This window comes from Dreissena polymorpha, chromosome 13 (genome assembly GCF_020536995.1).
Source record: "Dreissena polymorpha isolate Duluth1 chromosome 13, UMN_Dpol_1.0, whole genome shotgun sequence".
Lineage (NCBI taxonomy): Eukaryota > Metazoa > Mollusca > Bivalvia > Myida > Dreissenidae > Dreissena > Dreissena polymorpha.
The window spans coordinates 57,376,272-57,448,360 of NC_068367.1; the positions used below are offsets into that span (position 1 = coordinate 57,376,272).

The following is a 72,089-nucleotide window of genomic DNA, read 5'->3' on the forward strand; positions in this document are numbered from 1 at the left end:
CGAGTACATTTTGCAACACTGTTTCAAAAGAAATCGATCAAAACTACTCAATTATACTATAAAACTACTCTATTATACTTATACCATAAGAACTACGTAAAAACATGCACAGTACCCATAGGTTAAAAAGATCAACATTACACTATAAAAACTACCCTATGTGTATAGCTATAAGACAATTAATGAAACAATAAAATCTAAAACTTAAACTATAAGTACTACGTTAAAAAAACATGCACAGTAACCATCGATTAGAAAGATCCGCAAGACAAAACGGAGACAAAACAGAACAGAGACAAGGGTAACGTCAGGATACCATTACCACGAGTCCACAAATCCTAAAAGGAATAATTATGCTTCCTTTAAAAGGATTAATTCCAGTTCATACTGACTGAGACAAGGGTAACGTCAGGATACCATTACCACGAGGTTACAAACCCCCAAAGGAATAATTATGCTTCCTTTAAAAGGGTTAATTCCAGTTCATGCTGATTGAGATTTTATATAATGAATTGAATTAACCACTGCTTATATTGCATAAGATTGGAGGAAGAGGTGAGTTTTCAGTGCCTTTTTGAAGGAATTCAGTGTTGAAGAGCCTCGAATGTTAAATGGAAGTGAGTTCCAGAGTTTGGGAGCAGTGTACATGAAACTTCGCTCCCCGTATGATACGGATTGAATCTTCGTTTGAATCACTAATGAAGTCGCTTCGTTCTTTGATTTTAAGTTTCGCCTTGGTAAGTATTTTGAAGTGAATTCTTTTTTCTACTGGGAGCCAGTGTAATTCTTTTAGGATCGGTGTTATATGACTATAGCGGGATGTTCTTGTGATAACACGCGCCGCTGTGTTTTGAACATTTTCTTGTTTCTTGATAGCTGATGTTGTGTTCCATACAACAGTGCATTGCAATAGTCTAGCCGAGATGTGACAAGTGAATTGACCAAGGATTTTGTGGCATTTGGTGTAAGATATTGCCTGATGTAACATCTTTGCCTAATCTGACCGAAACATGATCTACTTATAGCATTAATATGATGTTCCATGTTCATTCTTGAATCAAATCAAGCACCGAGATTTCGAACGTATTGCGATGGTTTAATTGTCGATTCCCCTTCTTTAACAGATAACCCATCTACGTACTTGGCGTTGTTTTGACTTGAAAATACTATGACCTCGGTTTTGTCGGTGTTAAGTTTGAGCATATTTGTATTCATCCACGATATGATATATCGGAGGCACTTTTCAACTCGATTTAGTGTTTCGTTTTGGGCTGCTCCATCGGTGGGTTCAAAGGAAAGGTAGAGCTGCGAGTCATCGGCGTAGAAGTGATGCCCGAGTCCATTTTTTTTGTAAATTTCCCCAACAGGTTTGGTATACATGGTATACAATTTTGGGCCTAACACAGATCCCCGGGGTACGCTGAAGGCCAGCAGCACTGGTTCCGATACCTTGCCGTCAATGCTCACCGTTTGGAAGCGGTCAAAAAGGTAGGAAGCTACCCACTGTAATGGTTTTTCAGCAAAGCCAAAATATTTTTTGAGGCGGTTTTAAAGGGTTTTGTGGTCAATGGTGTCGAAAGCGGCAGAGAGATCCAGCATAACAAAGACTGTGCCATTTTTCTTATCTAATGATTGTAGGACATCGTTTTGAACTTTTAACAAAGCTGTCTCTGTTGAGTGAGATTTCCTGTATGCAGACTGGTTTTCTTCATTTAAATTGTTTTCTGTCAAATGTTCATCTATTCTTTTGCTGACAACTTTCTCCAATAATTTTGAAACATATGGCAGATTCGAAACCGGGTGATAGTTTTGGAGTGTTTCTTTATCTAAGGTGGGCTTTTTCAATAAAGGTATAATACGTGATGTCTTAAAGGATCTTGGCACACTTGCTGTTTCCATCGAAAGATTGATGATTTTTGTCAGTATTGGTAGCAGATCAGTTTTGCATTCTTTCAGGAGATAAGTTAGAATAGGGTCAAGCTCGCAAGATTTATTTTGGGATTGCATGATGATTTTTTAAACTTCTTCCTCAGTTGTCGGACGGAAATGTGTTAAACTGCATGTTTCTGCTGTCGGGTTATTATCATTACTCTGTTTTGAATTTGAATGAGATAGTGCATGTTCAGAAATATCTTTTCTGATACCTTCAACTTTATCTATGACAAAAAATCATTGAAATATTGTGCTAACTCATCAGATGTTCTGCCAGACGGAAGAGATTTTTCAGATGGACCATCTAGTAAGTGTTTTGTGAACAGGATGTTACTTTATCTGAATAAAAATCTACACGTGCTTTTTTCAACATTTTGTTCATTTGGAGCAGTGGTTTCTATAAATTTCATGATCAATAGTGAGTCTCGATTTTAGCCATTTTCTTTCTAAATTGTGTTTGATATGTTTAGCGTCATGAAGCTCATCTGTGTACCACGGGCAAGTCTGCCGCAGGGTTATAGAGTTTGTTCTTAGTGGAGCATGTTTGTCTACCAAAGCTGAAAGTTTAGTATCATACGTTTGGACAAGGGTTTCAGGGTCATGTATATTTTCAAATTGTATTTCTGACTCTGTGATATCATGTTTAAATGATTCAATATTGATCTCTCGTAGTTTCCGAAAGGTTACAGTTTTTCTAGCCGGAGCTGGTTTTGATTCTCTTGCATTGAAGATGATGGCATAAAGGTCTTTAGAAATGCTTCCTGAGCTGACTGAAAGTCCAGGATCGGTAACTACTACGTTGGATACCGTATCCACAGTGTCCCTGGTGATCACAACGTCCAGAGTGTGTTCTCGTACGTGTGTTGGCTCTTTTACATGCTGCATCATACAAAAATAATGAAGTATGTTATTGAATTTTAGAGTATCTTTATCAGACGGATCGTCAAGGTGGAAATTCAAATCGCTGGTCATAATGATGTTTTTGTCTGTTGTTGCATATTTTGATAAAAACTGGGACCATTCTTCCTCTAAGAAAGTACTTGATTTCAATCCATTGTCGTTTGATGGAGGTGGTCTGTAGATCACAGCAAATCGTAGTAGAGAGTTGTCTTTAATCTTTACACATACAGTCCATGTGTTCAAAGGTAGTGAATTGTTTGTCTTTAGTTGAAGTCAAGACTTTTATTTCAATGCTAGTCTTGTGTATTAGAGCGACTCCGCCCCCACGGCGACCACTGGGACGTGTTACATGTTTTATTTGGTAGAATTCAGATAAGAGCTCGGAAAAGCAGGTTTTATCTGTCGATGTACCAAGCCAGGTTTCTGTTATAGCTACAAGATCAAACTCATTAGTTGATATAGAATCTTTGAGAGAGATCAAGGTCAGATTGGCTTGCAACATGAAAATATGTACCAAAGATAGAAAATTCGTAAAATAAAATACATTACTATTCTGGTTTGTCATGACGTGTCGACGGATGAGCTTAAATGATTTTCAAATCAAGAGAAGAAAGGGCAGGGTCAGTTTAGCAGCATATGAGAATGCGTGAAATATTTTGTTTCTAGTGTTCTTATGGATTTTTTTTAAGTAAGATTTTTTATTGAGCAAAGCATTTAGGACGAAATACATTTTTACTGAAAAAAATAAGTGTTTCGTTTTTTAAGTATATCTTTATGAGTAATCATTTGAGTAAAACATGACTTAAATAAATTGTTAATTCATAATTTTTTTCTTTTGAAATAATAAACATAGTCAAAATTGGATAACTTGTAATTATTTGAGTTCAGTTTAACAAAACACCGTACTACGGTACGAATGTTTTTTCTATTGCGCACAAACCTTGGAACGTGAGTCGAGCATATTATCTTCTATTTATTTCTAAATTTGACGCATCTGCATTGAACTGATAAGCCATACGGAAGAAAAGAAGCCAACTTCCGGTTCATAGTTTGTCGAGATTACGACAATACAAAGATACTCTGAACAAGGAAAAAGACTCAAATATCTCAATGTCACATATACGCAAGGGACGCAACTACGTAACAAACAAAATTGTTAAACGGAGTTTGGAACTTAAGATTTCCTGATTTTATTAAAAAACATTCGTGCATGTTTAGTGAATACCAGTTTAATAGGGGATACGCTGCAGTAAGGCAAAACAACGCATTCAGAATTGTCTGCAATATTTTCAAATACGGACAACTCTCAATACTTTTTATCAAACCTTATCGACCTCAAATTACACAGAATTTGAAATAAAATGAGTTTGTTTTCTTGTGTGTGATTGCTACTATATGCTTATTTAGTCGTGTATATGATCAATTTAAGATTCAATGCTATGGGTGTGCGGTGAATGTGTTGATAGGTTCGGTTTATTTTTGTTTATGTGTGTAGATTCGCAAATAAACAAGCAAATTCGTTGAATTGATATTCCCCGCCATTTAATAAATATTTATATGTGACCTTTAATGTGTGACCTTGACTTTGGTCAAAAACTCATAGGTCTTGCAAACAATTACATCAGGACATTTTGAGAATCCGTTTTAGTATGGTAGAATCCTTAACAAATAAGGCATATTTAATCAAAATGTGAGATTTTGACCTTTGTGTGTGACTTTGACCATGACCCAAGCAAGCTGGAACTTATATTTGACACTCAGCTAGATAATGGAGAACAATTGTGGACAGTTATTACAGAATACCTTGATGCATAGTAAAGGAATGACTGAATAATGAATAATTCATCAAATTTGTACCTTTCACCTCAATGTGTAACCATGATATTAGCCCCTAGGATTATGGATGTTGAATGTGAAGCACCCCCAGATGATCGAGAACAACTATGGCAAGTTTCATGGCTCTGGCTAATGTGTTAATGGATATATAGCTCTAAGCTTATATTAAAAAGCATTTTTTTCCAGATACAAATGCCATAACTCCGTTATTAACAGATGGTGTACAATGCCATTTTGCGTGCATCATCCTCTTATCCATATATATACTCATACCAAGGGGATCTTATATTTGACACTCAGCTGGAAAATGGAGAATAATTCTTGACAATTATTACAGAATCCCTTGATGCATAGTAAAGGAATGACTAAATAATGAATAATTCATTAAATTTGTGACCTTTCACCTTAATGTGTGACCTTGACCGTTGCCCCTTTGATTGTTGGTGTTGAATGGGAAGCACCCCCAGATGATTGAGAACCACTATGGCAAGCTTCATGGCTCTGGCTCATGTGTTAATGGCGATAAAGCTCTAAGCTTATATTAAAAGGCATTTTTTTCAAGATACACAGGGCCATTACTCCGTTATTTACAAATGGCGTACAATGACATTTAGCGTGCATTATCCTCTTATCCATATATATAATCATACCAAGTTTCAATGAAATCCGCCAAAGCACTTCGAAGATATGGCTCCGGACACATAGGTAGCACTTTTTCAAGATACAAAGGGCCATAACTTCGTTGTTAATAGATGGTGTACAATGCAATTTGGCTTGCATCATCCTTTTATCCACATATATATGACTTCGGTCGCAAAAGTGCCGGACGGACCGACAAAAAAAAAAACGGACGAACGGACAACGCCAAAAACAATATCCCTCCGCCTATGGCGGGAGATAATAACTACGATTGACAGAAGGCACGCTCTGACGTTTCCCTGCAGGCATTACAAATTAATGTTGTTTCATGTATTTGCATTCGTGAATATAATCGTCATAACCACATTTGATTAATATTTGTTCAAACCAACCCTACGTGTTTTGTAGCCTAATAAAACATCTACACATCTAATAAGATAAATAACTAATATGACTTATAATTCATTTCTCGTGCATTCGGAGCCTTTTGTCGAGCATAACGCGTTGTATTGCTGTACAATTGTTTTCTTGCCAAAACATAAATTTTTCCCACAACCAACAGATATCATTTTTTGATGGTTAAATTCCACTGTAATAATTGAGAGATTACAGAGGGGGAGGAAACCGACAATCAAGGATGATTGCATTTATAATTTTGACACAAGTAGCTCAAATTTTGTCAAGCTGATACCTCGTTCAGTTTGTAAGATATATGTCCCATATATACGCCATAGACAATACCAACAGAAAACGGTGAAACAACTATGGGTTCAGGTTTGTGGATTTAGGCAAGATAGTCATGGGCATGACCATGTAAAGACATTACGTCATACGTCATTAAAATGATAACAAAAATGTGCCTACGTTAAGACGCATACCAACAGTGAAGGTGCTAAACAATGACTATTAAGAAGTTTTTAAAATCTATATTATCTGACTGACTCTGACGTAAATTATAAAATATATACATGGACATAAATATTAATTCTTACTAAATATCCATGCGCATATACGTGTAACCATATTGATTTTAACTTCGCAAAATATTTGCTATACCCAAGTGTGGCTTGAATATTTGTGATTGTCAACAAAAATTGCCGCATTTAGATATGTATTGTAGTCTTCATTGTCGGAACTGTCACATGTATAGTTTCATCAAGTAAATCTTATATAATATTGGCTAATATAACTGTGTCTTTATTTCAGACTTGCACAATGTTGTTGTAAAATGTAAATGTATTGTTACCATAAAATTTAATTAAATAACGTTACATGTTTGAAACAAATATGCATACTTTTTCTCTCTGTGCCTTGTACTTTAGACCATAGTAAAAGTTATTGAAATGGCAACTATGTTATTACGAATTACTATTCTTCCCATAAATCACCAGAGTCTATTATACTCGACGCAAGGATAGGGCTAAAACAGGTACCCGGAAAAAAGAATCGGATTTGCGGGTCGAAAAATTACCTGCTGGTCCTGTATAAAGCTTATACGACGATACCCAGGTGGGGTCGCTTATTCACGAAAGGGAAGTTACAGGGTTTGTGTGCAGATAGATAAAATAATTTCATTTAATTGTCTTCTTAATCATTTCAAGCGTTTTTTATGCCCCCGGATCGAATGATCAGGGGGTATATTGTTTTTGGCCTGTCTATCTGTCTGTCTGTCTGTCTGTCTGTCTGTCTGTCTGTCTGTCTGTCTGTCTGTCTGTCTGTCTGTCTGTCTGTCTGTCTGTCTGTCTGTCTGTCTGTCTGTCTGTCTGTCTGTCTGTCTGTCTGTCTGTCTGTCTGTCTGTCTGTCTGTCTGTCTGTCTGTCTGTCTGTCTGTCTGTCTGTCTGTCTGTCTGTCTGTCTGTCTGTCTGTCTGTCTGTCTGTCTGTCTGTCTGTCTGTCTGTCTGTCTGTCTGTCTGTCTGTCTGTCTGTCTGTCTGTCTGTCTGTCTGTCTGTCTGTCTGTCTGTCTGTCTGTCTGTCTGTCTGTCTGTCTGTCTGGTCTGTCTGTCTGTCTGTCTGTCTGTCTGTCTGTCTGTCTGTATGTATGTATGTATGTATGTATGTATGTATGTATGTCTGTCTGTCTGTCTGTCTGTCTGTCTGTCTGTCTGTCTGTCTGTCTGTCTGTCTGCATGTCAATGTATGTGTGTGTCTGTCCCAACTTTAACATTGCTAACAAAATGAAAACTCTTGGGTCTATGTTCTTTCAACTTAACATGTGCATGCATCTAATTGATATCTACAATCAAACATGGTTTGAGGTCACTAGGTCAAAGGTCAAGGTCACTGTGACCTTTACATTCAAAAATATAAACTTGTTTCTAAAATAAATGCCATGCGGCTTCAAAGCGCAGTAGAGGGCATTGTGTTTCACAAACACAGCTCTTGTTTCATTCTTCATTGAGATAATTCCCGCGCCAATCGCATTGAAGTCGATGTATGGTATTCTTGAAATGGTAAAACATTTTGGACACATGCATTTCGATTTTCTGGTTATTTCGTTGCATTCACATTAAAGTAAGAGAATATTTATTTTAGGTCGAAAAAATATATGTTCTACTGTTTGTTTATCGTTATAGCCAACAAATTATGTTAGAATAATACCCAAATCGCCATACAACTCTATCATTTATTTTCAACAATATGGTGTGTACGTAATACACAGTGGCTTGTTTCAGTAATTTAGTCATTATTTGATGAAAAGTACCACATGAAACAGATAACTGTCTATATTTCTAAAAGGAAAAGAGTTATTGAATGCATTTTTAGGAAGTTTTCGAATCCTAACCCGAAATTTTTTAAACTTTGACATACCGATTCCACCCGTAAAAAGCGGTTTGTTCCGTTAGAGGCCTATTAGTCCGGCAGAAAATGACATATACCCGACATTGAAGTGTATAGTAAATGTTAAAGTGTTTTTTGATGGTCCTGATGAAGAATTCAAATGATGCCGGGCTGGTATCTTTGGAGTTTTTTTAAGAAATCCAAGATGGCGTCCAAAATGGACGCCGTTTCCGCTTTTTAACGTAAGTGGTGATATACTTATGATTTTATCCTTATTTTGGATCTTTTCAGCCCAAAATTGAAAATTGTAATGATGGTTGATGTTTTTGAAGTGAAAATAAAATTATACGCAAAATGGCTGCCATTATGGTCGCTTATTCAAATGATAGCAGTTCAAATTCGTTTACACAACGTTAAATCGTAATTTCATGCTATTCAAACTGAACTTATTATATTTAAGAATGGCATTTTGTAAATAACATTTAATATTAGCAACTAAAATCCATTAAATGTTATATTTTACACAAACATGAAGATATTACAGACATGGAAACTAAGAAACCATAATTAACATACACATGTACTGCTTATTGCACAAGGTGCGAACATCATGAACACATATTCATTAAGCGCAAATGATTAAAACCAGTTTGATTTACATTTGGTAAGCATGGACTACACAAATAAATTAATAATAATTATTAATTATGTTCCTAATATATTAAATTACAGTTTACACACGTTACTCCCCTTTTATAAGTGAACGCGTTTAAAGATTAGTTACTCCCCTTGTTATTGCTATCACCATTATTGTTTCAGTCGAAATATGTTTCAGTCGAAAAAATATGGATGAATGTTTCTTCAGCTCATTTAGCAAATGCAGTGTCACAGGTAAGAAAAACAACATCATTTATTAGTTATGTGTTTGAGCTTTGCAAAGTTAGTGCTCATGGGCTCATTTATTTGCAGTTGCGTGAATTTAAAAAGCGCAGCGTTTGTATGTGCAAAACAAAATAAGTCTGTATGAAGATGCATGAAAATTATAAAAACCCATTTAATTCAGATGTTGGTTAATGCCTATATAATCACAAGTTTAAGCAGTGACATAAGTAATTTCATGAGAAAAAAAAATTTGGCGAAAGCATGTTGCTACCTTTTCAATTGTGAAATTTATAAAAACGCAGTTCATACTGTTTGACATGTAGCCGTATTCAGGCTGTTTTGAAAAACGATCATCGCGGTTAGATTTCTCTGAAAAATAAATAGTTAGGGTGGATGCAGTCTGACGGTTTATTGTCATTTTCCACGCGCAAAGTTTACGCCTAAATAACAATATTTACTCAGGACACCAAATATTATAACAACGCGCACTTGCTGTATGAAATTTAAAATGACAACTTTGGGTTCATTCGAGTTGTACTTTCAGAACAGATGTGCTTTTAGAAAAGGTAATAAATTAAATGAAAAGAATCTTACTAGTAAGAAATACATGTTTTATTTTTACTTTTATTTTTAATCGTCCTGGTGGACATGATTGTTTGGGAAATTTACGCGTCCTTTCAATATTGATATAGAACGATTTCATAAAAGGTCAATTAAAAGTGTTCATGTATATTGCAGATGGAGATCTCACTAAAGCGGGTCCCAAACGGACAGAGTCAATAATCAAATGCAGCAAAGATTATGGGGAAGGTTGTCACAATGGCTTACAGAGTTAACTGAACTGAAAATCCAGATAACACCATACAATGCAACAGGGCGTGTGTTTCTAGTTATACATCTCGTGAAAAAGATTCAAGACATTTAAAACGAGCTCAAAAAAGTGGTAGTTGTTATGAAAGCACTGTAACTCAACGACGAAGACGATCAGGGAATCAAACTTTCTCTTTTTTGGATCATTGTTTGTTTTGCGGACAGTTGTGTAATGTTAAAAGTGATGAACGACATCCTAGAAGATGGAGAAAAGCATATGTTTGTAGAACAGGTGATGATGTTGATCTAAAGGGTTCTATACTAAAACTATTTGGTCAGCGTAATGACAACCAATCAGAAGAGGTTCGAATTAGAGTTGAAGGGGCTATAAGTGATTTACATGCCGCGGACGCCCGCTATCATGTCGATTGCAAGGCGAAATTCATGACAACCAAGCACGTTCAAGCCGCATCTTCATCTTCCACATGTTTTTCAACAACTGAGAAGTCTGACAAAGCATTAAACAGCATAATCAAAGTGATGGAGCAAGATAGATCACGCATATGGAATGCTGTTGAAATCTTTGATATGTATCTTCAGTTTGGTTGTGTGAAACTAAACCGTAAAAGCCTGACGAGTACCATCCAAGAATACTTCGGTGAAGATGTGGCTGTTTTGCATTCGCCTGGTATTGCCAACATGTTGCTGTTCAAATTTTATGCACCAAACCTTATAAAACTGGTCAGCGTTCAAGACGATGATGATCTGGACATTGCTGTGATCTCTGTCGCTAAACATATAGTTTCTGCAGTAAAGAGTATAAACATTGATAGGGATAGATATAATACGCGGATAGACAGTGAAATGGTTTCAATTTGTGTGAGCAACATATTGAGTTCACTGTTATCAATGATAAGGAGTATGATAACTGGTATACTTAAGAAACGACCAACTGCATTTAAAATTGCATTTGGTGTTCTTATGAGAAATCCAAAAAAAAAAACTTATCAATCAGATGCATGATTATAACATTACATGCTCGTATGACGAGGTGCATCAGTTCAAGACATAAGCAGCCATAAGTGCAACAAGGAACAAGAATCTATGCGCTATTTCCGAGTGAAACGCTGGTATGATCCAAACCGTTGTCGATAATTTTGACGGCGACATTTCGTCCTAGAACGGTAAAGTGTCTACACACTCATTAGCGATGTTGATGACGCAATCAGGATCTTCCTCTTCAGACGACAGTGATGATAGCGAGACCATACAACGCACACCAAAATCTGATATGGCTAAGCCGATAGAGTATGAAATTGATATTGAGCGATTTCAAGAACCGAAAAAAACACAGATGCTAATAAAAATGGCACGAAAACAGGTTTTTTCCACTGAAATTTCTGGCCAAAATGGTTGTGTCCGCGAATCATGCGAAGCAAGCTGACTTTGGATTTCTTCAAGATACACTTACTACAGAGTCATGTCCTGAATACAATCGATTAATAGACGGTTGTGTCTAGAGCAGGGGCATACAATTAGACCCAAGACAAAGGTAGATTATTTGCCACTTATAGATATGAAACCTTCAGACTCAGACATGATAATGACATCACTACAAAAGGCAAAAGTATTATCATCACAGTATGGTCAGAACTTCACTGTGTTTACAGGTGATCTACAACGATATAGAGTTGCAGTCAATATTAGTTGGGCATACCCAGAGCAGTTTCAGGATGTAATACTACGTCTCGGTGGAATGCACTTCCTGATGAGTTGTGTTGGGTCAGTGGGAACGCTTATGGCAAATAGTGGATTGTAAGAGCTGCTTGAGTGAACATTTGCTGGAGTCTCCAAACTCCTAAATTGGAAGAAATATCCACAAATTGTACAGGCATTACGAATAGTGACAGAGGAATTGTTGCGCAAGGTGTTCACCGAAAATAATTTTCAGACATTTGACGATCTAGAAATGTATCTTAACAACACAGCATCTACCAGCCGTTCGTCTTAATTGTTAGTTGATTGTTTGATTTAGGCAGTATTTTTTATAATGATGTATGTTCGAGCAGAAAGAGAAGGTGATAGGCCACTGCACTTGGTATCATTTAAGCTAATGTTACCCTACTTCTTTGCCGCTCTCACACCCAAACTACGCGAGATATGGCCTCTATTACCTGAGGTCAATGGAAACAAGAAATATCTTTAAAAAAGATATACGGCGTTGATTGTGGTCGATGTTTATGAACGATCAAAAGTTATCTCTATGAGATAAAAAGTAGCGCATGCCTTTTTTCTGCGCAGTTCTTAGCTACATCATAAGCAAATCAATTACGGGGTGTTGCGCTAGATTTCGAGGCTTATTTTGCTTTATGTGATATTATTACTCAGATATCTATATTTACAGAATAGAAAAACACAAGAAACATGAAAATAAACGAGTGCATATAGGTCAGCCGGCAATACTCGAATTTTATTTAATTGCATAATTATAGTATAGTGAATTATTGTGCTCATGCTTAATAAACTGGTCTAAATGGATAAATATTTCTAATTAATTTTATCAAAATTGGTCCTTATCATGCAAATGTTGAAACCATATTAAAAATCGATGATTGACATACCACAATAATATCGCCGAATATCTTTATTTAGTATCTCTCTGATCAAAACAGACTTCAAGTGCACAAAGTTTACGAGACGGCGTTTATATAAAGATTTCTGCAACTGACCGCAAACTGACCTTGATTCCTTGCGGATTGGAATGCAATGCATTACAGTCACTACGTTATTGTCAGTAAGACCGGTGTAACACAATGATCGCAACCCCTTCTGCGAACTCCGGTGATGAACTGTATATAAACTCTGACTTTCACAAATGGCCGCGAATTGACCCGAAACCTCGCGCGTTGAAATGCAATGCAAGTAAGTACTAAATATGACAACATAGCCTAAAGTATAAACGCTTTTGCGCTGGTAATTCTCTGAAAATAAAAGGTGAACGCACAAACTGTATTTATGTCGAAAATTGATTGTAAAACTGTTCTATCTATTGAGCCTTTTCATTAGAGATAAAATTGTTTCATGCAGTAAAACAGTGTTACAAAGACGCGGATATGTTTCCAATGTTCTGGTGTTATACTCAAATCAGCCAATGGAATAAATGAAGTGTATTCATTCGTACCTAGCCGCGGGAAATTTTATTTGAGTATTATTGGACACTTACAAAGGTCAAGTCAGGGTGAAAAGCTGGCTTAATACAGCTTACGCCGAAAAATCCCGAAAGCGCACAAGAAAAGTTCTTAAAGGGTGAGCATGTCATGAGGCATGTTCCGGGGGTATGGAATGCCATATGGAGCGACATGTTCATAGAAACAACTTTTATGACATATGGCCATGGCAAGAAGGGAATTATAGGTTCAACACTAAAACCTGAAACTGTCAAGGTTTGTAGTTTGAGTCTGCATATTTGAAGCAGGTTGGAAGATCTGAGAGAAATGAGCAGTGGCAATTTAGTGGACATTAATGAGCAACACAAAGAAGAAAAGCGGGGGAGGATTAATGCAGATGCTAATAATGCAGAAGTATTCGGAGAAAGTTGACAGAATGTGTTGATCCGTTGGATCGAAGAAAGCATCCACACAGTCTAGTAAACATTGTGACTGGAACAATAGCACTGCCGTCTGCTAATGTTAATCAAGCAATAGATGCTTGGAAAAGCCCAAATGATTGAATTCGAAAACTCATGGCCGGACAATTTTATGGGTCATCATCTAAAAAAGTTGAAACCAAGGTTGTGTCTAGAGAGCACATTAGGGTTGCAGACACCAAAGTGTATGACATCAAACTTATGTATTCAAGAGTAATTGGCTTACAAGCCGGTTCTAGGGACGTTGACATTAAACATATACTAAACCATGAATTGGCTCCAGTACCTACTGCTTTGTTAACTGAAACCGGGGAACTCAGAATAGGAAAAAAACAAATCTGTGCTAAAGAATCAATTCAAAGTAGAAGTGACTGAGCGGCATATTGAAAGCCAGATCACATGTTCAGTAATTGATGGATCTGCTATGGAACGCCAATGCTGCCTTCTGATGGCACTGGTCTTTATGTTATATGCATTTACTAAGTTGTTTTGTGTAAACTACATGTTTTCCTGTAGAAACCTCATTTTTTCATTATGATATGTGCATTTGCAATATCGTTTTGTACTAACGACATTTTGTTAGGTGCATACATAATTTTGTTCTGTGCATTCGTCATTATGTTGTGTGCATTTACCAACCCGTTTTGTACTGACGACATTTTGTTAGGTGCATACATCATTACGTTCTGTGCATTTGTCATTATGCTGTGTGCATTTGTCATTTTGTTGTGTGCATTTCTCATTTTGTTGTGTGCATTTGTCATTATGTTGTGTGCATTTGTCACTATGTTGTGTGCATTTGTCATTATGTTGTGTGCATGTGTCATTATGTTGTGTGCATTTGTTATTATGTTGTGTGCATTTGTCATTATGTTGTGTGCATTTGTCATTATGTTGTGTGAATTTGTCATGATGTTGTGTGCATTTGTCATTATGTTATGTGCATTTAGTAACTTTTTCTGTACTAACGACATTTCGTTCTGTGCATTTTCATTATGTTATGTGCATTAACTTACTCGTTCTGTACAAACGACATAATGTTTTGTGCATACATTATTTCGTTCTGGGCATTTTCATTACGTTATGCGCATTTACTAATTCGTTCTGTACTAACGACATTATGTTTTGTGCATATATCAGTTTGTTATGTGTAAACGTCGTTATCATGTTCGGATACATTACACTGAGCAATAAAAGAGATAACACCGGTGCGAAATAAAATGGCGGAAAATGTAAGCACGTTGGAAGGCGCTCTCGCGGCTGTTGGCCTTAGCGCAATTTTACTGCCGTTCATAAGCGAAAAGATTAATTTCAAGATAATGAAAGAAATGTCTGATCGTGAATTAAGTAGAATCGGAGTGGAGAACATTGAGGATCGCGTAAGGCTGCGACAAATAGCGACTGATGGTCAAATACGGTTCAGCTGAACGGATCAAGTTCCCCACGGATACTACTTCCCCGTACCCCGGGTACAATGAAGTATATTTCACCGTACACCGATTTTCAAATGATACTTTTGGGTACCCTGGTGTACTAACAGGTACATAATCTTTCCTAATAAAAAACATTCGTACCCAACATTTTTCGTACCCAATTTTTTCTCGTACCCAATTTTTGTTCGTACCCAAATAAAATTCGTACCCAACTTTTTTTTCTTACCGTATTTTTTTGGCATAATTTTTTCGAACGCAAAATTTTCGTTTTTCGTATCCAAAAATATTTTGCATATTTTTTTTCGTACCCAAAATTTTCGTACCCACATTTTTGATCGTACCCAAAATTTTCCTATGTATATCGGTACCAAAAAATGTGGGTACAACATTTTGGGTTCAAACAAAATGTGAGTTCTTGTTATATTATACTCTACATATGTTTTATTTAAATTCATTTAACGAACCCTTATTAAACTATTAATTGCTAACAAATATTATTTTTCAATATTCATTATTCTTATGAGAAAATTTGAATATCTAGATCCTCCATAAATTTGATCTTGGCTTTAGGATCAATTTTTGAGCCGCCATCTTGATTATGGCAGCCATTTTTGACGCCATTTTCATTTTAGTTTATATAACGCACATTTGCACTTTTTTATTCATATTTAACATGTAAAACAATATAAAAATTACATTATAATACAAACAATAGTGCATATTGATATTTTGTAACAAACAATACTGAAAATTGCCGCAATCGTGGACGCCATCTTGTATTTCTCAAAACCCCAAAAGATACCAGCCCGGCATCATTTGGATTCTTCATCAGTAACATGTCCCCTAACAAAAAAACACTTTAACATTTACTATACACTACAATGTCGAGTTAAGTGAAGATTGGCCTCTCTTCTCCCGGACTATATTTTCTAAAAATCTTTAATCGAATACATGTATGCATCTTATCAAGACCACACAAAATAAATAAACATGGCTGTCTACAAAACGATTAAATATTGGAAGTTCTTGTTATAAGATCACACTCTTGCATCATTGCTGAGTCTTGTGTTACATTACATTTACACAATCTCTAGTTGAAGAGCGTTTAATCAGTTAAAGTGCATACTACATACTAAACAAAATTAAACGGAACGTAAACCATCACCACTTCGCCATGAAACGTGACGTCACTCGCAATCCACATGCCGGACATACGTTAGTCCACAGTCCACACACTTCACATGTCCACAAATGTCCGCACGGTATGAAGACCACACGTCTCTCTCTACTGACGCATATCATGCACCGAACAAGCTGTCTCAGTGTTGCGTTCTCTCGCTGAATGCTCTGAACTGGAGTTTGTAAAATTAATATATTGAATTATACTATATCAATATTTTTTACATTTAAATACGCATGATAGTAGCTTAAGAAGAAATCAAGAACAAGTGGATTTTGAAATTATTGATCAATTTCGTTTAAAGTGAGATTATACGATTTTTAAATGTGTTAAATTGTAATATATTGATAAAAATAAGCTACAATAACACAAAATAGGCAAGAAAAAATATACATTGAAGACGAATTTCATAAAATGCAGCAAAGAAAAATTAGCGACTCGAGCCGATTGTGACGAAGATATATCGTACATAGTTTCCTACAATAACCGAAGCATTCGTCTTTTTATTAGGATCGAAGTTAGTGTTCGTGTGTCGTATGAATAGATATCGTTGCAGGAAATTAAAATGATCCGTAAAACTAAATTTAGATTCACATCGTACATGCATGATATACATGCTGGCAAATTCGACTTTTTCTATTTCAAAATTGAATATCTGGCTTATTTCGCATTTTTCGACACATGTTCTTTTAAACTTTTATTTTAATTTAAATTGAAATGTATGTATAATAGGTTTTTTACACATTTTATTAAAGTTTATAAATATTTGAAAAAAAAAATGTGCATACCCGCTTTAAATACATATTTTGCCAGAAATTCGCATACATGTTCGAACAATTCTTTATGAACAATACAATTATGTAGAGAAATATACCACATGAGTAGATTTTTAATGAACATAATGCAATTTCTTACTTGCCGTATATAATGACATTCAGTAATATGGTTAACCTTTTGATACTGTAAGTCTTTCACATCTTCTGTCGCCACGGCATCGACATGGTATCTGTGAGCTGACGTTGTGAAGCATGAACGGACGTTCCAGATTGTGTATAGAACGCCTCATTGGCAAAGTATCATTATCTCGATGCCGAAAGCCACATATTGGCTTTGCAGTGTCATCAACAGCGTTGTTCAGCCGTTGAAAATAAAGAGGTCTATAACTGTTCAAGAGACGCCTCAAAAAAGTTAAGCAAACTAAACATCTGAAGACTTGCATGAACAACCAATCATCAATCAGCGTTATTGGTTTTGCCATGCTTAATGTTGTTTGATTCAAACTATCACTATTAATTTAACTAAGAACCTAATAAAACTTCTAAATTGGTTATATGACCTACGTGGTTTAATAAAACTACTTTCAACTGATCAGTGCGGTTGGTTTGAGCGTGTATTTATACACCCATGCTTTCATGGTGTAAGTTGATGTGATACCATATTGGCGATTATGTCACGTGGTCTGTATTTTACAAAAGTACAATGCGTTTACCGTTCAGTATTGTATAGTTTGAAGCGGCATCGACTTTATTAATCAGAATTTGGCTTGCTTTGAGTTTATATTGCGTACTTGCCTGTCCCTATTTTTAGAAGCGGAAAATCGTTTGAGGTTGAACGAAAACTCCGATAATACGTGTGTTTACGAAAGTACAATGTGTTTACCGTTCAGTATTGTATAGTTTGAAGCGGCATCGACTTTGGGATTTCAGACCTAATAAACTATTAATATTATTTCTCCAAAAGTGTCTTTCAATTCTGTGATCCTTCCAATGTTATCGAAGCTTCGATAACTTGATACCTTTTATAACTATAATCTCCACGCAGAGTTTTCGTATTATATTATGAAAAGTAGTATCATTTTCTTTAAAATTTTGAAAATAGTGTATAAGTTTAGGTTCATAATAAAAAAATAATTGTCTTAATAAGGCAAAAATAACAATAAGATTACCAAACTGGTCTCAGATAGAATACAAAGCTAAAGGTACATTTCAGCTGCCTACACGCACATAAAAACGAGACACACTAAATACCCAAAGTCGGACGCCGCTTTAAACCATAGAATAATGTAAAATAAACGTTTTGTACCTTCGTTAATAAACAACACAGAGCGCGTATTAAATACAAGCTTAGTCATCAAAGTTTCATTGACCTGCAATCAAAATTTGTTACATGAACAACAAAATAAAAAACGTTTGTATTTACGAGTTCATTTACGCCATATTGGAATGGGTCATGCAAAGAATTTACGCATTTGATTTTTTCAGTAATACGACACCTTTTGAGTGCCTTCAAAGAATGTTTATATTCAGATCAAGTGGTTATGGACTTCAAATCAGATAACGCAACAGTCACGTTTTGTCAAGTCCAAACAAATATATATTACATTTCATTCATTGCAATTTCAATAGGGGTCATCTATTGTTCAAGGCCAATGCACAATGATCGAAAACGAACTAGTCTACCGACATAACTTGTGTGCTTTACTTGTTTTTAATATCTTCAATTTTAATATAGGTCTGCAATGCTTTGTTTGTACAACTTAAAAGTGTATAACATATGTTTTAATTATGAACTATGCAAAAACAGCTCCAATATAGTTTCTAGGTATATTTCCCTTTGTCGTATTTGTGTGTAACTTACAAAATATTACGCTTTTAATGAACATTTTTACTTTATTTTGTGTTTTAGATGCTTTAAATATGTCCTTGTACTATAAATGCTTATATAATATGCTTAATATTTCTTTCTTTCAGCTCAATTTACACTTGTTATATATATAAACACTTGTTTTGTCGGGAAATAGCTCATGAGCTAATGTTTATTGTTATTCACATCCGACGTTAAATAAAGATTATTGTATCTTGTACCGACAGACAGACAGACAAACCGACAGACAGACCGACATCCATCAAAACAATATACCCCTTCTTCGCAGAGGAGCATACTAAGAGACACTGCACCAAGGAAAAAGATAACTCATTTAGAACTGTCATCAATGCTTTCAAATTCGGACAAGTCCCAAGATTGTTTAACCTTATCAACCTAGATACACAATTTGAAATAAAACTATTTTGTTATTGTGTGTGTGTGTGTGTGTGTGTGTGTGTGTGTGTGTGTGTGTGTGTGTGTGTGTGTGTGTGTGTGTGTGTGCGTGCGTGCGTGCGTGCGTGCGTGCGTGCGTGCGTGCGTGCGTGCGTGCGTGTGTGTGTGTGTACTACTATATGCATATTTAGTCGCGTATATCTTCCATTTAAGATTCAATGGTTAAGGTGTGCGGTGAATGTGTTGATAACCCGGTTTATTTTCGTTTGCAAATAAGATCCTACTATTGACCAGAAGGTCAAGCTCGGACGTTTCCGTGCAGGCATTACAAATTAATGTTGTTTCGTGTATTTGCGTAGTTTAATGTTAACTTCGTGAAGATAATCGTCATAACCGCATTTGATTAATATTTGTTCAAACCAACCCTACGGGTTTTGTAGCCTAATAAAACAACACATTTAATAAGATAAATAACTAATATGACTTATAATTAATTTCTCGTGCATTCGGAGCCATTTGTCGCGCAAAACGCGTTTCATTGCTGCACAATTGTTTGCTTGCCAAAACACAAACATTTTGCGCAAAATATGTACATGTATTATTCTTTTAGTAAAATTGTGTATGGTCCCACAACCAACAGATAACATTTTTTTGGTGGTTCAATTTCACTGTAAAAAAAGAGTGATTTTTAAATTAACTTCATAATTGAGGGATTACAGAGGTGGGGAGGTAGCCGGTATATAGGATTAGAATTGCATTTATAATTTTGACACGAGTGTCTCATATTTTTCTCAAGCTGATACCTCGTTCAGATTGCAAAATATATGTCCCATTCACAATGTTAAAGTAACAAGCGAATTCGCTGAATTGTTATCCCATCCGACTTTTTACTGATCGGTGCAGATAAATGAACACGACAGTAACTGTAAAATAAAACAGAGAAGGGTTATTGTTTTTGTGGATTGCAATTCAAATTGATATCTATACACCCACTAAGTTTCAAGTTATATTATTGTGTATCGCCCCTTGGTGCACAAAGGTAAACTTGCCTTCTAATTTCAATGGCACATGGTCCCTTTTTGCACCAAGGGGGCGATATTATCTAAAATATAGCCCTGAAAAATTGTGAAAGACGGACAGACTGACAACGCCCAAAGTATATCCCTCTGCCTTCAGCAGGGGATAATTATTAGAATTAGACCAGACAAACTCTCAAACCTGTAATAACATGTATTCACAATTTAATGCATAATGTTCCAATGGATGCAATGATCCAAAATTCAACGCACAAGAACAAATGTGTTTCTCAGTTGACAGATGGAGCAGAAACAATTCTGATACAAACGCCATACAAATTGACATCAGTCATCCATATTTGTTTACAAATGCTCTAGCATGAATACTTTAAAACAAGAGCACCGCATACCGGGTGCCAAGGCTAGGCTGTGTGAGCAGTTTTGAATAAATGAAAGCTTGTCAGAAGTGACCTTGACCTTTAACCTAGTGACCCAAAAATGGGTGTGGCGTGTAGAACTAATCAAGGTGCATCTACATATGTTTCAGAGTTCAAAGTTTCAAAGTTGTATGTGGAAGCACTTTAGTTTTAGAGCCTATGTTAAGGTTTAAGCACGACGCCAACAGCAGACAGCAGACGCCGGACGGCAAGCTGGCTATGACAATACATCGGGTTTTCTCCGAAAACAGCCGAGCTAAAAATGGAAAGGCTGATCTGTTGTAAAGCTATTAATACTCTCATACAATCCCAGCTTAATGGATGTGCATGAAGTTTTGCCGCAGACTGCAAATGGATGACACTTTCTTCTTAAACTGAATTTTAGTTTATTAGAGACTTCCTTTCAAAGAATAATTCCATAAAAGCCATGATAAGCCTTCGAGGACTGCACAGGCTAATCTGGGTGGAAACTATACGCTCTTGCATTAATCCGCTTTTTCCCAAAATTATGCAAATTTAAATGAGAGGACAACTCAGCTCTGCTTCGAAAGCTTTAATGACGTGTCTATATTTCATGATACCAACATACAAAACAAGAGCATCGCATAACTGGTGCCACGCTCGGCTACGGATGCTTGTCAGATTTTTTTTGTTTTTTTTTTAGAGGTCACTATGACCTTTGACCTAGTGACCCCAAAATGGGTGTGGCGTGTAGAACTTATCAAGGTGAATCTACATATGAAGTTTCAAAGTTGTAGGTGGAAGCACTTTGATTTTAGAGCCAATGTTAAGGTTTATGCACGACGCCTACGGCGGAAGACGAGCTGGCTATGACAATACCTCGGGTTTTCTCCGAAAACGCCGAGCAAAAAATACAAGGTAATAATAATATATCTTCATTGAAATTTCACATATGAATTTAAGATTTTAACACCTTTTAATATATCTAAGCACTCATTTTTTTAACAAATTTATCTTTAACAGTGATATAAAGTTATGACACACAGAAAAATACTGGTAATCTTTGTAAACAATACTGGTAATATTTGTAAACAAAAATATCAGCAAAGATTCAATTATGAATTTGTGTTTTTGTGGGGGAAATCTTTTACAAACAATATTTTGTATGCCTATGAACAATGAATGATAAATAATACAATACAAGAAACCGTCGGGGACGGGTGATGCTCCCGAAAGTTTGTTTTTTTTCACAATATTGCACTATATATTCAGATAAAAGGAAATGTCTTGAGGGCACAGTAGTTGGGTGGGACAAGAATTTTTTATATAAAATTTCAAAGGGACATAACTCTCCTCTTGGTAGTGAAGCTTCCCATAAAGTGTCATTGAATTCTGGTCATTAGTTGCTGAGAAATAGCCGGACAAGAATTGAACCATATGTAAAGTTAAAGGAAAATTTCAAAGGGCCATAACTCTGTGAAAAATCATCCGACCAGAACCCGCTGATAATATGCACATCTCTCTTGGTAGTGAAGCTTCCCATAAAGTTTCATTGAATTCCGGTCATTAGTTGCTGAGAAATAGCCCGGACAAGAATTGCACTATATGTACAGTTAATGGAAAATTTCAAAGGGCCATAACTGTGTGAAAAATCATCCGACCAGAACCCGCTGATTTTATGCACGTCTCCTCTTGGTAGTGAAGCTTCCCATATAGTTTCATTGAATTTCGGTCATAAGTTGCTGAGAAATAGCCCGGACAAAAATTGTGCACGGACGGACACACGGACGGACAAACGAAGCGGCGACTATATGCTCCCCCCAAAATTGTTTGGGGGATCATAATTAAAGAACAGATCCTTATGAGTGATACACTATGCATGGTCTGCTTCAAGCTGTTGCAGCAACAGTCGGCGCTGTTTTTCAAGTTCATCAGCACTCATGTCACCCTCTGACGAATAGCCGCTCTAAAAAAATAAATAATAACACTTCTTTAAAAAAAAAGATTTTGAGAGCATTTAAGATTCAGATAACATTTTCCACTTAGTGAAATACTTTGTATACATATCATGGACGAACCATCTTTCGAACCTCTTAATATTTTACACGTCAATTTGACTCAAATATAATATTGGAAATAGTGAAACATATTAATTAGTACTCTATTTGATAACTAACTTGTTTCTACATGGTTGGCAACTTTAATTGCTATGTAAATCCTCTTTTGATAACATACTTTTGCAAGTTTTCAGCACATCCATATTATGTAAAACTATCAATGCCGCCAAAACAACGAGTAACTGCTTTCGAACCCTTCAGTGTACACCATTAAAAATAAATTAGTCACATGTTTAGACCATAGTCACGTGACTTATTGCAGCAGCCAAAATGTGTAAATTGTCAGGCAAAGTTGAGAACAAAAATTAGACCATGTTTTTATAGTTTTTTTAAAGGAAAATCCTTGTACATGTAAAAAGCATAAAGAAATACGATGATATTTATGTGTTTTATGATTATTCTACTTATTCTAACTGTTTTTGACGCATTCTCGTTGATTTGACGCTACGTACCAGTCATCGTAAACAAATTACTTACACACAAAAAACGGTGACGTAGTGCGCATGCGCGCATACGAATAAAATGTAAACAAATGAAGGGTTCAAAAAGAGGTGAGGTTCGAGAAGAGGTACTTTAACGATACATGCTCACACATGTTTTCTGAACTCTGTAAACATGCGAACACCTATTTAAACTAGCAAACTAGAAACTTGAATATGAATAATTGTCCTCAGATAACAGCTTACAATATGCATATTTTATAACATTATTTTTACTCATATAATGCTTTATCACATGCTATACCCTGTTTCCCATGTAATACAACCATTACATATTTTTTTATATTACACATGTGTAATACAACATTTTTAAGCGTTTTCATTGGCTTAGTTTTCGTTTATTGACCAATCGCTTTTTTTTTATTTTGCTGAAATGACGTTGCAATGTCAAATGACGTCACGAAATGTAAACAACATTCGGGATTTATGATTTTGTTTGCATAAATATTTATTTAATTTGCTTATTTAAAAGTATGTGATAAAAAAGATCTGACACTCATTGTCATATCATACCATATTTTATTAAACTCGTCCAGGAAATTCGTTAGTAAGCTCACCAAAGGCTCATTTAATAAAATATGGTATGATATGACAACTTGTGCCAGATCCTATATTTAGTTAGTTTAAACATATTTATTGTAAGCTTTATTGCACCAAATGCCAAAGGCTTCGTGAAATGCTTTTGAGTGCTTTCCCTGGGTAAAACCAGTACTTTGACGGAGATTTAAAGAGTGCTCCCACCATTCTCACACAATATTCACTACATCACGGCAACCCATATTGATGTAGTTAACAAATAAGACTAAATACTTCAGATACGGATATATCAGATGACTTAAAATGGAAATCATCTATACTGTCAACCATATTGTATCGGTCCTTTCCAAATAAAGAATTTCAGCGGTACAATTACCCATATTCTGTCTACATACCCCTCCTTTGTACTTCTTCTTCTTGGTCTTCTTCTTGTGTTTCCTCGAGGATTTGTCTTCTTTCTCTGCTTCTAAATAATAATAAAAACAGTACTGAAAGCTAGGTTGGAATCAGCATTAGAAGCCAAGATCATCTTTAATTAGAAACAGTTACGATGTACCTCAGAAAGTTGGATAACATGCTTAATGTTTATGTATTAAGAAAAATTAATAACCTTTTAAAGAAGCTAATAACAACTGGTTTTTGCAGAAATTAGTTTAAACCTTTTTATTTTACCTGCATTACCTAAGGCTAATGGAAATGCTGTATAGAGTCTGTTACCTGGGACTAAGAACCAGTACTTGGTGTCTATGGGGGAGATCGAAAGAACACTCTCACAGCGGGGATCAACCCCGTGACCTCCCGGTCGCTAGGCGGACACCATATCCACTACGCCACGGCGCCAGTAGCAGCAATTAGCGAGTTACGCAATCATAGGTTAATTGAACGACTTTAGTTGTGATATATTCAAGGCATATTTGATTTGTTCTGACTGCTATTTGACTGTGGCGAACAATTTGACGAAACACAATGTATATAAACTGAAGACAACACAATGAGATTTTTCACTTTGACATTTTGTACCAATTATACATAAGGGCCGCGCTCTGTGTAAAAGGGGTTTTATGCATGTGTGTAAATTGTTGTCCCAGATAAGCCTGTGCAGTTGGCACCGGCTTATCAGGGAAGACACTTTCTGTTTTATGGCATTTTTCGAATACAGAAAGTCTCTTCTTAGCAAGAATCCAGTTTAGGCGGAAAGTGTAGTCCCTGATTAGCCTGTGTGGACTGCACAGGCTAATCTGGGACGACACTTTACACATGCATTAAGCCCCTTTTCACAGAACACGGCAGATAATAAAACACGCCAGTATGTTAGCAGTCTTACCAGAATGGGATACACTTGCAGATCGAGATCTCGTCTTCTTACTCTTCTTTGATTTATGTCGTGAACTTGCATCTTCATCTGAATAATCAACCTGCAACACAGAAAACTGTTGACGTGACAAAAGAAATATTCTGTTGACTGTGTGCAATTTCAAAGGGCAGCATATACCTACAGACTTTCAGTCGAAATGCCCTAGAAAAAGGTTTTATGAATAGAAAGAGATAAAAGATAACTCAATGCAATCAGTTATTTTTAGGAAACAGGCACTTTCATAAAGAATCAACATAAAACACAAAATATATTTCTATTGAAAACAAGATAATAAATCTCCCCTCACACTAGTGTGCTTTGGTTATTGAAAAAAAAAGTATCGCAAATTCAGAAAATTAAACAAAGGGCATGTGTACATTAGCTTTATTACTTTAAACATAGAAACTAAGATCACCAGAAATCCCACTACAATAAATAATATTTCAATCTGCCTAACAATCACCATGAACAGTCAAGAGCCCAATCATAATTGCTTACAGATTTTGAACGCGATCTTGACCGTCGCCCTTTGTGTTTCTTGGACTTCTTCTTGCGCGAGTGTTTGGGCAGGTGCACGCAGGCCTCTTCCATGGCAACCTGGAACTCCTTGTAGAGACGCTGTCTCTCTGACTCCAGGCTGATGGCCTCAAAGGCTGGCTTGCTCTCAAATCGAGGGCGAATCTATAAACAAGAAAACATGCTCTCAAATCGAGGGCAAATCTATAAACAAGAAAACATGCTCTCAAAGCGAGGGCAAATCTATAAACAAGAAAACATGCTTTCAAATGATTTTATGTTTTTTTCCTCACAAGAATGTTGCGACCTGTGTCAGATATTGAAGTGAAAACGGATTTTCATATCAATCTTCAGATAGTGGATGGGTCACCTATGTGACATTTGCATACAAATGTTCAGCGCAAACAGAAGTATAACATGTTTTTGAATCAGGTTCAGTTCTATTTGTATTAAGAATGATGGTTGATATATCATAACATGTCGCGGTTTGTGTAAGTAAAATTCTGTAGTTACAGGTTGTTAAATATCTCAGTTCCACTAATTGTGGTTAATCAGTATTAATTGATCGCATAGGATAAATAAACAAGTACCCTCTAGGGGTTTGGAGCTCTCCGCTGACGTTGCATGGGGGCTCCATCGGTACAACACCCAACGGCGCAGTGGGCTCACAACCCATTTCTTAACGTACATAGACATATGTAAATATATACCCAGTTAAAGCAACAGGCTAACCGCACAGGGCCAAATTTGTTTGGTTGGTTACCAAGACTTGCAAGGGTCAGGTGGATTAGATCTTCCTGGCACTACACCCTGTTGGTTAAGTTTACAAGAGGGCCAAGATGGCCCTAGTTCGCTCACCTGAGAGGAGTCGGTTTATTCAATCTTTACCAAATGTCAAACTTTACTTAGATATTGTCCAGACAAACATCCTGGTCAAGTTTCATCATTATTGAACCAAAACACTGGCGTATGGAGTGTTTTTGTTTTTGTAAGATTTGACCTGGTTACCTGTATTTTGAGTTGACCCCCCTTACCAAACATCAAAATTTGCTTACAAAAATAAATATTATGACCAAGATTCATAAAATCTGAAACAAAATTGTGACCTCTAGAGTGTTTACAAGGATTTTGTATAATATAATGAAAATTTGAACAATCTAAGGGAAATAATTATGGCATTAATTATTTGATTTTGCTCATTATCAAACTTGACGGAGATCTTTCAACAACTTTGATAAAGAATGCTTGAGAAATGTGATTGCTAGAGTGTTTACGGACGGCGGACAAAGACCAATCCTTAAACCTCACCTGAGCAATCAGGTGAGCCGAAAAGTGTGTTTCACCGATCTGAGCCATTTTCCAACTTGTCAGAGAAATCAATAAAACCAATGTATTGACAAAGTTTCACGATGATTAGGCAAAAAATGTGACTTCTAAAGTGTTCGATCACAAGGTTTCCCTCTAGTCACATAAGGAAAACTGCCCCACCGCCCTGGCGGCCATGTTTTTTTACCGATAGGGACCATTTGCAAACTCTTCTGAGATATATATAAAACCAATCTTTTCACCAAGTTTGATGATTGGGCAAATAATGTGTGATGTGTGTTCAAGAGTGTTCACAAGCTTTTTTTACTTTATAAATATAAGAAAACTGCCCCCCCCCTCCCCGGCAGCCATGTTATTCAACTGACCAGAACCATTTTCGAACTCAACTCTTGTATCAACGAAACAAATATTTTGACCACATTTCATGAAAATTGGGCCAAAAATGTGACTTCTAGAGTTTTCACTATATACATATAGAGAAAAATGCCCCGCCTACTGGTGGCTATGTTTTTTCACCGATCTGGACCATTTTCAAAGTCGACCGAGATATCAATAAAACCAATGTTTTGACCAACTTTCATGATGATTGGGCAAAAATTGTGTCTTCTAGAGTGTTTACAAGGTTTCTCTATAACCAAATAAGGAAAACTGCCCCGCCAACTGGCGGCCATGTTTTTCATTGGACCGAAACCACTTTTGAACTCAACCAACATATCATTAAGGCAAACATTTAGACCAAATTTCATGAAAATTGGGCCAAAAATGTGACTTCTAGAGTGTTCACATGTTTTAACTATATATATAGAGAGAAAAATGCCCTGCCCACTGGCGGCCATGTTTTTTCACCAATCTGGACCATTTTCGAACTCGTCCGAGATATCAATAAAACCAATGTTTTGAACAACTTTCATGATGATTGGGCAAAAATTGTGACTTCTAGAGTGTTTACAAGGTTTCTCTATAGCCAAATAAGGAAAACTGCCCGGCCTACTGGCGGCCATGTTTTTCAACGGACTGGAACCACTTTTGAACTCAACCAACATATCATTGAGGCAACGATTTTGACACAGTTACATGAAGATTGGGCATGAAATGTTACTTCTACAGTGTTTACAAGGTTTTTCTTTTTTTTGACCTAGTTTTTGACCAGGCACGACCCAGTTTCGAACTCGATCGAGATATCATTGGGACAAATCTTCTGACCAAGTTTCATGAAGATCGGACAATAAATTTTGCCCTTAGAGTGTTTACAAACAAATGTGGATGGACGGACGACGGACGGACGAACGACGAACAAAGACCGGTCACAAAAGCTCACGTGAGCAATCAGGTGAGCTAAATAGGTACTGGCACCTCAGTAAGAGCCAGCTTTCACTTGCGTATACCAGCGGGTGTTGTGTTGCGGTTGCTGGCAAACAGGTTTAACTGGTGATATATATCACAAAAGAAGGACCTGCTCACCTCTGTCCATTTTTGGTTTTCCCACTCACCTCTTCCAATTTCTAGTTCTTCCACTCACTTCTTCCCATTTCTGATTTCTCCACTCACTTCTTCCCAGTTCTGATTTCTCCACTCACCTCTTCCCATTTCTGGTTTCCCCACTCACCTCTTTCCATTTCTGGTTCACCAACTCACCTCTTCCCATTTCTGGTTTTCCCACTCACCTCTTCCCATTTCTGGTTCTCCTCTATCGGAGGGTCTGCATCTCCCAGCATGTTTTTAAACGATGTCTCGAGCTTCCGAAGTTTGCGAGCCTCCTCCTTCAATCGGTCTTTTTCACGAGCCTCGGCTTTTTCTATCAACTAGAAAACAAAACATAAATTAAATCAGGGCGTTTAGGTTATTAGGCAGGTATTTTGTGTACCTATAATTGTGGCTGTATCACAATTGAATAGTCTTTTTATCACCAATTTTCATCCTGAAATCGAAATTCCCTATAGATTGTTTGATGTTCTCATGTTTAAAATACAAGGTGATAAATGTAGCAACTGCAACTTTTGAAGCTTTATCCAGAACACTTTGTTTAATGGTGTTTTATCACGAATTCTTCAACTGCTTACCATTAAACTTTTCCCCCAATTTATTCTTAGAACACTCTTTCGAATAATAGAGGACAAGGAGTAGAGAACTTTTATGCATAAACAAGGAGCCTTGATCGAAATAAAAACAAAACCTACGCTGTTGTATGTGAGTTTGATGTTTCCAGTGTCCAGAGTGTTTGCCCGCCTGTCGTCAGCAATTATATTGGAGAAGTCTTCAAACGACGTGTTCACTTCAATGAAAAACCCTTTGTCCTACAACATAGACATTTTTGCATGATTTAGGACACATTTTCTTACAGTAAGAGCAACAGATATGAGGCCCACACTTGTGTAAATATCTTATTCTATAACACCACTAACTAAATTAAATTAAAATTAAAAGAGTGAAAATTGAGTGATGGAACGCAACTAATATACAGAATGTGTAAATAATACAGATCATTCATATTTGGTAAAGATTTATCAATGTTGATGGATCAACTCCATAGACATAACAGACTATCTCATGTATCTCAAACAAATGATGAAGAGTTCAGCCTGTTAAACTAACAACATAATTTTGTAACTAAAATGACCAAGTACCAGCTTCCCAACTGTGAGTTAATAAGTATACAGCAGTTTTTACCCTCACAATTTCCAATATCTGATTTTCTCAATATCAAAGTGACGAAACAACTTCACCACAAGTTATCAGCAAGCAGACATGCTTACCCTTAAAATTTCCTTCACGATTTTCTTCTCATCATGGAACCTGGCTTTGAGATCCTCCACATAAAACTTGAACAAGTCCAGCGGAGTAGATCCTGAAAAACAGAAAACTGTTGAATTGTCTTTTTACATTGGTTTTTTTGTAAGTCGACGGAATATTAATATATACTTTTAAAATACTTTTTTTATGACCAGATACTTTTCTGTAAAAAAGAGTTTATCATTTAATGACCAAATCTGTATAGGACTTATTTAGCAATACCAAAATGTTGCTTTTCAAATGAAAATGTCAGACCACAAAATTATTGATTCATTTTATGAAAATATTTAGGAGCATACGTCTCAATATACATTTTAAACATTAATGAATAAAAATTGACATACATTGCCATCTAAAATAATGAAACCTAAGAATTTTTAACAAAATGAATTAGTCAGCTAGTTACCTTGATTTGGCAGTACAAATGTATTTCTTAACATTTGGGTTATGGTTCACTATGCATGATATATATTCCTATTCTTACAATTTTAGCATATAGTAAGATTTCCTTGTATTTCCAAGACAAAGTTTGTATTAATTTTTCGTTCATGATGCTAAAACTTATAATAAACTTCCTGGTACTTCATCCATTTGAAGAAATCATTTCTTAAATATCAACTTATGGCAACCATTTTATGGAGTCATATCACAATAAACATAAGTCTACGTCAGTCCTTTATTTGAACCCTTTTCCACTCAGAAGCAAAGTGAAAATGGCTATTGCAGTCTGTTCAGGTTTTATGCTGTTTGCTGCTAATCAGTATCTAAGGTTTGGAGATGAAGCCTTAAAAACTTGAATCTAGTAAAAAAGGTCTTAAATGAAAAATAACTTTCCAAGGGACTACAAATGCGTGAAAATGCATATCTGAGAGGCAAAGTGTTAAAGACCCTCACTTTGCTGATATGATTTGCTGATTGTCTTACATACCCGGCTGACCAAGCATCTGCTGAAAGCGGAGGTCTGAGCTGACGATGTGGAATAGGTCCATCCAGAGCGACATGGAGTTCAGTCTGCCCTGCTCGTGAAGTTCATCAAGCAGCACGAGAAAGCCCTCACGATTTTTCCGCTGCTGACGTTTGACGCGTCGTCTTTCTCGTTCCTTCTCGTCGTCATTCTCCTGCTCGAGCATCCGTATGTGCTCCTCAAAACAGACCAGCGCGTCCTCTTTGTCCATGTCTGTGAAGTAGAGGATACAGATCGAGCAATTATGTTACTGATTGATAGTAAAGATGAGAGAAAGAAATTAAATTAATGCGTTTCATTGTTGTAGAGTGGGATGAGGGGGGGGGGCAGTAAGGATAAAGAATAAAGATTGAGGAACTATGATTCACAGAAGTAAAGAAAATAAAGGATTTACATTACTGCATTTCATGTCTACTTCGTTGTCCACTCTCTCTGCAGGTTGCTATGGCGTAGAGGATATGGTGTCCGCCTAGCGAGAGGGAGGTAATGGGTTGGATCCCCTATGTAAGTGTTCTTTAGATGTCCCCCAAAAGACACCAAGAACTGGTTCTACCCCAAAAATGGACTCGAGTGTTTCAATAAGGCTTGAGCTTGCTATTAAATCGAACTTAAATAAATAGGTTTAAATTAAACAACTCACTCTGCAGATCTGGGTCCTCTGTGAAGCGTGGGTTGTCCAGTAACATCTGCTGGGCCTCGGACCACGTGGTACCGTATGTCAGGTTGGGCATCGAGTCCAGGATCTCACTGAACACCTTAATGTTGCGCTTTCTCAAAGTCTTAGCCTCCTCCTGCAACAGGGCACTTGAAATTGTTAAACTCTTCACCACTTAGATACATATTTTGATGCATTTGTAGTATCTTAAAAAGTTACATTATATTAAATACCTTTCTTACAAAATTCAAGTTTTAAAGGCTTCATTCAAACCCTCAGTTACTGATAAGCAGAAAATTCAAGTTTTGAAGGCTTCATTTCAAACCCTCAGTTACTGATGAGCAGCAAACAGCATAAAACCTGACAAGACTGTGAGTTACTCGCAGGCTGTTCTGTTTTTATGCTGGTTGCAAAAGCCATTTTCACTTTGCTTCTTATGGGGGAAAGGGTTAACATTCCAGTTTGAGAAGTATACTGTATTCCCAGGGGTCTCTATAAAAACTATGGAGGTGACCGAAATATTAAATGTTTAACTTCCTAAGAGTATAGGGTTCCTCCTGCAACACGGCACGTGTTGTAATTGAGGCTTGTTCTGGGTAACTGGGCTTAAAACATGTCCAAAAAGTGTCATCAAAGGTAAGCACATGCAGTCCGCTCGGGCTAATCAGGGACGACACTTACTGCTTTAATGGTATTTTTCTTTTGAAGGAAGTCTCTACTAAGTTAAAATACTGTTAAGGCTGAAAGTGTAACCCCAGACTAGCCTGTGCTACACATGTGATTTCAATGGGTTATGATTGTCTTATATTGTGAGTAAATTCAATTATGATTGACAGACATGTGATTTCAATAGGTTATGGTTGTCTTATATTGTGAGTAAATTCAATTATGATTGACAGACATTGAAGCCTAGACTAGCCTGTGCTACACATGTGATTTCAAAAGGTTATGATTGTCTTATATTGTGAGTAAATTCAATTATGATTGACAGACATTGAAGCCGTGACTAGCCTGTGCTACACATGTGATTTCAATAGGTTATGATTGTCTTATATTGTGAGTAAATTCAATTATGATTGACAGACATTGAAGCCGTGACTAGCCTGTGCTACGCATGTGATTTCAATAGGTTATGATTTTGTTATATTGTGAGTAAATTCAATTATGATTGACAAACATTGAAGCCGTGACTAACCTGTGCTACACATGTGATTTCAATAGGTTATGATTGCCTTATATTGTGAGTAAATTCAATTATGATTGACAGACATGTGATTTCAATAGGTTATGATTGTCTTATATTGTGAGTAAATTCAATTATGATTGACAGACATTGAAGCCGTGACTAGCCTGTGCTACGCATGTGATTTCAATGGGTTATGATTGCCTTATATTGTGAGTAAATTTAATTATGATTGACAGACAGTGAAGCCTAGACTAGCCTGTGCTACACATGTGATATTCATAGGTTATGATTGCCTTATATGTGAGTGAATTCAATTATGATTGACAGACATTGAAACCTTAATCTTCATGCAGTGATATTGCAATAATATAACAGTCATGTTAAGGCACCTTTTCTCGTTTCTCCAGCATATGGATCACATCATCAAAGAGATCTCGTCTGTCCCGGTCATGCACTGACTGCCATTCTTCATAGTCAGAGAACATGCTGTCAGCTTTCCTGGTAAACAGAAAAGAAAGTAGGAGAAAATGTGAACCTTTCAGCCTCGTTCTGAGAAGACAGGGCTGAATGCTTGTGTGCAGAGTATCCTTTGCAGTCTCCACAGGCTTATATGTGTTTCGTTTCCACTTGGTGGCTTATTTTCTTCTGAGATTCCCCATTTTGATGATTCACTATTATGAACAGTATGTATTTAATTAAGCATTCCAGTATTTCGCAGCAGACATCATTTTACAGCAGACATAATATCTAAACAAGGGCTGTTTGTAAAACATGCATGTCCCCCATACAGGGTTGTCATTATTAACCGATTGCCGATCGAACTCATCGGTTAAAATCGCCAGAAAATCGGTTGTTTTTCTCGAATCTTTAAAATTGCGATCGGAAGTTTGTATCATGCAAACCTAAAATAATTGACGAGGAATAAACGTACTATATTAGAGCGACGCCCGGTCATTCAGTCAGTCCATTAACTCCGCCTAAGAGCTACTGTTTTCAATGAATTTCTCAGCGAGTGGCCAATATTGATTTTTTCAGCTGTCAATCAAATTCTTCTTGGTAAGAACGTCAACCAATCAGCGCTCGGGCAGCCGAATACACGCCGACTCCACGTGAAATTGTATCAAATAGCTGTACATTTGACAGATTATTACTGACCGTATCTCAACAAATGCTGCACTGTAGAGCGTAATTAACTAGTTTTTTTAGTTAGAGAAAAAGTTTCCACATATTAAAAAAATCATATTAAAAAATGCTCTCTGATTTTCTACCATGCGACCTCTGCGCTACGAAGTTGTTATTCACCATCTAAATATTAAAGTCCACGCTTTCTCCAAGGAAGAATGACGTGATGTTATACATGAAGTCTAACTTTGGCATGATTTTAATCTGTACATGAAAAACACGAGAAATGTGTCTCTGTTGCTAGAATTTTCTTAATTTTCCATGAATAATGAAATCTGAAAATGATTTCGGATAACACATTTAATTATACGCATTTGAAAATACTTTAATTAAATAATGCATTTTGTTATACAAATGGTCATAACACATAATGTAATAATTAGGTAATTAACGTGTTTTGAGATTGCCAAACTATGCATACATATAGGTCTACATGCATGAATGATCTGACAAGTTATACCACGATCCGGAATGAAAAGTACTCGGTAAAATTTAAAGAAAGGCGCGTTTTTATTTTCAGAAATTCACTTTCACTTTCGCAAACTTTTCTGAAAGGAGGTACCGTACATGTAACAGATTAGATTGAGTGTTTGACTTGTCGTTATTACTAAATATAAACGGTTCTCAATGCTCTCAAATCGCGTCACGTGATTCACGCATGTTCAATCGGAATTTCCCAATCCCACAATTCAATTTGTATATGCACTTGCGCTAAATGGCGGACGACATTCATCGTCAAAATTGGGCGTAATTTGGTTTTGAAAAAAAGAAATCGTAATAATACTGGATTATCGGGTAATGGATATTATTGGAACATGCAAAGATCTATCAATATAATATGTTTTTACATTGTACAGTATACTAAAAATGTGAAAATCTTAAAATTCGCTATTCTTTTTAGACCTCATTTTAACTTTTTATGCTCTGAGAATAGCAGTATTTTGTCCCTAAAATGTCTATAATTCGTTTTCGGTCAGGGGGCTTCGCCCACCTGACCTCCCTACCAGGGCCCTGCCCTGGACCTACAAGGGGGCCTAGGTGGCCCCCTTGACCCCCGGCCGAATCGGTTACTTTTCCAAAATAATCCTTTGTTTACAATCATAATGACAACCCTGCCATATGGGCTGTCCGTTGTAGTGGCAGCCATTGTGTGAATACGTTTTTTGTCACTGTGACCTTGACCTTTGACCTAGTGACCTGAAAATCAATAGGGGTCATCTGTGAGTCACGATCAATATACCTATGAAGTGTCATGATCCTAGGCAAAAGCGTTCTTGAGTTATCATCCGAAAATCCTTTTACTATTTTGGGTCACCATGACCTTGACCTTTGACCTTGTGACCTCAAAATCAATAGGGGTCATCTGCGAGTCATGATCAATCTACCTGTGAAGTTTCATGATCCTAGGCATATGTGTTCTTGAGTTATCATCCGAAAACCATTTTACTATTTTGGGTCACCGTGACCTTGACCTTTGACCTAGTGACCTCAAAATCGATAGGGGTCATCTGCGAGTCATGATCATTCTACCCATGAAGTTTCATGATCCTAGGCGTATGCATTCTTGAGTTATCATCCGGAAACCATTTTACTATTTCGGGTCACCGTGACCTTGACCTTTGACCTAGTGACATCAAAATCTTTAGGGGTCATCTGCGAGTCATGATCAATCTACCCATGAAGTTTCATGATCCTAGGCGTATGCTTTCTTGAGTTATCATTCAAAAACCATTTTACTATTTCGGGTCACTGTGACATTGACCTTTGACCTAGTGACCTCAAAATCAATAGGGGTCATCTGCGAGTCATGATCAATGTACCTATGAAGTTTCATGATCCTAGGCCCAAGCGTTCTTGAGTTATCGTCTGACAACCACCTGGTGGACTGACCGACCGACAGACCGACATGAGCAAAGCAATAGACCCCCTCTTCTTCGAAGGGGGGGCATAAATATGGGCTGTCAGTTGTAGTGGCAGCCATTGAGTGAATACGTTTTTGTCACTGAGACCTTGACCTTTGACCTAGTGACCTGAAAATCAATAGGGGTCATCTGCGAGTCATGATCAATGTACCTATGAAGTTTCATGATCCTAGGCGTAAGCGTTCTTGAGTTATCATCCAGAAACCATTCGGTGGACGGACCGACCGATCGACCGACCAACGGACGGACGGACCGACCCACATGTGCAAAACAATATACCCCCTCTTCTTCGAAGGGGGGCATAATAATTATACCACATTTTCAAAGCAGAGGTCATACATAATAAAATAAGCATATCAGTATATTAACAGCAGCGGTCATTTTACAGCAGACATAATATCTAAATACTCATAACAAAATATCAAAGCAGAAGAAAAACATTAAAATATTCAACAAACAAGAGTGCCAAACTGTCACAAGATACGCCCGTTCGAAGGTTTTGGACACCATGCTCAATGCTTGAAAGTGTCCTCAAGACCTAGTTATTGACCCGGCATGACCCATATTTGAACTTGACCTAGATATCACTTAGATGTAACATCTGACTAAATTTGGTGAAGATCAGATGAAAACTACTTCAATTAAAGAGCGGACAACATGCTTAATGCTTGAAATGCACTATGTGACCTCGTTTTTGACCCGGCATGACCCATGTTCGAACTTGACCTACATATCATCTAGACACAACTTCTGACCAAATTAGGTGAAGATCAGATGAAAACTACTTCAATTAGAGAGCGGACACCATGCTAAATGCTTGAAATGCACTAAGTAACCTCGTGACCTAGTTTTTGACCCGGCATGACCCATATTTGAACTTGACCTACATATCATCTAGACACAACTTCTGACCAAATTTGGTGAAGATCGGATGAATACAATTTGAATTAGAGTCCGGACAAAGTGGCGCCGTTGAAAATGCACTAATTGACCCTATGACCTAGTTTTTGACCCGGCATGACCCATATTCGAACTTGGCCTATATATCAACTAGATGCAACTGCTGACCAAGTTTGGTGAAGATCGGATGAATACAATTTGAAATAGAGTCCGGACAAAGTGGCCCCTTTGAAAATGCACTTATTGACCCTATGACCTAGTTTTTGACCCGGCATGACCCATATTCGAACTTGGCCTAGATATCAACTAGATGCAACTGCTGACCAAGTTTGGTGAAGATCGGATGAATACAATTTGAAATAGAGTCCGGACAAAGTGGCCCCTTTGAAAATGCACTTATTGACCCTATGACCTAGTTTTTGACCCGGCATGACCCATATTCGAACTTGGCCTAGATATCAACTAGATGCAACTGCTGACCAAGTTTGGTGAAGATCGGATGAATACAATTTGAATTAGAGTCCGGACAAAGTGATGCCTTCCGCCCGCCGCCCGCCGCCCGCCGCCCGCCCGCCCGCCGCCCGCCCGCCCGCCGCCAAGGGGTTTCACATAATACGTCCCGTATTTTATACGGGCGTATAAAAATCATACCAGTATTTCACAGCAGACGTCATTTTCTCGTGCCTCAACAGGAACTTCTCCAGGTCTTCCTTGGCCTGCTTGGCTCGCAGACGTGCCTCTTCCTGTCCAACAGCATCACATACAGAATATTAGCCATTCTGGGAAAAATGGGCTTAATGCATACGCCTTGAGCATCATCACAGTCTGCACAGACTAATCTGGGATGACACGTAACCCGTGTATGGAATTTTTCCTCTAAAAGAAGTCTCTTCTAAACTAAAACCAGTCAAGGCTGAAAGTGTTATCCCTAATAAGCATGTGCAGACTGCACAGGCTAATCTGGGACGACACTTTCAAACACGCATTATGCCCAATTTTTCCAGAACAAGTCTCATATCAGATGAAAATTGAATTTGATGATAACTCAGGTAAAATTTTTACATTATTATTATCTTTAGATTTATTTTAACCACTCAGAATGAAACAAAAATTGCAGTGATAATTCCTTTTCAGCAATATAAAAAACAACAATCCTCTTCAAACTACACCTATGTCTCATAGCCATAACTCAGGATACTTTAGACACGCTAAATATATATTTTACATTAAACAGTATATGCTACGTTTTGTATGTTTATTATTAGCTTATCATTTACTTTTACAAACACCATTTAATCTGAACAGTTCATGTTTACTCGAGCTTAAGTTACAATTCAAATAAGGTCTTCATGAAAACCAGTCAATACCAGTCTTCTCCTTAAGTTACGCTTCCAGTAAAGTATTTGTAAAAACCAGTCAATACTTTATCCTGCTTATGTTACGCTTCCAGTAAGGTCTTTGTAGAAACGAATTAATATCTTCTCTCCTCCTTAAGTTATGCTCCCACTAAAATCTTTGTGAAAACCAGTCAATACTTTTTCCTCCTATGTTACGCTTCCAATAAGGTATTTGTTAAAACCAGTCAATACCTTCTCCTTAAGTTACACTTCTAATAAGGTCTAGTTAAAACCAGTCAATACTTAAAGGGATCTTTTCACGCTTTGGTATATTGACAAAATTGAAAAAAGTTGTTTCAGATTCGCAAATTTTCGTGTTAGTTATGATATTTGTGAGGAAACAGTAATACTGAACATTTACCATGCTTTAATATAGCCATTATATGCATCTTTTGACGATTATAAAACCTAAAAATTATAAAGCGTTGCAACGCGAAACGATTGAATAATTTGGAGAGTTCTGTTTTTGTCGTTAAATTTTGTATAACTACGAAGATTGCTTATATAAGGTATAAAATACGTAAAGAATGTGTACTCGGCGGAATAGCTCAGTAGGCTAAAGCGTTTTTACTTCAGGACTCTGGCAGGACTCCAGGGGTTACTGGTTCGAAACCTGCTCCGGGCAATGTTCTTTTCCTTTTTTAATTTTATTCTTGATTTTTTACTGGAGCTTTTACGATCCAATGTTTACATTTATCAATATAAAGCATTTAATGAATAAGTTAAAAAATGCCAAAATCTGTGAAAAGGCCCCTTTAAGTTACGATTCCTTTGTGAAAACCAGTCACTATTCCAATAAGGCAGTGATATTTTAACAAATTTTCTTATATGAGTCCTGGGACTCGATAACTTGCAAATTTGTGAGTCCCCGAATTTACAGAATGAGTCCAAATATTAACGATATCATTTTTTGAGAAAATTCAATGCATTTTTGGGACTCACATAATTCGAAACTTTGCCTCCCCAAAGGTTTTTGTGAGTCCAGGATGCAGGACTCGCAGGTAAAAAAATCACTGATAAGCAGGGATCATATTTTCCCGCAACATCAATCGGTCTGGATTGAAATGGGGAAAAAGTGTCCGAAAATTTATATCCGAAATCATGACAAATCACGTTCAAATATATACCATTGATTTTGCTATTCATGAAGATGGTATAATTAATGTACAAGTTAAATTCCCTTAGGCATTTTTTACAACGGAACATACGAGTTTTCTCAATTTGTTTTATCATTTGCTATTTCATTGGCATTGGTTGTTTCGTGTGCTGTTTTATCGGACTGTTTTTCATCGTTGTCAATATTATTGGTCTGTGTAAGTCTATACCGATGTTTTAAATCGTTGTCGACCCAATAATAGCTTACAAACATGCACTGAACCAAACAAATGTCTGTGCTTAGATTTGTTACTGACAAAAAAAAACAACAAATAGTTAAGAAATAATTCGTATACGTTATAGTTTGATGTCGAATAACCCACGGCCGATATTTAAGATGCGTAGGAATTAAATCAAGAGTGCGAAGCACGAGTGATTTGAAACCACGCATCTAAACTTCCGGTCGTGGGTTATTCAACAAAAAACAATAAAGAACACATATTATTTCGATTCTAACACGATTTTTACTTAAGATTTATACAATGTATATTATTAATCTTGTGTACTATTTTATGTGAAGTTCTGCCCATAAAAAAAAACTTTCGGCTGATCTGTCTATCAGATCCGCAACTTTTATTTATTTATTGCCAAATTATTACGCTGGTGGAAAATATATCGGCATATTTTGTTTAATTACAGCGCGTGCTTTCAGTGTATAAGGTCCGCCCACAATTATTGCAGATTATCCGATTTTCTTCTTTGTTTATATGAAAGTTTACTGTATCATGCATGACATGCACAATTTCCACGAGGATAACGTTGAGGTTTTCATCTCCGAAGTAAATGTCAACGATTTTATCCTGGACAAGTACACATTACGGACCGATTAGTGTGCTAGGTATAAGCCAGTGAAATTATCGATTGATATTATCGCGAGGTTATTCACGCATGACTAATACACAACTGCGCGAATCTTCGCTGCTTGGGGTCATACTCTGATACTAGTCGGCTGACGTGCAATAAACTGGTCCTGACCGGTTTATAGACGGCAGCGAATGGTTTATCACACCTACTCGAGATAAGAATGTAATTAGGGTGTGCATTGTGTAATCGATTTCATGACATGGGAATTTTAGCAAACAGAATCTGACCGACTGTTTGGGATTTTCAATCGGTCTTTCATGACCTCAATCGGTCTAGGACCGACAAAACCGAAAAAAATATGATTCCTGCTGATAAGGTCTTTGTAAAAACCAGTCCATACCTTCTCCTCCTTGACCCGCTGTGTCTTGTACTCATTGAATGCCTGTTTCCTCTCGTTGAGGTGCTTCAGAGCTCCGTACCTGGGGTCGTTCACTATCAGCTTCATTGCATTCTCCCATGATGCAGTCGATGGGACTTTCTGGTTTGAAACATGGGTTTTTTTTGCTAAGAATTTTCTTGTTACATCTTTATCAATCAAGAATAAACTATTGGGAGTATTGATGCACCAGTAGTAAACATCTGAAATATCTAATCCTCTTGGTAAAATCAACATTGCTTCTTTCACTGTGAAAACAGTGGACACTGTTTTATGTTAAACATCACATAGTTCAGGAAAAATCAACATACTTAAACAGTTTTATCTTTAATGTCAGATAGTTCAGGAAAAATCAACATACATAAAAAGTTTTATGTTCAACATCACACAGTTCAGGAATAATCTACATACATGTACACTATGTGACTGTATTGTACTATATGCAATAGATTAAATGCTTTCTTCCATTAAGTATTTGAATTAAACCTTAAAATGTTCAATAAAACTAAGCAATCTGGCAAGTCAAAACCGATTTCTAATAAATCTGAAAAGGAACTTGTTCACAGATTTTTGTATTAAAAAAAGCCAGTATTTGGATTTATTAACAAAACTTTATTACAACCTATTTTGAACAGTTTTAAATAATTATAATTGCAAAGAAAAATATATCATAAAAATACGCATGCCCTGGGGTACCAACCCAGCCCCTTTAAAAGCAACAACTAACACACAACCACTACCTCACAGTGTTTTTTTTTCAAAATCGGATCCATTCCCTATAGAAAAAAGTATAAATTTTCACCAAATTGGAGCTGAAAATTCCCAATGGAAGGTCTCAATATTTTGTTTTACTCCCATCCATATAAGTTCAACCTTAGTAAATATAATACTGAAAACACGTGTATCTCAATTTTGAAGCATTTTTTTAGCAAAACAACAACAACACTAATTTCCAAATTTATGTCAAAACTGCGCAAATTGTCCCAATCCAAAGGGACCCGGCCCAATTCCCAAAATGGTGAAAAAAACACTGCCTCAAGTAGGCTCTGAAATAAGATAGTAGTTAAGTTGAGTTTAATCCTGTTTATTTTCGCTCGGTTGCAACCAAAGCCTGAGGCTTATTTGAAACCCTCTCGAATATGTTTCCTGGGACTAGAACCAGTACTTTGTTTGTATAGGGGAGATCTACAGAACACTCCCACAGTGGGGATCGTACCTGTGACCTCCGAGTTGCTAAGCAGACACCACATCCACTATGCCACAGCGGCCTTCATTGTAGTTCAAATGTTTTGTAAGCAATACAATTTTTTGCCAAATTAAATCAATGAAAAGCGCAACAAACGCATTATAAATTTACCTATTTTGGTTTATGATAATAAATAAAACAACATGTTATTCTAACTCTTTTCTTAATCAGGAGTATACTTTGCCTAATTGACCACAATGCATACATCCATTTTAGACAAAATGACTATTTTTGGAAAAACTTCATTTTGTAAACTGTTCCCCAAAGAGCAAGAACACGTGAACTCCCCATCATATACAGCTGTGCATTGGAGAAAGCACAATTGAACAAGCATTGAGCTTATAACAACTCCAACTCGAAATATTTTGCTTATATGATGGTAATGCATTTGTTTAAGAAAACATGACTTTTTTAATGTCATTTTGTAAATTGTGAACAAGTTCCCTTAAACAAAACATTTCATATATTTTGGTATGTTTTGAATTTTCTCATTAATAACTTTAACTTGATAAATGTAAAACTTGGACATAAATAGTTGCATTAAAAAACACAAAAATATAATTAAAGAAAGACAAAAAATGTAAAAATCCTCAATTTGGCTGGTATCACTGACCCTTGCAGTAAAAATCTAGCGCTTAAAAAATTCGGCCATCCATTTTCATTCAGTAAGTGGTGTAATTATACCTTAAATAAGCAATCCTTGTAGTGTCACAAAATATAACGACAGAACTCCTCAAATTATTCAATTGTTAAGCGTTTGGTATGCTTTAGCTTATGTTATTTTTTAATGAAATGTTAAAAATGAATGTCCAGTATTACTTAACTTGCAAGTATGTCAATTTACAAAAAAATGTGAAATGGTTCCTTTAAGAACAACAAAATGGAAACTCACCTCTATATAAAGCTGTGAATAAGAAAATTCAACAAGCATTGAGCTTATATAAACTCTGAATGTATAAATCGCCCACCTTTTCTTTCAGCAGAGCTTTGAAAGCATCCATGGCCTCCTTCTTGTTCCTGAACTTTAATGGCATCTGTTTCTTCTGTTGCGGCTTTTCTTCCTCGGATTCAGAACTACTGGAAGGAACCAGAACTACATGTATTTGAGTCAAGCCTTGGGAAAACAAGGCTTATTGCATATAAGTAAAGGGTCGTTCCAGATTAACTTGTGAATTCCTCAAACAAGGTCGCCAGACTTGTCCCGCCAACCTCCCTGATTTAGGTACCACCCTGTATATTTTATGATCTTAGAGACGACTAGGTATATTTTTTACTAGGATTGTTTCTAAGGTATTGTTGTCCTTTCTGAAAGTATTTCATATCACGGCAGTCAAATTACTTACTCAAATCTTTCATGAATTAGCTGTGTTTGCCAGTAATCAGTGTATGTACATAAGCGCTCGAGTAACTGAACACAGCCAGTGGATATCACAACACATGAGAAGTCAATTTGTTTAAGACGAGGTTAATGATTTAAAATAGATTTTTCACGGGAATGAAGCATTCATTCAGCCTCAGTAACACAAGGTCAAAAAGCACCTACTGTGCCAAGTGTGGCTACAACCCACCTGCTCTCCGAGCTCTCTTTTTCGGGTTGTTTGACCTGCGCTGCCACGGCGGTGGGTGGGGGAGGTAGCTCTATACTGGCAAGTGTGGCTTGCATCGCCTGTTCTATGGTTGATAGGGGCTTTGCAGCTTCCACTTTTGGAGCCTCTTCCGTGGCATCACCGCTTCCTCTGATATTGAGTCAGTGTTATATAAAGAGGAGGTTAGCATTATTTTACCGTTTCCCACTCAGAAGCAAGGTGAAAATGGCTATGTGCAAACTGCATAAAACCAGAACAGCCTGCACGTAACTCGCAGTCTGTTCAGGTTTTATGCTGTTTGCTGCTCATCAGTATCTTGGGTTGGAAATGAAGCCTTTAAAACTTGAATCTAGTAAGTAAGGTCTTACCCGGTAAATAAAATATAACTTTCTAAGAGACTACAAATGCTTAAAAATACGTATCTAAGTGGTAAAGGGTTAACAGAGAGGCGGTTAACATTTAGTGAATGTAGTATATGCTTTTTCTCCATGAGATTTTGAAAGGCAGTAAATACTTTTCAAGGCACAGTCGAGAGGACAAACATGTTTGAGTTATAAATGAAATACAAAGGTATGACACAAATCATCAAATATCCTTTTTTTTCCCCTAAATTTTATTTGCTTTTTTTATTAAAAATTCTAGCACCCTTGAATAAAGTGAAGAAGCCCAATTTAATCTCACTGAATTTCTTGTACATTTTTTTCTAAGCATAACGGTAAATAAATATTGCCCACTGAAGAAACTGCTTGGTTCCATTTTAGCAAATATTTGACAATTCAGAAGCTGGTGATGAACTTTTTTCAAAATGACAGAAAATGCCAAAAGTACTCACTTTTCAGCCTCCCTTTGCTTGGCAATACTTGCTGAAAAAAAGAATCATTGCATTATTTGTATTTCTTAATTTTATAAAATATGGGAAAACAAGATGCTGCAATCAATAAACACATATGCACATAGTGGAAGCTTTATTAGTTTGAATTCATTGGCCCATTTGAAATTGTTTAAGCCCAAAAGTATATAAATGTCAAGGTCAAATTGAAATAAGGTGATACGCTTGTGTAGTGTTAATTAACATCATTCATTCAACACGCCTGTTAATCATGGGCGCCACATCTTTTATGCGATGCATTAATAAATGAGCCAATGCTACTTCTAATGGCGCTAAGGACAGGATGTTTTGAAAATCCACAGATAATCCTACAGGCTGAGAAAGTTTTAGGGTTTTTCTTTAAATTTGGCAATATTTAAAAAATCGGGCAAGGTGGTGCGATTCAACGAAGATGTATTCATCCAAAAATGTACAAAAACATACAATCACAACCCATTTGGAAACGTGGGGACCTTTATAAGTTGTGTCATTCAGGAGTTTTTGAACCCAAATCAATGTCTTTTGCCTGTGTGAAGAGCAAATTTCCAACCAATGAGATCGCAAACGACATCAAAACATTTCTAAAAACATGTACAAGTTTTTGCATAACAACGTTGGCATTTCTTTGATCTAATAGATAATTTTTGTATTTTTTTTAAAGAGATGTAGCCAATGCCAAGGAGGTGACAGGGCATGGCGCCAATGCTGTTTTCAGCTGTTTTAATTTTTGTTGGCCACCATACTTTTTTGTGTGGTATTCCAGGTTGAATGTTTGATCCTTTTTGGAAATTCGATGATAGTGAAATATAATCAAAAAAGTAAAGTCTACATAATAATGAAGAAACATGTTTTGCAAAAAGATTTTGATTTCTTTCATTTAACCCTTTGCATGCTGGGAAATTTGTCGCCTGCTAAAATGTTGTCTGCTTAATTTCTAAAGTTAGCATTTTCTTTGATTTTTTTTCAAAGAATACTATCAGAAAAGCAAACAGTTTGGATCCTGATGAGACGCCACGTTCTGTGGCGTCTCATCTGGATCCAAACTGTTTGCAAAGGCCTTCAAAATTCGGTTCCAGCACTGTAAGGGTTAATAAACTATAAATCTGGAAAGAAACACAAGTCTTAAAAAAAAATCTAACGATTAAAGACAGAGCTATCCTACTTTTTTGGAGATGGAAGTGGGGACTGACAACATAGTTTAACTAAATTAGGATTCGTACACCTTTGCCTTTTACTAAATTAAGCATTTGTATTAAGGGATAAATCTCAAGCGAAGTAACATCTTTTGATTATCACGTGAATTATCTTACTGTATAAACACTTTTGTTGTAGAAGCAATATTGTGAAAATGTTGAGAATTTTGTTATTGGATTCATTAAGTATTACATATATTTGGTTTATATCGTACAATATGTTTTATTCATGTAGCTGACATCTTAATTGAGTTGGTTATTAATATATTTACATATTTACATCTGTTTTTTTATATAGAATTTGTACATGTTCTGTACACATCTAGGTTTACGTATAAACGTTGAAAAATAAAAATAATATAAAAAGGAATATTATCTATCATATATCAAATGTAAGTCATGGGATGGTCCTATATTTTGTGCATTTGCACCAACTCCTGTCCTTACCGCCACCTCCTTGGCATTGGCTCCATCTGTTTTGGAAAATACCAAATAATCTATTAGATCCGCAAGAAGCCATTGTGTTTGTGCATATGGCAACTAGTATATGTTGAACGCAATCGTTTGCTGGCATTACCTTATCCATCTGGTGGACATTTTCTCATCACACAGGCAAAAACATCAATTTACTTTCAGAAGTCCACCATGGCACAACTTGTAAAGGCCCCCATGTTTCCAAATGGAGTGTGATTGTATGTATCTGTACATTTTTGGATGAATTAATCTTCGCTGAATCGCACTACATAGCCTGATTTTTTTTTAATAATGCGAAATATGTTGAAAAGACATATAAAATCTACTAACCCTGAAGAATTATCATTGAAATATCAAAACATCCAGTCCATAGCGCCACCTTTATTAATGCATCGCCAAACAGAGGTGGCATCCGTGATTAACGGCAGTGTTCAAGTATGAAAGCTTTGTAGGGAGCAGTACTGACGCTATACCAAACAGGTCATTTTGGGTAAACCTCGTACGGAATGAAGCACTAACAAACAAATGAACGGACATGTTGATTGCTAAATGCCTCCCTTCATCTGTATTTCCTGTGGGCATACAAGTGTTAAAGTTGCAAAACAAAAGAATTTTAGTTTTCCAAAGGATTTCTGTACAAAATACAGATCAATATAGGAATCAGTTGACAGTCAGCAGAATGGAGAACCCTTTATCGGAATACCTTCCAATTCCTCAAGTTCTTTAGGCTTGGTCCAGCGAGATTCCTTGGTGACAGAGTTGTGGTAATACACCTTGCCTGTGTCTGACTTGTACTCCTTCCATGGGCACCGAGACAACAACAACTGGAACATGGATGCATAACAACCTTAACCCTTTGCATGCTGGGAAATTTGTCGTCTGCTAAAATGTCGTCTGCTGAATTTCTAAAATTAGCATTTTCTTAGCTTTTTTTCAAAGAATATTATCAGAATAGCAAACAGTTTGGATCCTGATGAGACGCCACAGAATATAGACGCCACATTCTGTGGCGTCTCATCTGGATCGAAACTGTTTGCAGAGACCTTTAAAATTCGGTTCCAGCACTGAAAGAGTTAAAGAAGAACACAGGGCTGAATAGGCCATTCACCGTATTAGCCCATCGAAGAATAATAACTTTTAACAAGGGCCAAGAGCAAAAGCAACAACTGAAATATGGTAGAATAAAATTGTTATAATGAGTCCCAGAGCTTACACTGCCCTGGCCAAATTAACAATTGACTACAAATTGAAAACTACCAGTCACTGCTATAAGTATTTCTTTATTAAAAGTTTAAACTCCACAAAATAACACAAATTATAAGAATTCTGACTTTGTATAATAAATTCTTCAAAGAAATTGTTTAGCCATGTGATACACTAAGTGCTGCTTGTTAAACTGTATAACTATTATATAACGTTATAATCCGCGAGTTACCTGGGTTTATTTCCCCCAGTGTGGGTGTGTTTGTGTTTATGTGGGTGTGCTTGGGGCATTTCCTGTCCAGCTCATAACTCTAAATTTACGATTGGATTTCAAAATAAAAAAGCAAATTTGATCATCATTTAAGACCTTTCATGATTTTTTACATGTCGTGTGCAACAACATGTTGCTCACTTCAAGGGGAAGGTCACAATGGATGCTTGAGAGTTCTTGCTTATTTCTTACATGTATAAAATGAAAATACATGTTTGTGTCAAGCCAATAACTTTCCTTTGTACATGTATGATGGCATTTCTACACAAGTTATTTAGACGAAACGAAACTGTTTACACTTGAATTGTTTTGCACTTTCCTTGTATTGTGAAAGTAAATGGTTGTGTCTGGCCCATTACTTTATTGTGCATGATGGCATTTTATAATAAATTGGCACAAATAAACATCAAAACAAGACGTGTTGTGTTGAGGGCAACAACATGGAGGCTTGCTCGAAGGTGAAGGTCGGAGTTTACACTTAATTGTTTTGAATATTCTGTATTATTATATAAAAAAGAACACGTTTGTGGCCGGCTCATACCTCTGTTCTGCATGATGGCACTTCAAAAAACCTTAACAGAAATTATCGTCATATCAAGACATGTTGTCTGCAACAACAATGCCGTTAGCTTAGCCCTATGCATGCTGGGAAATTTGTTGTCTGCTAAAATGTCGTCTGCTGAATTTCTAAAATTAGCATTTTCTTCCTGTTTTTTTTCAAAGAATACTATAAGAATAGCAAACAACTGGATCCTGATGAGACGCCACGTTCTGTGGCGTCTCATCTGGATCCAAACTGTTTGCAAAGGCGTTCAAAATTCAGTTCCAGCACTGAAAGAGTTAAAGGTCAATGCCACAGTGTGCATATTCCTTATATTGCCAATAGCTTTGCCTTGCATTATGGTATTTGTCAAAGAAAACACTTTAATTCGTGCATAGTCCTTGGGTATTAGTGAGATCCACCGGCACCAAGACAGCAACAACTGAATAGTCCTTGGGTATTAGTGATAATAGATGATCATATGACAGTTATATATCTTTACCGTGCAATGGCAATAATTTTTAAAATTTTAATAATTTGAAGACAGCATGATGTATGCACCAACTAGAATGCATGCTTAAAGATCGATGTCACATTTGTGAAAAGGGCTTTATGTGAAGAAACAGTTACAAAGGACTGGAACATACATGCTGTGTTAATTGTTCATATTTTGTGTGGCAAAAAGCAATTGTGGGGGACATTTCTAGTTTGAACAAGAGCTATTACCATAGGATGACTTATGCTCCCTATAAACGCTTGATAGAATTTATGAGCTTTTTTTGAAACCTAAACGCAGATTTCCAACCCTAAACGCGGACCCTAAGTTCAAGGTCAAAGTCACAGGGGTCAAAATTTGTAAGCGTATGGAACAGCCTTGTCCATATACACATGCATGCCAAATATGACATTGCTATCTGAAGCGACATAGAAGTTATGAGCATTTTTCGAAACCTAAACGCAAAGTGTGACGGACAGACAGACAGTCCGATCACTATATGCCCTCCTTCGAGGGCATAAAAAGATGCAAAAATGTTTGTAAGTTTTAATACTGGAAAATTATTTTGTAAAGCCTCATGGAAATATTGATTAACTTAAAAAAAAGATACAAACAAGGGCGGACAAACAGAGTGGTGAGGGAAAGAGTACAAAGTGGGGGCAAGCAACACACAAATTCATGTCAGTATTGATATTGTAAACAACATAATATGGATTTTCTTTGCCATGTAATAAGTTCTTAATTTAACCCATTTATGCTTAGCATCTAGTAAAAAGGACTTTGCAAACAGCGTAGACCTAGATGAGACGCCGCATGATGCGGCGTCTCATCTGGGTCTGCGCTGTTTGCTTAATAGAATTTCTGTAAGAAATATTCTAAATATAGAAATAAATATACTAGAAATGCCTAATTTTGGATATAAATTGATCCAATTTAGAAGGATGGGAGAGTCCACTAGGCATAAATGGGTTAAGTGCATATGTTGTGTTACCTCTGTATCAGTTTGAAGGTCTTTAGGTTTCTCCCAGCTGGACTGTTTAGATACCTGGTTGTAGTAATATGTGCGGCCATCGGGAGCCTTGTGTTCAGTCCAGGGAGACTTCTGTTTAAGATGGACGAACTTGTGTTAACATAAATATTTCAAGAATATTTAAAGTCCACATGTATCATCTACAGTATACAACATGTGCTAAACAAGAGCTGTCAGAGGACAGCGCGCTCGACTTTTCGAGTGCTTGACAGTATAAAGTAAGCCATCATGGGAAAATTGTTCATATACAATAATTTATTAGACGATATTTCAAAAATAAAAAATGGGGGGGGGGGGGGGTAGGGGGGGTGAGAGGGGGGGGGGTAATTTATTAGATGATGTTTAAAAGAAAGAAAAAAAATGGGGGGGGGGGGGGTGGGGGTGAGAGGGGGGTATAATGTGGGGTGTAGTAATTTTTATTAGATGATGTTTTAAAAAGAAAAAACTTGGCGGGGGGGTGGGGGGTGAGAGGGGGGTATAATGTGGGGTGTGGTAATTAATTAGACAATGTTTAAAAAAAATTTTTTTTTGGGGGGGGTGGTGGGGGGGTAAGGGGGGTAGGGGGGGCGGGGGTGAGAGGGGGGTATAATGTGGCTTGTGGTAATTTATTAGACGATGTTTAAAAAAAAACAAGGGACAAAATTGTCACAAAACCAGGTTTTCATTGTGAAAAAAAAATCTGATAAAGGGAGAAAACTCAAACTGAACTTTTGAAATGACCAAAAAAAATTAACCCCCTTTGTAAGTTTTTTTTTTTTTTAAATCTATTTTTAGTCGTGGCGACCTTGACATTGGAGATATTGACGTGATTCTTTCGTGGGACACACCGTCTAATGATGGTGAACAAATGTGCCAAATGATTTTAAAATCTCACAATGAATGACATAGTTATGGCCAGGACAAGCTCATTTATGGCCATTTTTGACCTTTGAACTCAAAGTGTGACCTTGACCTTGGAGATATCGACGTAATTATTTCGCGCGACACACCGTCCAATGATGGTGAACAAATGTGCCAAATGATTTTAAAATCTGACGATGAACGACATAGTTATGGCTCGGACAAGCTCATTTATGGCCATTTTTGACCTTTGAACTCAAAGTGTGACCTTGACCTTGGAGATATCGACGTAATTATTTCGCGCGACACACCGTCCAATGATGGTGAACAAATGTGCCAAATGATTTTAAAATCTGACAATGAACGACATAGTTATGGCCCGGACAAGCTTATTCCGCCAGCCAGCCAGCCAGCCAGCCCGCCCGCATTCGCCAATCTAATAACCAGTTTTTTCCTTCGGAAAACCTGGTTAAAAAACACATTGGAGGGGGGGTTGAGGTTGGGGGGGGAGGGATTCTGGTAGGGGCATGGGGTATTGTTTGGGTGGAATCCATTGTGGTATTCAGGTAAGTGTTGTTTTGTCAAAGTAATAATAAAATGTGATCATAAATAAATAAGTTATGGCAATTTAAGCAAAAGGTTCAATTATCTAAGTGTAAAAGGGGCCATAATTATGTCAAAATGCTTGATACAGTAGTCTGCTCTTGTTTATAGGTTGGGGTCATGTTGGTAAACATGTATGCAACATATAAAAGCAATATGTCAAAGGATATAGGAAATATTGGGGGTAGTACGCAAACTTTAACATAGATTTATCAATAATATGCATATTCTAAGTATAAAAGGGGCAATAATTATGACAAAATGCTTGATAGAGTTGTCTGCTCTTGTTTATAGGTTGGTTATGTTGGTAAACAAGTATGCAAAATATAAAAGCAATATGCTAAGGGACAATGAAAATAAATGGGGTAGTACGAAAACTTTAACATTTGCTGCATATTCTAAGTGGAAAAGGGGCCATAATTATGGCAAAATACTTGATAGAGTTGTCTGCTCTTGTTTATAGGTTGGGGTCATGTTGGTAAACAAGTATGCAAAATATGAAAGCAATTTGTCAAGGGACAAAGAAAATATTTGGGGTAGTACGAAAACTTTAACATTTGCACGCAGACGCTAACGCTAACGCCGATGCCGGGGTGAGTAGGATAGCTCTACTATATATATTTCATATATAATAGTCGAGCTAATAAAAAAAGGAAAATAAATTATACCCTTAAATATCTTGAAAACCATCATAATCACCATCATTGTTTTTTTTCAATTTTTCATGGATTTTTTTTATATATGTAACAATTGCCAGTTAAGCACTTGAATCTAGAAAGAAAGATCTATAACTGCATTTGATTTTTCTAAGTGACTTCAAATATGCAACAAGAGCTCCGCATAACGGGTGCCAACGCTCGGCTGCAAGTGCAGTTTTGAATAAATGAAAGCTTGTCAGATTATTTTTTTTAGAGGTCACAGTGACCTTGACGTTATACCTAGTGACCCAAAAATGGGTGTGGTGTGTAGAACTCATCATGGTGCATCTACATATGAAGTTTCAAAGTTGTAGGTGGAAGCACTTTGATTTTAGAGCCAATGTTAAGGTTTTAGCACAGCCGAATACGAGCTGGCTATGACAATACCTCAGGTTTTATCAAACAGCCGAGCTAAAAATATGAGTGGTAAATGATTAACAGTCCAGAACAAACGTTGAGAATATTAAGCAGTTTACCTTTTCAGGTTTCTGTTCCGACTGGGCAGAGTTGTTCTGCATGCCTCCCATCTGAGGGTTCATGGGATATCCTCCTGGGCCCACAGGTGGCATTCCCATCATGGGAGGGTAAACAGCACCAGGGAAACCTGGGAATGGACATTGAAATATCGGATATTGACATCCATCGTGGGAGATAACTTAGCACCAGGGAAACCTGGAAATGGACATTGAAATATCAGATATTCACATCATGGGAGAGTACCCAGCACCAGGGAAACCTGGGAATGGACATTGAACTATCGGATATTCACATCCATCGTGGGAGATAACGTAGCACCAGGGAAACCTGGAAATGGACATTGAAATATCAGATATTCACATCATGGGAGGGTACCCAGCACCAGGGAAACCTGGGAATGGACATTGAACTATCGGATATTCACATCGTGGGAGATAACCTAGCACCAGGGAAACCTGAGAATGGACATTGAAATATCGTATATTCACATCATGGGAGGGTACCCAGCACCAGGGAAACCTGGGAATGGACATTGAACTATCGGATATTCACATCGTGGGAGATAACCTAGCACCAGGGAAACCTGAGAATGGACATTGAAAGATAGGAAATTAACATCATGGGAGAGTACCCAGCACCAGGGAAACCTGGGAATGGACATTGAAATATCGTATATTCACATCATGGGAGGGTACCCAGCACCAGGGAAACCTGGGAATGGACATTGAAATATCAAATATTCACATCCTGGGAGGGTACCCAGCACCAGGGAAACCTGGGAATGGACATTGAAATATCAGATATTTACATTGTGGGAGATAGCCTAGCACCGGGGACATCTGCTGAAAGATCCGAAATTAACATATTGGGAGAAAGCCTAGCACCAGGGAAACCTTTAAATGGATATTGAAAGATCGGAAATTAACATAATTGGAGAAAGGCTAGCACCAGGAAAACCTGGGAATGGACATTGAAATATTAATTATTTACATTATTGGAGATAACCTAGCACCAGGGAAACCTGGGAATGGACATTGAAATATTAAATATGTACATTATGGGAGATAACCCAGCACCAGGGAAACCTGGGAATGGACATTGAAATATCTGATATTCACATTGTGGGAGGGTACCCAGCACCAGGGAAACCTGGGAATGGACATTGAAATATCAGATATTCACATCGTGGGAGATAACCTAGCACCAGGGAAACCTGGGAATGGACATTGAAATATCAGATATTCACATCGTGGGAGATAACCTAGCACCCGGGAAACCTGCGAATGGACATTGAAATATTGAATATTCTTAAATGGATGTTGTTGTTTTTTTCCATAGCAGAAACCTTTTAGCCGTATAAAACATGAACAATTTGTAAAATTTCATTAAATTCATTGTAAGTCTCCCAAAACTGATTGTAGCTGAAGATATTTCATTCTACTACTAAAAATAAACAGAATTCTTCTTTATTATGTACAGCAAAGCCAAGCAGAATTTATATTTGTCTTTAAAAAGTGTGGCATATTTGGCAAAAAATTCAAAAAAATTACAGACACTGACAGGAGGGAAATCTAACAAAATTATACTGTTATTTAACCAATTTATGCCTATTGGACTCTCCCATTCTTCTTAATTGGATCAATTTATTTTCAAACTAGAGCTTTGTCACAGAGGTGACGAATACCCCCACATGCCACATTGACACATAATATTTTGCATGTCGTCTTCACAAAAAACAGCAGACACCATGCTTAATTTTTAAAACGCACTAAATGACCCCTTGACCTAGTTTTTTACCCAGAAAGGCCTATGTTTTAACTTGGCCTTAAGATCATCTCCATAAAACTTCTGACCAAGTTTGGTGAAGAGCGGATGTTAACTACTTGAATTAGAGAGCGGACACCATGCTGAATGTTAAAAAACGCACTAAGTGACCCTGTTTTAGGCCCGGAATCGCCCATGTTGAAACTTGTCCTAGAGATCATTTAGATAAAGCTTGTGACCAAGTTTGGTGAGGATTGGATGAAAACTACTTGAATTAGAGAGCAGACAACATGGTGAGGTTTAAAACGCACTAAGATACCCTGTGACCTAGTTTTTGACCCGGCATGACCCATATTCAAACTTGACCTAAACATCATCCAGATACAACTTCTGACCAAGTTTGGTGAAGATTGGATGAAAACTACTTGAATTAGAGAGCGGACAACATTGTGATGTTTAAAACGCACTAAGTGACCTCGTGACCTTGTTTTTGACCCGGCATGACCCATATTCAATCTTGCCCTAGACATTATCAAGATACAACTTCTGACCAATTTTGGTGAAGATTGGATAAAAACTACTTGAATTAGAGAGCGAACAACATGGTGAGGTTTAAAACACATTAAGTGACCCCGTGACCTAGTTTTTGACCTGGCATGGCCCATGTTCTAACTTGACCTATACATCATCTAGTTACAACTTCTGACCAAGTGTGGTGAAGATCGGATTTTAACTACTTGAAATAGAGAGCAGATACCATGCTCAATGTGTAAAACGTACTAAGTGACCCTGTGACCTAGTTTTTGATCTGGCATGGCCAATGTTCGAACTTGGCCTACAGATCATCTAGATAAAACTTCTGACCAAGTTTGGTGAAGATCGGATGAAAACTACTTGAATAAGAGAGAGGACACCATGCTGAATGTTAAAAAACGCACTAAGTGACCCCGTGACCTAGTTTTTGACCCGGCAAGGCCCATGTTCGAACTTGGCCTTAAGATCATATAGATACAACTTCAAAGTTTGGTGAAGATCCGATTAAAAATACTTGAATTAGAGAGCGGCAACATACTGAATGTTTAAAACGCACTAAGTGACCCCGTGACCTAGTTTTTGACCCGGCAAGGCCCATGTTCGAACTTGGCCTAGACATCATGTAGATACAACTTTTGACCAAGTTTGGTGAAGATCGGATGAAAACTACTTGAATTAGAGAGCGGACACTTAATACGGACCGACAGACAGACCGACCGACCGACAGACAAGTTCACTCCTATATGCCCCCCTAAACTTCATTTGTGGGGGTATAAATAAGGGATTTCTAGTATATTTATTTCTATATTTATAGAATATTTCTTACAGAAATTTCTTTAAGCAAACAGCGCACACCCTGATGAGACGCCACATTAATACCATTATGCGGCGTCTCATCTGGGTCTACGCTGTTTACCAAGGCCTTTTTTCTAGATGCTAGGCATAATGGGTTAACATACACAAATGTACCTGGACCAGGTAAAGCTTATTTTTCATTGAAAATTCAATTTCAATTCATCTGATCAGGAAATGACCTGAAACTCTGATATGAAGGAACAATTGTTATTGGTATACCTGGGGGAGCAGAAGGTGGCATCATAGGGGGCATTCCACCGTCACCTGGACCCATAGGTGGCATGTAGCCTGGGCTGCTCATCTGAAATGGAGTAGAAATCTTTGCATTACTGTGGATTTATTTAATTTCAAAAAAAAGAAATGTGGATAGGATAATATCTACACATTAATTGGATCATAAAGTAGTACATTAAAACATCAAGCACAGTTTTTATTCAACCAATCATCAATTAACTCTAAAGTTAGATTGATACAATTTGTACAAACTATTTTCTAAAAATCAGTCGAAAACAAAAGTAAATTTATGTGAAACATCAATGTGTATCTTTCAGCACTCAATTTGTTTGATTTTTTTTTTTGACATATTAAGTAATAGTATCTTTGGACTTAATTTGGGCCATGAAATACAAAAACATACAGCTTAATTTACTGATGGCAATTAGCAATAACATATCATAAAAACACCATGGTGTGAATGCCAAATACAATTAATAATTTGCCCTTTAAATCACTGATAAGGTGTCAAAAACAACACTTGTTTGTGGACTCAAACAGCAGAAATGGTTTGTCAATAAGGGGCAATTAAGTGATTAGCCATGGTCAATTTAAGCCACAGAGCTTAAATAGAGAACTTGGTTGCCATTTCATAGAAGCTACTTTGTTTTTTACAAATGTCTGGACAAAGTGTCTCATATTGGGTCGCCGGGACAAACCTCCCATAAGTGGGATTGTCCCGCCAAGATCAGGATGTCTTGCATGTATGGATATCACCTAATTTTGGAAGATTGTTCATAAAATTGTTAAGCAAGTATGTTTAACTGTTTGAATGGGGGTCAGGATGGTCCAAATCCATGACAGCCCAGACCATTACAGCCTTTAATACAATGGATTGTCTTAGATATTCTTTAAATTGAACCTATTAAACGAAATTGTCATCATACTGGCACAGTTTTTCACTTTACCTCTTTTTGCACCTCTTTCTCTAGTTGTGTGATCCTTGAACATTATACAAGTGTCCGCACAGGCTAATCTGGGACAACATTTTACGCACATGTATTAAACAGGTATTATGCCCAGTTTTCTCAGAACAAGACCCAATTTGAAATGACATGATCTCAGCCATCAACAACATGTGCTATCTTCAAATGTAGCCACACCAGATTCGATCTGTTTTCATGAATTAGCATATATTTAAGCTCAGAAGTTTCTGCCATTATCAATGAATGGAAGCTAATATTTGTGGTGGATTTCAATTTTCTGTTGCCCCAAAACAACTAAAAAAATGTACGAAAGTCTCTGTACAGTGACACATATTCCAATACATACATGAACAGGAAAAGGAGCTGGTGGTCTCATCATAGGTGGTGGTCCACCGCCACTTCCTGAATTCTGAAATCAAATAAACAATACTGCATATGTACCATAAACATGTGTGTATATATACAGCGCTCTAGATAAGCTGTGCATCAGCGTAATATACGCATTAGAAATATCAAGATAGGCTCAATTTAACATTTCCGTGCGTACATTTAAGCAAGCCAATCTGGACTTACGCTAATGCTGTAAATTCTCTGCGTACATCGTAAACAAAAAATATAAACAGCTGATTGTCTTTAGCCAAAATATGAGACTGGTTATCGTAAAAATTAGAGCTGGATTGTAGAAATAGTTAGCCAGTCTGTATGTATACTCATCTAGACGCATTGTAAATTTAGTATTTATTTTTTAACAGACAGTCAAGCGCTTATGTGTTTTTTAAATTACATAAAGTGGTCAGCATGGCTTCTTCCAAGCCAACACATATTACTTCTCAAAGTAAAATTGATTCTTTGTGTACCACAAAAATTGTATCGTGTAATAAAATTGTACTGCCAATACTGAATGATTTAATTTCCTCTGTTTTCAAATTAAAAAGGAACCACTAAAACGCTAATAAAACAACTGTTGAAAGTTTGCAAATTCATTGTGAAAAAAAAATCTGATAAAGGGAGACAACTCAAACTGAACTTTTGAAAAGAACAAACAAAATTAACCCCCTTTGTAAGTTTGTTTTAAAATAAATCTATTTTTAGTCGTGGCGACCTTGACATTGGAGATATTGACGAGATTCTTTCGTGCGACACACCGTCCCATGATGGTGAACAAATGTGCCAAATGATTTTAAAATCTCATAATGAATGACATAGTTATAGCCCAGACAAGCTCATTTATGGCTATTTTTTACCTTTGAACTCAAAGTGTGACCTTGACCTTGGAGATATTGACGTAATTTTTTCGCGCTACACACCGTCTAATGATGGTTAACAAATGTGCCAAATGATTTTAAAATCTCACAATGAACGACAAAGTTATGGCCCGGACAAGCTTGTTCCGCCCGCCAGCCCGCCCGCCCGCATTCGCCAATCTAATAACCAGTTTTTTCCTTCGGAAAACCTGGTTAATAACAAGAAATTAAGAAACCTACTAATATGAAGGAATACACATAGTTAATGGTTAATTGTGTTTAACATTATTAAAGTAGCGTGTCTGTACCCCGGCTATATTCTGGTTTTACTTTTAGCAAATTACCCTTCCAGCAAGGCAAAATTTGACCATAACTCCCATGCTTTGAAATGTGGGGATATTTACCCCCATGGGTAAAAAATTATCTATAACGCTGATATATAGTATATAAATATTACATGGCTGACAGGGTGACAGTAAATTTGTCAACTTGAGGAAATACTGTCAACCGAGGCGAAGCCAAGGTTGACAGTATTTTTCCGAAAGTTGACAAATTTACTGTCACCCTGTCAGACATGTAATATTTATTTTATTATACCGAATAAACTATTCAAACATGAACAATTTATATGAACCATGAACAATTTTAATATTCAATAATTGAATTTAATTTCAGCAATGAACAACCATTAATATGTTGAGTGGTTCAGATTTACGGGCAGAGCAAAATGAACTTCGCTTTATTCGGCACCGACCTAGTAATCAATTTATCCCATCAATTTTCTTAGTCGTCAATTATTTCTTTGAAAATATATTACAGAATCAGCTTTCCGTATTTTATTTTCATCACTTGATTACGCAATTTATGACGTACTTGTGTGACGTCATTTCGGTGACGAAACATTTTGGGGCAACAATATGGACGTGGTGGCTTTTTTTTAACAGTAAAATATTTGTTTAAAGCATCGAACGAATCCAAAACGTATTTCGGATTGTGTGTTTGTCATGCATAACACCTTAAGAACAGACACTGGAAGTGTACATCGTTGTAACTTTATTGTTATTAGCATTGGATTAAAGTTGCCTTTGAGGTAAGCGTGTCGTTTATACTAAATTGATTTTCTTTTTGACTCCTGTCAAAGCTTAAATAATGGCATTAATCTATTCTACCGCACAGTTTCAGCTGCAATCGATATTTTAATTATCCAAATACAAAGGACACGCAAAACTGCGTACTGCGCATGCGCGAATGGGACAGTATAATTTTCGAACATTCCGCACGTGATTGCTAAGGCAGCGGGATACAGTATTTTTTGTCAGTAAATTTTTTCCCGCTGGTGGCACGTGATTGCTATGGCAGCGGGATACAGTATATTTTGGACAGTAAATTTATTCCCGCTGGGTCTGACAGTATTTCTATGTCACGATGGCCTATGGGAGTTTAGCATTGTAAATAAAAGTGAGGTATAATAATAATAATTATCATCCTGCTTTTGTGAGAATTTCGGCATTTGTTGGTTACTCGCAGTCTGTTCAGGTTTTAAGCTGTTTGCTGCTCATAAGTATATATGAGACAGGGTTGGAAATGAAGCCTAAAAAACTTCTATTCAGGAAGGTGTTAAATTATATTTAACTTTCTAATGGACTACAAATGTGTAAAAATATGTATCTAAGTCGTAAAGGGTTCACACAAACACTTTGGACAATAACCAACGCAAATTCCTTTTTTTAAAATAAAAAATCCATTCATCTGTGTGTTCATGAAAGGAACATTGTGGAAAAGTACAGGGTTTTTTTTACTAAGAAAGTGACGCCGAAAGTCGGTGTCTTCCCCTACCAGAATTTTTTCCCCTCAAAATACAATTTCCCCTCCAAGAATATCATTTTTCACCAAAACATATCTTTTTTTTTAGCCTTTATTTAAGCTTTAAATCAAATATTTTGTTAATTTTGATTGCTTAATTATCCATCGCAATACTAGCTCATTTGCGGTGTTCGCGAAAACACGTTAAAAACTTAAAATAGAAATAAGTGTCTAAGGAGTTAGATTAAAATGTGTAGTTTGAGGATCCTATTAATTTTTGCAAAGTCATGCGGAACATTTCACAATTTATCACTGTAAATGTTGGTAGAAGAATCCTCAAACTAAACGTGCTTACATCTGAGTCGTTATGCGCATGCTTTATAATGTATGGATAAAGGGAAGTCGATCTAAATGTCATTAGTATTTGTTTACGTTTTTTTTATGATTTTGACAGAAACCTTCTTTATTGTAATTGGGAAAAATGTCATCTAGATTTGATTGGGAATGGGGCCGTTTTTTTTTTTGCTTAAGGAATGCCTTCATTTTCCAGAGGCGCAGACAGCAGCATTTTCATTAGGATTCTTTGTAGCAGGCTTTTGAGTTATTTGAGGAGGCCAACCTGCTAGGGGAAATTTTTTTAAATAAAGGTGCCAAATCGTGGCTTCTGAGCGATTTTGGGCACATATTTCACATGATTTTCCTCAGTTAAAATAGAGGATATTAATGTGAATTGTTAAGTCCTCAGTTTACATCATTTCTCAGGGTTGTCAATTGTCCCAAAAAATAAGATCTGGGTGCCGATAGGGCCCACGGCGGGTGCAGGGCACACCCTGGACAGTGGTTCAGGGGGCCAGAGGCCTCCGGGAGCACCTGCAATTTAGCTTATTTGAAACAAAGAAGTCGGTTCTCATGAGCTTTAAGACACCTGTATTTTTAAGAGATTCAAAACAGAAAAAAATACTTTGGCTAGCAAATATCACAATCTATTTCTTTAAATGTTCGTGTAGATGCATGGGTCTGAGGTGGAATGTCGCCGTCGGGGGCGAAGAGCCCGGGCCCTACCTTAATGTATAATTTCTGTGCAGTACATAACATGTATTCTTAACAGTATTAATGAAAATCTGAATTAAACAAACACTGGAAATTTTAACATTTTAATAAGTTTTAACTTCCAATAATGACAATGACATTTCCAAATATATAACTAAACCAATTTAAATGACTAGTCCACAAGTAGTTATTGCAAATAAGAAGAAACAGTACAAACTGTAAACATCTTTATCACCTGTCAAACAATAACATTCAATATAATTAACCTCTACTTAACACGATCCCATTTTACCAAGAGTATGTGACTAGCAATTCAAATAATATTACCAAAGGAGTAAGTTACCTTAAGAAAAATAAAGTCTGATAAACATCACAATAATTAAAACAATAATACTGAAGCATTTTATGAGCAAATACCTGAACATTTATAAGTAATACTGTGTTAAGAGTACGCAATGACTGTCTTTTTCTGAAATAATTGATTATTCAGTTTATAAAGTTTGTGTGCCTGTTGACATGAGAATAATTGTTTTTATTTGAATAACTTAGGCATTTTTTTGGAAAAAAAACAGGCACAGGTTGCCCCAGCTGATGCAATCTTTGAATTTAAATATTTTGCTGAGGAAGCTTCTTTGGGCCATTTTTTCATATACAAATTTGGACACAGCTTAACATTGCAGTGCCAATTCAATATATTTAGCATTTAAGGCAACCAAGTCCGACCTTAATCATGAAAAAATCAGGAGAGTTTGGGGCTCGAGAGTTTCATTTATCCTTATGAAAGACTCAACCTCCTGTAAAATGTGGTTACAAATAAATCCACTTACCGTGCGGAGGATCAAAACTCCGCGGAGAAACCAAACATACACGAAATCTGTCGAAAATCGAATAAAAAACGAAATGTAAGTGTAGCAGGAAAGTGCATTTATCCGGAGGTGCCGGTAAATGATAAACGTTAACAAAACTGGAACAAGATAACTTCAACAGCGAACTATCGTTCTAACTCGAAACACAAACGAAAAAGTCGTTTCTTTTTCTTTTTTTGACATATCCAATTGTTGACTTTGTCACAGTGTGTGACCTTGAATCAAAGTTGTACAGTCTCGTTACCTGCTCCGCGATTGGACAATTATATTGATACGACCAATGAGAAAGCAGTTAACATATATCGGTTAAGGTTGTTTACTTCCTTTTAGACAGTTAGTATATTAACTAATACTAAATATCTCGTCATTGTCGTGAAAATTTACCGATGTTTTTTTTTAATTTTCTTTCCGAATTTGAGCCGGCCTGAATAACATTTGAGGCGGTCAAATCGGCCGCCGGCCGCCTCCTAATGAAAACCCTGAGACAGTGGTGAAAAACCCAGAAATCAGAGTAGATGAGTTATAGACATTGATTAAAACAGTTTTTATTTTTTCCCCAAATATGTCTTATGCACCATATTTTCCTCTTTCACCCAGCATCCAGCGTCTTCCCCTTTTTCAAAAAAAAACTGAAGTAGCAAATTTCATGTAAGTAAATGTCACTTATTTTACAGAAACTTGAAATAAAAATTAAGCCTAACATGCGCATCAACTTAGTAAGTTTACATTGAAGCTTTCTTTGGACTTGAGTCCTAAGGCACACTTAATGGAAAAAAAGGAAAAACATGACAGTGGACTCTAAAAATTAACCAATCCATTAAATAATGCTTGACCTTAAGTTGGGTAATAAATCTAAATTATCTTTAAACATTATCTTAAATTTTGGCATGCAATAATTAAAATGCGTTCTTTCATGTTTCTTAAACCATTCCTCACATTACCGAATTTCCGAAAATGTAAACATCCGAATGTCACTCTTCTTCAACAATGCGATCAAAACAATGCATGACATAAAATACTTACATATCACGCCGCGCAGAAACATTTAACAAATAAGTTTTATTTTACATAATTATCAAACAATATTGAATAATCTTATTTGTCTCAATAAATAGAAAACTATTCGATCATTGATAACAAGCCGCGTTACTTACCGACATCTTGTTTTTTTATTGACGAATAAAATAATTGTTTTCAGCGCCGATGCAGACTACACACATGTTGATGCAGCAGACGAACTTCGATCTCGTAGAGTTTTGTAATAAGACGACACCTAGTCTTGTATTTAGCTGACAGATCTTAAAACAAATGTTGTTTTCGGCGAATAATACTATAATTGTGTGTTTTGTTCGTGACATGTTATTGATTTGCGTATTTAGTAAGGAGAACTACTGCTACAGTCAGAGTAAATGTCATACGCGAGTGGCTTCCCTTGAGCTACCGTGTATTTCTTCTCCAGTTTATCTTCCAGTCCTTCCTTCGTTCGTTACATCCGTTCTTATTCCTTCGTTCCAATCTGCGTTTGTTAGTTCCTTTATTCGTTCATTCGTTCCTTTCTTCGTTCGTTCTATTCGGTCGATCGGTTCCTTCGTTCCCTCCACAGGCATTCGGCACAAGCTGCTTCCCCCACTGCTATCCCCTTCTCCCAGCTGCTACCCCCCCCCCCCTTCCACAAAGCCCTAGTCCATTGGTTATATACAAGTACACAACAACAAAGATTGAGTAAAGAAAGTTTTAATACTTATTTATAAAGAAACACTATTTTGTCGACTCACTTTTTGTTTATTTATTGTGCATATCAAAGGAACAATTTTGAATTGTGAGTGCTTTGAGAGGGGGGAAGCAGCTGGGGGGGGGGGGGGGTAGCAGCAGTGTGTAGGGGGGGGGGGTAAAGCCGCTTTTGCCGAGTTCATGTGGTTCTCTCGTTCCGTCGTTTCCTCCCTCCCTACGATCCCATATTGGGATTCCTGTTTTTCCGAATTTATTACGCTAAACTAAGTCGATAGATTTTTTTAGTAGCCTGCATTGCAATTAAAAAAAAAGAAATTCTATACGAAGCAAATAAATAACTTCATTTTCCTATGTATTTAGTTTTCAGCTTGAAAATACTTTAAAGAGTATTTTCAAATAAAACAACCAAATGGTAGTTGTGCGGTATAAATAAATGTTCACATTTTACATTTATTTTAATGAATTAATTTAGAAGACTTACATTTTTTATTGTTACAAGTATTAAAATTTTAAGAAAAGTAACACATACTTTCGAAACCAGTTAAATGTTTAATGAATATATATCATATATCAGCTTATAATTATTTGTTTTATACCATATATTGTGTGTGTTTACCATATATAGTTCGTGTTAATACAAAAAGGCCGTTGTTTATAGATTACTTTTAGATTGCAGTGCTGTTTAACATAGCCGTCGGCATACAGGTTTGTCTCTCATTCGAAAGGTTTCAATAGAGATCACTCGGACGATTCCGCCATACCGGCGAGACGGTGTGGTGTAGCCCACTGTCCGAAGCGTTCAGCTTGATTCGAAATGTCTCAATAGAGATCACTCTGCTGGCTTACTGCTAGACTAGCCTTAATACATGCTAAAAGGAAATATCTCTTAGGCTAAAGAACGATGTCTTTACTGATATTAACATGTGATTATAAACTGATTTATAATATTAATACAATCATCATGTGCTCGACCTTCAAGAATAACATAAAGACGTTAGACAAACAAATGTATCATAACCCATTTTCTCAAATATTTCCCTTTCATGACAGTTCTTAATTTAAAATCAGCAAACTTACCACAAATGAAAATTTAGCGATTTTAAAGATAGAAAATTAATTCCGAACTCACGCCCAGGTTTTTTTGTAAAAGATTTTTCGTCAAGATTTGTATTATGATATCCGCGCTGTCAATCATTGAAGATTTTATCAGAGAGTAATTTCACGTCCCAATTAGCTAAACGCCACAATTTAAGTCTTTTTCCGCTTATCTGAATTAACATAATTAAATTATTCACAAACAAGTGTCAAGAAATCAGAAATATATTTTAATATATGGTCAAGTTTCGTTGTTTGAAGTTTACAGTGATATTGTTTCTGTTTGTTCCCGAGTTTCTGTTTCAAAATCGCATTCACGTGTGAATTTTACTACATACGTCCGCCAGTTTTCGCTGACACACCGTATCATTCAACAGTTTGTATTATCGTCAGTGATTAGAGAGGCGTCAGGTGTTTTAGAACTTTCAAACGACCAAGACTGTCAGCTGTCCAATGCGTATTACAGACGTAAGCTTGCGTTGTTGCTAGTCTAATTAATAAGACATAAATAATTACGAATGAATTGCTGCTTTTTAGTGATATAATTCGCCGAAACCTGTCATCCCGAATATGGCTTAAACCATTTGTAAGGATGGGGGGGGGGGGGGGGGGGGGGGGTCATGATTAAGTTGTATACTTTGTCTACCATAAGTCCTCGATTATTTAACATTTAAAAGTAGTTTAATGCGTATTTATCTATATTTCTAGCGTAGTTTAATCGATGTGGTATTGATATACATGTAAATGTAGAAGTGTGGGTGCTGATATGAGCAATGCGTTTGGTGGTCTTGGTCGAACTGCAAAGCACAGAAGCCCATGCATATAAGCGTCCCATATGGACTATTCATGTTTCAAAAACGTATATATATATATATATATATATATATATATATATATATATATATATATATATATATATATATATATATATATATATATATATACACATGTATATATATATAGGCATATGTACAGACATTAATCTGCATGTTCCAGCCCATAGCAAGCCGCCAACAACGGTCGCCAACAGCAAGCGCGCAAACTGATGCGGATGGATTCTGGTGGTTGGGGAGGTGTTTGCAAGGTATTAGTCGTAATGGTTGTTGCAGGTGAGCTATGTCAGTATTTTATGCTGGTGGTAAATGGAGCAGTGGTGGGTATTGTTTGCTGATGACTACAAATTAAAAAATAGCACAAATGTTTGTCCAAGTATTTCGTTACTGTGATTAGCTACGGCAGTCATAGGGTGGTAAATGTTATAACTCATTAGCGAGTTAAGGTTGTACCATTGATAATCAAAGAACTGGATGGGGAAGGTAGAAAGAAAGCCATAATTTAAAGAAAATCGGGCAAAAAAGAAGACGCGTTGGTATTGCTTTTTTTACTATTAACGTCTCGACATGAGTTTCAAAGCGATAAAAAAAGTTTGTCGCAAGGCCCATTTGCACTTATCAGCCAGACGACATGAACAGTTCGCTTGCTATCTACAAGCACGCGCGCGGAGAAAAACGCTGACGAAACACGACTGTTTACGCATGTTACGGAGGCATAGCTGTGATCAAACTTAAAGCTTGATTTTTATATAAAAAATTTGAAAATCTATGTTACTCCTCTTTTTTCTATCTCGTTCCCACGACGTACTAACTCTTCGGAATGAGTTAGCTATGTCGTGAGAACGACTTACTAAGTCGAGGGGAACGAGATAAGAAATTGCAAAAACTAACAAAATTCTGATTGGTCGACCAATGAGATATGAAGGTTTAACCTTAAATTATAAAAGAGGAGGAGAAAACATTATATAAAAGTCGGGAAACAAAATGTTAAAACCTAGAAAACAAAAAAAAGTATAAAAATCAAGAAAACAAAGTATACAAGTCGAGAAAACAAAACAATTTATTTCACCGCTCTTTTAATTAACTTTTGCACTCCTCTTTTTTCTATCTCGTTCCCTCGACTTAGTAAGTCGTTCCTTCGACATATCTTACTCGTACCCACGAGTAAGTAAGTCGTTCTCTCGAGTTCGCTAAAACTCTCTCTGCTTGTGTTTAATGCACCGCTCCGTTATTTGCTGCACCGCTCTTCTTTCATTGAATTCTTCGTTAATTTAATTTTGCACTGCTCTTTTTTTTCTATCTTGTTCCCTCCACTTAGTAAGTCTTTCCCACGGCGTAGCTAAGTAAGTCGTTCCCTCGATTAAGTATTTCGTGGAAACGACATAGACAAACGAGGAGCGCAATTTTAAAAAAGAGGAGTGAAAGTCACCTCTATGCCACCGTAAATGTTCGATATCTGCTATAATACGTTGATTTTAAATTTTGATTGTAGTCCGCACAGTCTAGTCAGAGACGAAATTTTCGACTATTCTGGATTTTCGCGAAGACGAGATTTCCTTTAAACCAAATATATCATACACGCGGAAAGTGTCGTCACAGGCTAACCTTTGATAACACTTAACGCACAAGCATTAAACCCCGTTTACACCGTTTTTCCAGAGCAATACTCGTGTTAGATGCCAGCAAAGGCTTTTGTGTATTTTTATTCAAAAGTTGACCAACCATTTCTTGATTCTGTTGTTTACTTATTATGTGAAATGACGCCATGCAAATAGTTGCAGACTATTATGAAAGTGAAGAATTGTTCTTGATTGAACACGAGCAGCAAAAAATCAACGATCTTTAAATCCATTAGCAGCCACATACAATAACAGAAAGAATGTGTTTGTCCCCGATGAAAGGTACCGCTGACAGACAAGTCGGTGCTTTTGAAACCAGAATCGTTCAAGGTGAATGGAAAATATGATTGGAACAAAGCTCAGAATTCATTTAACCTTCTTTTTGTGCGTTTTTGAATAATACAATGCAAATGCAATTAAGTGTGAGTGCATTGTTTAAGGTTTCATTGACCAAGAGTTGTTTTGGGTATTGTGGTTCATTTTTTAAATGGTGGGGTTAATTTTAAAAACTGTACGGGAATATTTGTTTGTTTCGCATACCGTTCTTGTTTTTTAATCTACAAAAATCAAGCCGCAAGTTCTGATAAATAATTCTTTTATTAATTTGACAATACATGGTTATCTCGTGCACGGTAAAAAATGTCAAAACAGAAAATTTACATTCATATTTCGTAGCGAATTTCTTTCGGCTATTCAGATGCTTGATACTGTATACTTGCATATGAATAAATAAGTTTGAGCTTTTATTCACGATGCCTGGTGTATAGAAGCTCCAAAATACCCCATGTTATAACATATAAAAGTGACATAATCTATAATGTACATAACTTATATTGCATTGATCAATCTATTTAATGTATTGGGCGTTACAAAACATTAGTTACCGGTAAGTCATTTTATTAAATACATGTATATTAATTTTCTTTAATGGCGGATATCGGTTATTCTACATATTAAAGCTGCCCCTCACATTTGTTGAGATCGCATTTCGGTTTGGCAAGTCGACGCCTCCAACTAATAATTCTGGATACCGACAGTTGAGTTACATAAACACCATTGACACCGTTAAACCATATTCCATTTGCGTTTTTTTTTCGAAAAAATAAACGAAACTCGCCGAAAAATAATTTGAACCTCGACAGCTATCGAGTAAAATGGCAGACAAACCGATAGCAACCGGCTTCCAGATTTATCGATTGCTGATAGGTCGTTTGAAATTTACATTTACATAACAGTTTTGATTGATAGGTGACGCGATGTTAACTGACCACTGGCAATCTTCAATCAGGCGGTTGGTGGTAACCAACTGGGACATGTGGGGGTTTCCTCCTGGCACTCTGCCCCCCCCCCCCCCAACAATAAAAGATATTCCGGGTCCTCTCATAATATAACACTGGCTTCACAATCCAGAGATCGCTGGTTCGATCCCCCGCTGCACCTAACCTACTAACTCGTCTTTCGCATGAGACGTTAAACCGAGGTGCAGTGTACTAGGTGCTATACACCGGGCACTAAAAGACCCAGGGTCACCTCTGGAACGGGGTGTCTCCTGTATCTTGCACTATCCCCCGTAACCAACTAATATGTCTTTCTGGGGCGATGGCCATATGGGAGACAATCCCGGTGCACTCGATAAAAAAAACAACAAACAACAACAAACTCATAATGCAGCCCACATCTGTTTTGCGTATAATGTTATGCATGTTTCTCTGATTCGGACAAAACCAATACGTATCAAATATGATGGTTGGTCGTTTTGTCTGTATGACACAATGGTGGTACTGAATGTGTGTGTTGTCCAACAACATGTATCAAATGTATACAATTAATGGAAGCTGTTCGTTTATGCATTGATATTATGAAAATGTCGTGTTCAAAACCGTGAACTGAAAATACATGTACATCTGTTTTAAAGAATGAATCGCAAATTTGCATTCACATGAAACGCTATCAATTTGACAGTTTAACGAATTGATTTAATACAAATCTATCTTTATCTTGTCGTTTCTATTTTGAGTACAATTTGTTCAATCTTTAATAAGCTTTTCATTATCTCCGACTATTTGGGAACGCGAAATCAAAATCTCCGCCCCACATTTCGATCGTAAACTCGCGCTTTTATTATGAATGGACTGTTAAAAGGTGGAGGCTTATATGACGTTCTTTGGCCTAGTATGAAAGCTATGCCTTCTTGATAACTTGATAGACAACTCGTATCTTTGTGTATGCGCAAGATTGGTAGGTTTTCAAGGCGTGTTTTCTTTGGTTTTCTTGATTTAAGCTATGCCGCTTGTCAATGCTGGTTTTACTGATAGTTTAATGATTGTATATTGATTAAATTAAGTACGTTTGATTACTGGTACACGTTTACTAATTGCAATTACGCTCGTTAGTGTAATGCCGTTTTCCTTAAATTAATGTTGATACTGATGTCGTGTGGCTGTCACTAAAACTGAAGGTTGTTATAAAGCTTATAAGAATGCATGATGACAATAATTATGTCCTTATCACCATCATCATTATCGTCAATTATCTTCATCATTATCGTCAATTATCTTCATCATTATCATTATTATCATTATCGTCATTATCATTAGTGTCATAATCATCATCATCGTCGACGTCGTCGTCATCATCATCATCATCATCATCATCATCATCATCATCATCATCATCATCATCATCATCCCTCATCATCAAGTTTATCGTATCGTGTTTGTGGCATCATCATAATTATCATCAATATTATCAAGTTTATTATATCGTGTTTATGGCATCATCATCATTATCATCAATATCATCAAGTTTATCGTATCGTGTTTATGGCATCACCATCAGTATCATCAATATCATCATCAGTCACCATGGTCACCGTAAATGACTTCTTTTTTTAAGTACACGCAGACAACTGAAGGACTGGGTTGATTTAAAACAAAATTATACATTATTTTCTGTAATTTTATTCATATCACAGACATTATGTTTCTTTTTTTGTAAGTTTTTTTATACATTTTTGATCAAAATAAGCAAAAAAGGTATATTTGCAAAATAATTGCATATATACAAACGGCAAAAAGGCATAAATTCTATATCTGCATATAAACCTTTGGGATTTTTTTCTGATTTCTTCAAACATTTTAGGAATGTTTGCGGACTTCAAAAAAGGTTTTTGCTCAAAGGCTCACGTTGCATAACTGCAGCCACAAACGCTTGATAATACTTTTTTCGGTATTAAATAAGTAATGAAAACAAAATGAGATATTTACAACAAATGCATGTTCATATAACACAGGGCAAAGTTTCAAGTTATTGCACAATTTGCATTGACACACTAAAAAGGTTGCACGCTATCTTTTTAAGGTTACACTTGAAAACATTTTCACAACATATACACTTAAATACACGTTCTCAAAATTCACTTGTTCACACCATAGCGGACGACACGAGCATTTTAATCTAACATAGTTTGATTATATTTGCGTTGCTCAAACGAACAAAAAGTTACCGAGCTAGCATACACTAAAAGAACGGAAATAGTCGAACATGACAACCAAAATGTTCGCACTAAAAGTTAAAGAAACAATAATACAATATACAGAAGTATTAAATATGAATAGTGACAAAAATCGTTGCTTTCTGGTGAAGTTTTAGAAGACAAAAAGATGACATAAAAGTTGTAAAATTAAAATTAACTATATAGATATAAACAAAAGTTAAGTTACTGATGATAATATAATAATATAATAATAACTTTATTTCATGAAGAATTCACATTAAGAAATTATTTCTTTTTTACAATGTGGTCTTCATATAATTACTCATACATACCAACATTTATTATAATGATTTATCGTGACAAAATAAATAACCAGTTAAGTCAACAGTAACTTCAAAACAAATACCAACTAATTTGGGAGAAAAAAATCCGCTGATGTATTTCGTAATACAATTTCAAAATTAAGCATTTAAGGAAAACGTGTCTCAAGTAAAATTATGGGGTTTATTGACAAATCGCCCTCACATGATCAAGACTATTAATCACTTAGCATATGCAATAAATAGAATTAAGCCCTAAAATCAAACAACAAACGTTGGGAGTCAATCGTTTATAAATGTAACACAATCTCTGCCAAAAAATATTATCATGTTTTCGTTGTTCTGAAGATTAACATATATTTATTTATGGCTATAAAGCTACTGCACTAAAAATTAAGTAATAAATTGACAAATCACTACAACCTAATATTGCAGAATTTCTTCCAGTGGAACAACATGCGTTTGTTTCTTTCACTGGACTATTTTGCTCGTTTATTTTTAACTATCAACTAAATATTCATTACGTTTTAATGCAAATCATTTCAACAGACCCAGCGGTTGTTTCGTAGTTTTCATTAAGCGATTAAAAAACGAACTCTACACATAAATAACACTAAATCCTATATAAATAGCCTTAAACAAATAATAAATCAACCAACTAGCGACACCCAAACACTTTAATACTACACAATCACTTTTTATGTACATTTTCTGCTTGAACACTTCACCCGATCGCGTTAATTTATCACGCGAAAGTTGCACTTTTCCTTCAGTCGATTTAACTGTTTTTTGAGTTGAACTGTTTATGCAGGAAATGGGATTGAGCCCATGTGTTCTATTTTCTATGTTCTATTTTCAAATATGCAAAGCCATCTTTGCTAAATGATGGGAATGGACCGGGCAGAAAATAAGCGGACGCCCCCGTAATGTATTTTTGAAAACTAATTTGCTGGCGCAGACGCACAGGTGTCTGCAAACAGATATATTCATGGAATGAACCATGTCGAATAAAGATCTAATGAAAATCAGATCTGACATAAATATCAGTCACGTTTTGTCTGTTACAATTTATACAAGTCGCACTCGGCATAAATCTACAATCAAAAGACCCTCTTTCAGGTCTATGAACATCAAACAAACCATATCCAGCGACAATGTCTCGCATAAGAATGTCAAATGCTTTGTTTCAAATGCATTTTTTTCATTTCGCATCTCCTTTCTCGCCTTTATCTCTCGTCTAAGCTGTTCCTCGTGTAAGAATCTAAGCAGTCGATCACACGACAGCCACAGGTTTCCCTAGCAACCGTGAAATCAATGATGACGGCACTGATGACGAAACCAAAGTTTGCACCAACGTCACAACTGTCTGATAGCGTTATCACATAATGGAACAACCTTTGTCCGACTCCTTTTTGGTTTTAATCTTGTCTTTCGCCTCTCCCATACTTTTCGTCTTCTTTTTCTTCATTGATTTGCGCTTTTCCGCGCTTTCGCTCGCCTGAGCGGTTCTAGCCTTTGTTCCCATGGACGACAAAGCTGCGACCTCCATGACGTCACGAACGCTGCTCTCGGATGTTTTTGAGGAAGTTTCCGAATACACGAGCGCGTCTATATCTTTCGCTGCCTTGAGTCCCTGCAAAAAGCATTGACACATACAGTTGTTATTGAATCTGGAGTAAAGTCACTGTTTGCTTTGTGTTCTCTTAATTACAAGGAAATAAAGACTACCTTAATTTTTATATGAACAGCAACGTTGATATATACCGCAAACACGATAAAATAACGTTTGTGTCTGTTCGTTACGTCACCACACTATTTAACGCATCGTATCTGAACGGGCCATGTTGGGGTGTAATGTAATTTAAAATCGGATTGAGGCAATTTCAAAGACGATATAAAACATACATCAAAGTTCTATCGAT

At 36.6% G+C, this 72,089-nt stretch overlaps 2 protein-coding genes across 3 annotated transcripts in view; both read right to left on the minus strand.

The window, feature by feature from the left end:
• Positions 1 to 20,293: 20,293 nt before the first annotated feature.
• On the minus strand, positions 20,294 to 56,608 carry LOC127855570 (pre-mRNA-processing factor 40 homolog A-like). 2 transcript variants are annotated; one of them, XM_052391301.1, is made up of 20 exons: positions 56,457 to 56,608; positions 55,131 to 55,212; positions 51,758 to 51,885; positions 49,102 to 49,212; positions 46,303 to 46,423; positions 43,897 to 43,927; positions 43,047 to 43,214; positions 42,447 to 42,552; positions 40,197 to 40,334; positions 37,092 to 37,183; positions 32,826 to 32,934; positions 31,236 to 31,386; positions 30,560 to 30,808; positions 29,595 to 29,686; positions 29,019 to 29,135; positions 28,506 to 28,643; positions 25,498 to 25,680; positions 24,970 to 25,060; positions 24,041 to 24,111; positions 20,294 to 22,457 (listed from the first exon to the last, which is right to left on the minus strand). In XM_052391301.1, exons 1-20 carry the CDS (start codon positions 56,487 to 56,489, stop codon positions 22,365 to 22,367), a joined length of 2,304 nt encoding a protein of 767 aa, XP_052247261.1. In that variant the 5' UTR covers positions 56,490 to 56,608; the 3' UTR covers positions 20,294 to 22,364. The 2 variants fall into 2 exon arrangements, with proteins under 2 accessions (XP_052247261.1, XP_052247260.1); XM_052391300.1 differs by having other exon boundaries at positions 42,447 to 42,555; positions 56,457 to 56,607.
• Positions 56,609 to 69,295: 12,687 nt separating this feature from the next.
• The window catches only part of LOC127855761 (ras-like GTP-binding protein Rho1), a 16,344-nt gene continuing 13,550 nt past the window's right edge, over positions 69,296 to 72,089 (minus strand). Inside the window, exon 5 of the mRNA XM_052391564.1 lies at positions 69,296 to 71,800. Coding sequence (XP_052247524.1) covers positions 71,546 to 71,800 — 255 coding nt within the window. The 3' untranslated portion in view covers positions 69,296 to 71,545. The remainder of the gene's footprint in view (positions 71,801 to 72,089) is intronic.

What these genes read in the sequence shown, in the direction of transcription:
- LOC127855570 (XM_052391300.1), bottom strand. Translation starts at nt 56,489, where the DNA reads ATGATGAGACCACCAGCTCCTTTTCCTGTTCAT. An exon ending in TCGTGAAGGAAATTTTAAGG is followed by an intron (nt 29,136 to 29,594) that starts GTAAGCATGTCT and finishes TCTATGTTGTAG; the next exon opens with GACAAAGGGTTTTTCATTGA. An exon ending in TCAAACTCACATACAACAGC is followed by an intron (nt 28,644 to 29,018) that starts GTAGGTTTTGTT and finishes TTTGTTTTCTAG; the next exon opens with TTGATAGAAAAAGCCGAGGC.